The following is a 72,089-nucleotide window of genomic DNA, read 5'->3' as shown; positions in this document are numbered from 1 at the left end:
CAAATGTATAAAGAGGGTGAAGCTCTTACGAATATTGATAAAGTTAGAGATGCCCTGTATGAACTTTACCAAGAATATGTAGATGAGTTGCAAGCCCTCCACCAGCACTCAACAAATTAGAGATAGTAGCATGGTTCCTCATCCATCCTTACCATCGAGACCTATTGGTTCTGGTTTTCAGTTATTTACGCAGCATTTGAAGACAGTTCAAACTATTCCATCAAAAAATCAGACTTAGATTGTTATTTAGCAGAGGCATGTTATATGTGTGCTGATGGGGAGGAAGATAAGTTTGATGTGCTAGACTGGTGGAAAGCAAATACATTGAAGCATTGTATATTATTGAGGATGGCTCATGATGTACTAGCCATTCCTATCACCACAGTGGCTTTAGAGTCCACGTTCAGTGCTAGTAGTAGAGTAATTAATCCATATCGAGCCTCATTGTTGCTAAAAATAGTTGAAGTTCTCATTTGCGGGGCTGATTGGTGTCGCAACCTAAATGGACTTAAGACAAAGGATAAAGTAAGTTACCAACTTTCCATTATTAAATTTTCTTTTAAGTATGTTTATATGTTCATTTAATAGTTTCTTTTATTTAATATCTTAAACAATTAAACTAATCTTTTTTCGTACCAAATTTTAGATAGAGGAGGAAGAAGAAATGGAGATCCAACTTCCTATCGACTGAAGTTATATTTATGTTCCCATAGGAATCAAACCTATTTAAGTATGTTTAATAAGTTTTATTTAATATGTTTTAAGTATGTTTATATGTTTGCTTCCAACTAGGATCAGGCTTGTTCTATGTTGGAAGGTGTTTGGTGGTGATCTGGTGCTGTAAGTTTCTGGGGTAGTAATGGCCGATTTTGGGTTTTTGCTAGAGCTGTTGGATGCTTGTCATTGTTGTTTTTTCTGGGAATTGAGGAAGTTGTTTGGTTTGTTGCCTTTTATGGATGTGCATGTGGTTGTTCTTTTTAATGCTTTTGTAGTACGACTTTTCCTCTCTTTATGATGTCTTTTTGGGAGTGTTGGGACTTGGGCTACAGCTGAGAAAGTGTTGTTGCATTTGTTTTCAAAAGGTTGCTGGTTGCATTCTTCATGGTTTCTATCTTGTTTTTGCTGCCTGTTGTTTGGGTCTGTTGTGGCTTGTTTTGTTAAAGCAATGTATCTGTGTTTTGTTTAGAATTCACATGAAGAGTTGTTGCTCATGTTTATGTTGGCTGTCATGTTTATGTTTGTTGTCATCCCCAGTTTTGATGGCTTGTTTTGTTTGGTTCATACTTTCAGAATTTAGTGTTTATTTGCTTGGTTGGTATTAATAGTTGTTGCTAATTTTAAATTGGGGTCTCTGAAATTCTAAATGCTTTTTGATTGGATATAAATTATATGTAGTTCTCATTTATATGCACAAATCATTGTAATTTTGTGAGTTGTATAGTTTTTAAATGTACGAAACTGTTTGCTTGGTTTAATTGACTCATATTGAGATGGATGAAAACTTGGATGTTGCCATTTCATTTGGTTTTTAGTAGATAAATGATGGGATCTTGCCAATAATAGTATTTAATTGCTGCAGGTTGAGGGGCAAATCGATGAAGTTATTTTTGACCATTTGCAGTTGCATACAGCCTTCTAGTACACTCCTTTAGATTAAGCAATTGATGAAGTTTTGTTATTTTTGTGGTACTAAGACATCTGATTTTGATATACACACGGAGAAGGGGAATACAACCGAAGTTTTACATGATGTAGGAAGTTTTATTGTGTAGTTGTGTAACTTGTGTAAATATGATCCGAGAGGGCTGCTGGGAGCAATTTTTAGCTTGTTTATAGTGTTGTTGAATACTTGATTAACATTGTTCTGTTTAGTTTGATGATGCAATTGCAATCAGGTTCTATAATTTGATTTTAAATTTGATCATGCATTCTGGAACTTAGGAGCTTATGGAAATTTGATTTTAAAATTTGTAATGTAAATTCCCAATCAATGTACTGCTAATCACACGCACAAACCCACAAATAACACACACAAAATAAACAAGATCAAACCAATCACAAGAACATCAAATTTACCGTGGTTCACCTTTCACAATGGAAAGATTACATCCACGTTGAGCTTCAAGAATTTTTGGAGGCTCGCTGCACTAGGAATCAACTATTTTACAGATTACAAAACACTCTCAAAGATTCACCCAACTATCAATCTTTAACCCAATCACTCAAATCTGAAATCTCTAGAGAATACTTGATCTAGTTTCTCTAAACCTGAAGAAACCACTATCTTCACCCTAAGATTATACAGATTTTTCAACCCAAAAGCTTGACTACAAACTAACAATGATAAGAGCAAAAAAATTGATCTGTCGTGAAAAAGAGAGGAGCAGAAAAACAACACCAGGTTTCTACGCAAAAGACTCCCTTTATATATGTTGACCTCAAGAGCTAATCCTGGCCGTTGGATCTTCTTCATTTCAGTGGCTGTGATCTATTCTCATTTGCAGTGAAACGGCTGCGTTTTGATAAGTGAAATTCTGCAGAAACATTACAAAGGTTTTGCGCTTCAGATATTAACAAAATTGAATGTGAAGAAATTGATGCAATTACAGGTTAAGATGGAATAAGAATTTGAGCAGTTATTTGAGCTTGAATTCGAACTATGATGCGAGCACAAATTCGAGCTCCTCGAACTCGAAAACAGCTTGGATAACAAACGAACTGAACTCGAACACCCATCAATTTACCGAACTCGAATACGAACATGGTTTTCTTAGGCTTGATGAATTCGAACTCGAAGTCGAACTCTATCAAATTTTCATGAATCGAACTAGAACAAGCCGGTGTTCTGCTCGGCTCAGTTTGCAGGCTATTCATATGCCAAAAAGGAATGGACATCTTCTCATTACAAGTTCAACTCCTGATTAAAAAGCACCATTCTCCACCTATATATGCATTTCAGGAACACTTTCTTTTAAAGTTTCCCCTAAATAAACAAATATGTATAAATTACATTTCATTATCTACGTACAAAATATGATTGATGACATTGACACATGGGTACTGCGTTGCCAAATATAGTACAATACTGTTACAATCTCCAAGTCAATAACAATATGAAGATTCTAGTCTAAAAGATCATAAAATCATTTCACATCATGATTCCATTAAGTTGAGTTGAAAGGAGGGATGGCAAGATGAGTACATCACCACAATTGAACCATAGATAATATTAAGTATTTTGATTTACTTTTGAGTCGAGTCATTGAAAAAGCTAAGGGCAACAGTTTCATAATTAAGATTGAACAAGGAATTTTTAGTTAACCTAGATCCTTTATGGTATTCTTCATTATTACATTGTTTATATGAAAATGGTATAATCCTTCTTAACTACCACATTAAATTATGTAAATAAAAATCAATAATTAATTGTTTTCCCTTTAGAATTAATGATAACTGATGTTACAAAAAGTCGCAACAATTAGAGATATCATGGTGGGATTGGATAGGATGTGTGCGTGATTAAGAATAAATAACTATGAATGGATTAGAAAACCCACAACGGGAGAACAAAAGAGATTTTTAAAGTGGTTTGGTAAATTAGAATCAATACTATATCCACTGTTATATTATTGTTAATTGCTTTATACACAAAGTGATTATAGGGAGAACCCATGTAATAGCGAGCTAAAACTCTCTCTAAGCGGTTTTCTGTTCTTGTGTGAATAATCGATCCCCCAAAACAGAGGTAGTTTCTCACTTTTATACAAACCGTTTGACAGTGGTTGGGAGTTGTGTTACGAGGTAGATTACATACATAATCTCTCATAATCTGGATCTGCGTCAGGCCCTCCCATGCTTAAGTCTGCGCACCTATGCTTAAGGTCGATAATCTTGCTGGGGAAATCATCTACTGTGGGAGCGACATGTGGGCTCAACCATCAGATCTTAGTTTGGTGTATGTACAAGTGGCACAAATCTGATCGTCGAAAAACCTACACAACAATAACCAAATTATATAAGAATTGCATAAAGCATGTTTGAAAAAAAAAAAAAAAAATGAAAGAGTAGAATAAATTAAGGAATTTATAGAAGTTAATATTTAAGATCATGAACGTTCCTTCCTTTAGGCTTTAGAGAAAAGCTATGTTGCGCAAGTAGTAAACAATATAGTTGACGAGAAACAAGATTTACTGAGTTGGAATGCAGAGTGTTTTCATAATTATTCTCTTCCAGAAACACTCATCACTATTCTACAAATAGATAGTGTCTCTTCAGTCCACTGATGGGGTGGGGTGCCAAGTACCGTTCTCAAGCCAGTACTCCTAAGTATATATGTGCTAACTAAATACTGTAATCGTCGCTAAAATGTTGTCACACTTGCTTTCTCTGCGTTGGGGTAACCCCTACATACCTGTAAGGTATACGAAGTCGCAACTACATATGGACTTTGTTGTTTAACTCTATGGACAAATGTAAGTCATTGAGGTAAAAGAGTGTTTGTAAGGAAACCTATACATTAATTCATGTGTAAATTTGAATTTGATATGATGAATAAGTAATCCATGAGGAAGAGAAAATCTAACAAATGGGAAATAGTGCACGTATGCAATTGTGTAGATGAAGATTATTAATGAAGTTTAGGGTGTCAAAGAAAAGGGAAGTGATTGGAATTAGGGAATTGGAGGAGCAGGAAAAAAGGCTTTAAAAAGGGAAGTTAAGAGAGAGATGTTAATGCCACTAATGATACCTTTAGAGAAGTAGTTTTAAGAAAAGAAAAAGATGATAAACTTTGTTGCACAAAAGCAGGATTAGAGAGTTTATCAAATATTCCCATTTGGGAAAGGGTAAGGGATTTGAAGCATCCCACCAAAGAAAAGAAAGAGAGTTAATAAGGGATTATGGAGAAAAGAAAGGAGTGGTGAAGGAAGAGAATGGGTCGGTGGTGGAGGTGGCGGTAATGGTGCTCATTCTTGTCACATTTCATTTGTGGGTCATGATAAAAAATATTTCATTCCTAGGTGGTCTATCAAGTGCCACGTAGAATTTTTATCAACCAGACGTTTGGTTTCATAATCTATGCTTCCATGATTTTGTCTTGCTGCAAGGGTGTGCTTCCATGATTTTGTCCTGCTCCAAGGGTGTCGGCCTTTCAAAGGTTAAACTGCATATATACATAATTTTATCTTGTTGATTTTTGTGTATTTGAATGGGTTGTTCCACTACCAAAACAGGAATTAAAATCTACTATGAAAGGAGAAAAGAATGTTATGATCTGCTGTTATCTTGAGGGGATCCAATTAATTCTCTAATCTCCTTCCAACCACATTCAATGAAGTTAAAATTTCTCACCATTAATCTTGTTGGGTGCTTCTAATTGGCATCATCATCTCAAAGCTGAATCCAGCATTTATGAAACAAGAACTTTATCTTTAAGGAATTTGATCTCCAAGTGGCATTATATTATTATATATGCAACCCCAATATTCCCATGATGACCAATGAGAATCACTAAATCAGAGTATCAAAAGCAAAGGATGACAAAATTGACCAGAAGCTTGGAATAGAAGTATAGAACCAGCCCCATCAAAGTGCAACCATCCCATTTAGTATAATAATAATAGCAGTTGGAATTTCCTGACTAGCAATAGTAAATAAACAAGTAAAAAAGTTTGGAATAATGCTTTTGGATGAATTCTAGTACATGCACATTAAGATACTTCAACATGTGAATCTGTTAAGACTTATTACATTACTTGAGTGATTATCAGTTGGACTACTAGAAGCTTCTTTTATTTATTTCATACTCTTGGTTTATGATTTTTGGCTTAAGCATCTCCAATAATCTCCAAAATCTTCCAACTAAATCAACATAAAGATTTCTTGCTCTGTTCCCCAATTTTAGAAGTTAGTAAGCTACTAAAGTTCTTGGTTAGAATGCTAGTTAAAAAGTTTCAAAGGAATTTATCTAAAGATCAGCTGTGTCTGTGTTCCCGAAGGCACCCCTCTCTTTCAAGAGGATTCCCGGCGTGTCAAGCCCTGGTAACTAGAACCGTAATAAGGGCTAGAGGTTTTAAAATCAAATCAAAATAAACATATGATAAAACTAGCAACAGAAAACAAATGAAAAATGTTGGAGAAATCCATTTGGCAAATATGTCTAGTAAGTTGCATCTTCTAACTTCTTAACTGCATACGCTGTTGCAAAATGACTGTCAAAGTATTTAACATGTAATGTTTACAGGCCATACAACCTCAGACTCTGCTTCACATAAATGGATTTCCATCAGCACCCACCATGTCACTGAAATTCTTGGCCACACTCCACCCTGCATTTGATTACAGTGGATTCCTATTTACATCTTTGTACAGCAGATATCGGGTCCTGGTTTTGCCGAGTGCAGCATACCTGAAACACAGCAAAATGCATTATGGAGGACTAAAGAGAAGTGCCAAATTCCAACTTCTTAGGTAGAAGGAAAAAAAAAAAAAAAAAAAAAAGGGGGTTACATGATCCTACCATTGCGGCACAAATGGTGACATCCAAATGGCATCACCTGCTTGGACCGGGTACCTATAAAGATCAATATAATGACAGATACTGTGAGAATAAGCTCTAACAAAGTAGAGGTAAATGTAAAGTTGAATACAGCAAATAAACGCCAGAGTAGAGATGAAAGAAAAATTAGAAGCCTGAAACCTTCTCCTAGGTCTTTATCAGATTATATGTGAGTGAACGGAAGGGCAAATGCCATTAGAATAGCGAAATCACTAAGAAAACTTTATTGCACCCATTGGTATCAATGGAAGGGCAATAATGTGTCTGAATTTATCCTTGTTCCTCTCTGGTATGTAAATCTAAATGTACTTACAAAGAAAATGCCAAAAAGAAAATTGATAAATGCATTTCTATAATATTGCTTTGCACTGTTAAATAGATATTTAAGACACAATGGTTTTGTTACAGACCTTCAATATTTAAGACACAATGGTTTCATTACAGACCTTGCAATAAAAGCTCTTATAAGTAATAAAAACCATACAATGATGTATCAAGTTTTATAACATATAAAGTATTTTACCCAGAAGCTCCAGCAGACTTATTGGTTTTACAAGATCAGTGTAAAGCTTCCCAGGGCCGCACCCAGAGTTTCATCCAAGGTGCCGGGAGATGAGAGCTCCTATTAGCTACTTTTTTCAACATACTAATAATAATTTTGCATTTGGGGACATTTGCTGTCAACAGAATGCAGAATCTACCATTATTCTACAGCAACAACAAAGCAATAGCAACTAAAGAAGGCACATAAACAAGTAATAGCACCAAACAGTTCTCCATCTGTTTCAGAAAATTGGTGCAGACAAGACTAGAACAATGCACACTTTCATACAGTCTCAAGTTTTTAGATGAAACCCTTACCAGCTATCACCCAAGCGATAGATACCCTGTCCCTCTAAAAGCAACAAACCATGCTGATTATAATGGACCTCCTGCAAAAGCAATTTGAACCAACTTACACTGAATATTATTCACCACAAAGGTTCATAAAGATTTTTAGCAAAACATGATAATCTATCCATTATACAAAAAATCATTACGTTGAAAACAAAACCTCACAGATTTTTAGCGAGGAATTAGCACCAAGAAAGGTAAAGGAAACATGAATTTATTCATAAAGATTACCATACCTGAATTAATTTCAATTCCAAAGCGGCATAAAAGTAACAAAATCAAAGTTTTATACCTAAGATATTAAAATTGAATAGTATAATAGTTTCAATCAGCACGAAAAGAGCATACCTTCACATTCAGGAACTCTCCAGGCTGAAAATCCATGATCTGCAGGCAAAGATATTATACCCAGTTGCAGCAAAACCAAATAAAAGGACTTTAACACCAAACTTTTTTAACCACTAAATAGGGATTTACAATTAGAAAACGTAAATACAAAGATAGTTAGTCAAGAAGTAAATTATGGCTCACATGGATATTAAAGTCGTAAGGCATCGATGCAGGAAGAAGCTTCCTCAGCTGAAAAACCTGTCAATAAGTACAAAAAGATTATATCATATCAGCACAAAACAAAACATGCTGAGTAAATTAATGACAACAAATAAAGCACAGAAACATGAACATTTTCTTTGCATAATTAACATTTGTAGAATTTTGAAAACAATATAACATGATAAAATTTATATGGTTCAAAAAATGAAAGAAAATAATTAAAAAATAAAAAAAACCTGCTTTTTGTAAATAAGTCATAACGTTCTATTTTCTAATTATGTAGACTCAATAGTATACATGTACAAGTATGCTCTATTTGACTATTTCTATAAATTTAAAATTGAAATCTAATATAAGTAGAAACTTTTTTCCATCAAAGCAGTTATCACCAACATCAGAAGATTAGAGTAAATATCTCCTAAACTCACCTCCCCAGGAGTTTCAAGAAGTGGCTGCTTGTCTGTTGAACCAACAATCTGCTCAGTTATATGATTTTCCAAGGCTGCATACCTAAGAGGAAAAGAACCTCCTTCATGGCAGTTATTTTACAAGAGTATTATAACAGTGACAGTATGATTATTGAACAAATAGTAATCCAGACAAATAAGATTTCCATAGGAAGAAGTCCCACACCAATTAGTCTTTTCTTAACATTAATTTGATAAAAGAACAACACATAAATAAGTTACAAAATCATTCATGATAGTATAGAAGTTCCGCAATATTAATCAGAGAGTATGCCATGAAAACTGATAAACAAATAGAAGAACAAGGCAGTGATCATCTACTCAATTATATTGTCGGGGAGACAAACCTTCGCTCAAACACCACCAGAGTAGAAGATTCACTAGCACTCAGAGAATGTTCAAAATTAGGAGGTAGATAAGCATATGAGTCCACCTACATAACAAAGCACATACAACACCAACATTTTTGAGGCCTCTATTGACAAACTGGAAATAGGTTTCTTATCACAAAAGCAGAAAGAGACATATCTATATAATTATAAAACAGCATCAAAATGCATACACAAGTAAAGTGAAGCTGAAAGATCTTTAAGCACAAGAACTTTAGATTAAAATCCAAAAACGCATTCTCTAGACCATCCTCACATATATCCTATTGTTAACTGAAAGTAACATATAAAATGCTAAGGTAACAATTTAAAGGACTTGAACCAGCCTCTAACATAGCTAAGAGATGCAACTGTTACTAAAAGTTTGTGTGTTTCTCACATTTTAAATTACAATTTATACTGAAAACTAAAGTTCTTTGATCAATGTACAATCAAACTTTCTTACCATCAGTTTGTTGCTAAAATCATATCCGTTAGTGAGTGTCACAGTGCCTTTAACTACAAATATGAACCTAAGAGAAAGAGCAAGAGGTGAATATTAAACAAGAAAATCAGTGAATGAAACTTGAACTAATTGTGTTTCAATCAATATAATGAAAACAGAAAAGTACAAACACATGAATTCAAACCTCTCTACATCATTAGGGGGGAGCCCTGATCTGGAATTTTCTGCACAGGATATGATTTATATCAGTAACCATGAAAAAAAATGGGGACTTTCATAGACTGCAGTGTTGTATTGATTACATGAACTTTACATAAAACATGGATCACACATGAATTACAATATATATTGTAAAGGAAATGGAATATCATTGAATATGTCCACTGGCTCAGGACTGAAGATACAGAAAACATGCAGCACTTCACTTGAATCACAGTGACAGAATGTCCTTCAAGAGAAACAGAAAACTTCAATCCAGTTACATAAATACAAATATATAGAGGCGTATTAATAAGACTACAAGAAAAACAACTGTCTCAAGGTTAACTGCGATTAAACAAATTACAGAGCTGAACTTGATGTGGAGCTGTGCAATTTATGATAATATGAGTAATCAGCTCAATATAGAATTTCACCAGATTTGACATATAGAATGTCTGTAATTGCTGGCTTGCCATCAAAAGACATTTATGTTATATTTTATAAGCACAAACACAACAAAACTCTATATGAAATTTAAAGTATAAGCTGAAAACAAAAGAATAAATTGGTGGAACCTGATTATGAACTAGAGATGTGAAACTTGCAACATAGGTACTAATACGTGAATTGCTGAATTAGGAGTGATCAGACAACTTTAAATTAAGAAGTAATGCACATAGTAATAAGCTGATGGTTGTTCTTATTTAAAATGCTTGCCAGAGCTAGAGAGCAACACATAGACCGTCGGATGGTTTAACGTAAAGCAGAATTCTTATTTTAGTGTAAAAGAGTAATTGACAGATAAAAAATTAACAAACCTTGCATATTTGCGAGGTACATCACAAAGTGTGAGCCCATTGCTGGTGTGATTAAATATGCTCCCAATGTGTTTGTCCTTTAAGTTAAATTTGAATGATTAGGCTAGCAAAGAGTCTAAAGTTTCCCACATTAAACTTAAAAACAAAATTAAAAGTACCAGTCAGGTAAAGGGCTGAATACATGACTTTCAGGTGTGATTAAAGCATGGTCTCTTTTGAATACACTGCGTGTGAAACCGGGCAAGTCTGTCAAGCAAACATACAAATTAATAATTTAGGGCTAACTTACCCTTTAGCTATCCAATTATCAATAAGAATGAAGACAGGGGAAATAAATACAAAGCATTAAAGAAACATTCAGTATTACCTTCAAAACTTGTTCTCTGTTTTATAAATCCAAAAATAAATAAGAAACATGCTCAATGCTACACTGAAAAGACATAAAATGCACACTCTAAAAACCAGTGCTCCACTCAAAATAACTTGACAAAAAGTACAAAATACTGTGATCACAAGAATTTTGATTAATTTATTTTTCTGAACAAAAAAGCTATTTGAAATGCTAAGTTCAAAAATAATTTTTCATAACCAATTTTCTAAAAGTTTACCCTACCGGCCAAACGTTTTTAGCTTTAAAATATGAATATCCAACATGTACTAATTTTTGGTTGGCGAGTAAAAGGTAACCAAAAAAGAAATTTCCAGCATTCTTCAATCATCACTGAATTGGAAAAATGTAAAGAAATTTTACTCATAAACAACGCATTTGGTTAGATTATAAAACCATAAAAAATTGGAAAGAATACCTTGCAGATGAGAAGGGGAAAGTGTTGGGTTTGTGACTTTCCAGTACATAGGTTTAGAACTCGTTTCGCTATCCAAGACTGAAGGTGCAGAACAAAACCCTCCATCACTGTACCCAACTTCAACCAAACCTGAAAAGAGTTCAAAATAAGCCAAAGACTTTCAATCATCAAAATAAGGAAAAAACTAAAGAAGTGAGGAGATAGCACGAGGAACTGAAGCATACTTAGAGTGACAGAAAGCAGAAGAAAAACTTGGAGTTTCTGCATATTTTGTGGGGTGACCAACCCAACCACTCTTGTGAGATTTTAAGGAAAGATCAAAGGCTGCTCATATATTTTTTCTGTTTCTTTCCTAGTAATGTTACCGTTCAATACAAAAAAGTGGTGGTACAATCACGAGCGGATGTAACGTTGCCGTTATCTATAACACCACGGTGTAGCCTCTCCCAATCAATCGAAATGACCGTTAATGTTCCTATTGTCATCACAGCACAAGTAGCGTTACTGTTACTGGTGCCCTCTGCGATCACTAATCTATAAAGTAAATTATCCTTTACAGCACCGGTAATAACCGGTGACACAATATCACTGTCACAGTTCATTTCCGGCTTAAGGTAGCATTACCAGTAATTTACTGTTTCTGTAGAAGATCATGGTAAAGAATCAGTAATTTTACCGGTTGAAAATCAGTTAGTTACATATACCACATAAAAATCACGGTAAGGTTACTACTGCCGTACAAAATCACAGTTAATTGTGTTAATGAAAACGACAAATGCGTGGACGTGGGAATCAAAGAGTGGACTTTGGAATTGGTGGAGTCCGTGTAGATACCACTTCGGTCGTCGGGTGTTGGTGGCACGAGTACCGGCATCACTGTAAACTCTATTATTAAGTATTAACATAATCATCGCATTAAGATCCCGTGACTGAGATTTTAATTTTGAAGGTTATTCCCTTAAGTTCAGCTAATATCAGAAAAACTCTTATATTTTGTTATAAAATAAGGGTTTACGATAATTATTATATCAGTGACCGTAAATAATAAATATATTGAATATAAAAACAATAGAATTAAATGTCAATAAAATAAAATGAAAATACAATAAAATTAATAATACCGACAACGTGCTCATTTGTAAGAAATCCTTCATAATGTCAAGAAGATATTCGATAAAGAATACAGTCTTAGGATGAATGTCGAGACCTGTGTAACATACAATTTTCTTAAAATAGATTTGTTTCCTTTACTTGAGTGCACAAGGATTTAAACAATGTTTGTTTCTCAAGATATATATAACGACAAATGAATAGCAAGAGAAACATCATTCTTTTATTCTAATGAACTGAATTAAGACTTAACTCTAACAAAAGAAAACCTTAAAAACTAGAGAGAAAGTAAGAGATTAAAATTTTGGTATGTTTGATTGAGAGAGGGAACGTTTTTTTATACTACTCAAGGTAGGATAAAACATTGAATTCCACCATTATTTTCAACCTTTTCATTTTCCAGTTTTAAAACATTCTCTATTAGTCCACCAACCTTTCATCTTTCAAATTCTTAACTTATACCACCACATCTCATTTCATTCTATTTAATTAAAATATTCTAACTTATTTTTTATATTATCATAATCTTCCTCATAATTTGAAAAAAGAGTTGATTTCAAATCAGCGTAAGAAAACAATTGATTGTACATATTATCCATGCATTTAGAAGAAGCTTTTTTTTTTTTTTTTTTTTCTGAATAAAATGCACTAATATAGATAGCACCAATATATATATATATATAATAACACTAACACTTTAACTCCCCTTAGATCATGTAAACTAATATTTACGTGACATATTCACTCCTATTCAGTTTGACGACTGCTAACTTTGAAACGATTCTCCGTTTGAACTGTTCATCACTTTGTGAGTTTATTCTAATTTTTCTCGTTAGGTATATTGGAATAACAATTTAGTCTTTATAGTCGTCTTTTTAATGTTTTTGTCATCTGATTAATACACTTTACAGTTAATCCGTTAAATTAAATTGTAAAATCCAAACAAAATACTAACAGTAGGAATAAATTATTAAGGTATTGTTTGTTTCAGGAAATTTTTTATTAATAAAAAGATAGGATTACCACTGAGATAAATTATCTGGAAGATTAATTAAAGAATGTTATACTAATATATTTGGTTAGATTGATAAGTATAAATAATTAATATGTTTGGTTAGGAGGAATAAAATATTATCGACGGAGTTTTTACTTAATTGCCCTTTCCTTGTTAATATTATTATTATTATTTAGAACATTTTTTAACTCCATACATTTGAAAATTTAGCTAAAATACCCCAACAAAAAAGTTTAAAATTTAACAAAACACACCCAACCACCCAAGACGACTTCCCGTCACCAACCACTATCATCAGCCGCCATCGACAGTCATCAGAACGTCACACGAAGGACCTGATATGGCCTGTCGTGCGCTGATTTAGCCATTTCCTACCTAATCAAAGGCCCGAAACGGTCAGATGGCCGTGGATCTGGCCAGAAAGCCAAATCCATTATGGCCAGAAAACCAGATCCATTCTGGCCGTTAACGGCCATATCTATGCCTATTTATAACCATGGATCTAACCGAAAATGGCCAGAATGGATCTGGTCATTTCTCGCCAAATCCACGACCATCTGGCCATTTTCGGCCTTCGATCTTGCTAAAAACGGCTAGATCCACACATAGCCAGCTAGATCCACGCATAGTCGGCTAGATCCAGTTGGTCATGCGTCGTTCTAATGATTGTCAGCGGCGGTAAATAGTGGTGAGTGACGATCGGCAATTGTTTTGGGTGGTTAAGGATATTTTGGGTATTATCTATGTAAAAAGTGAGGGTATTTCTGTCCAAAAAATTAACATATGAGGTCAAAAAAGTCATTTCGCACATTTGGGCTAATTGTTATTTAGTAGAGATATAAGGGCATTTGTGTCCAAAATTTTATTAATTAAGGGTAAAATTGGTATTAATAGTTGATTATCCCACTAATAAAAAAAAATAACACCATTTCTAACGGTAATCGAATTACCCCCTATATTACCTACAGTAATCATTATTGGTATTGGTCGATTACCAGAATATTTGATTATTTGACACCCAACGTGGTAATTGTCGGATTAAAAATAGATTACCAGTGTTATCTTTTATGACCCCGAAACAAACACTACCTAAGAGTAAACGACTTTTCCCACCTAAGGTTTGACTTAATGACACTTTCCCACCCAGAAAGTTTTAAAATACCACTTTCCTATCCAATGTTTATATTTCGTTAATACCCAAAATATACTTCATTTTCTTATCTAGCGTTTGGCGAGTTACCAAAAGCCAGGGTAAAAGAATGTTTGTAGAGTGGAGGTCGATGGATTGAATTGTGGTGACCGATTGATCATTCACCGTCAGAATCAGTTGGAAATTAGCTAAGAATAAGAAACCCTAACTTTGCTAGGGTTGGCAATCGAAAGGAAATCAGATGTCAGAGTGAGAAGGTTTTTGTCGAGAGGAGACCAAAGGTTCAAATGGCAGTGACAGAGATAATTTTTGCTGCCAGAATCGGCTTTAGATAGTAACGGAATATTAACTTTGGGTGGGAAGGTTGTATTTTGAAATTTTTTGGGTGGAAAAATTATTAAGGCAAACCTTGGGTGGGAAAAAGTTGTTTAGTCAAATTATTAATTATAATACTTTAGGGAAAAAATTATTATCTATTGATACCTCAGTGAAGAAATTGTAATAAACTCTTATCCGAATTTCCTCCACTTTCTTTTCTCTCTTTCTAATTTTTGTTTTTTTTTTTTTTTTTTTTTGTGTAAATTAATTGAATCAAAGCATTAAAGCTCAAACTTTTGACATGACCAAGTTAATCCGACGACCTTATGACTCTCACCACCCAACACTTCTTTCTCTTACTAATTTCTACATATTCAACACTTTGCACCAGGAATGCGTCCTGAACAAAATTTGTCATGAAGTACTTACTTCAATGACATAAATTATGTTATGGATGGAGTCGAAGCTTTCAATGAAACTACGCATATACCATAAAACTTCACTTTGACCCTTAGCATTGCGGGGAAATATGTAGTGTAACAATGATTGAGGTTGTACCTAGATATCGTTGATGTTAATAAAACTTCTAAGGGAGGTTACTCGCAATAACTCTAAATTTAATTGATGTATAATTTTCACTGATATTTTATAATTAATTAAGTAAATTTCATAAATAAATATTGCATCGACATGTTAAATTACACATACAAACTAATTCATTTAGCTCAATGAATATTTGTAATTTGTTATTATTAACCTATTATTAGAGTTGCTATTAGTTTAATTCCATATTAATTTCTATTTATTTATTTTAGTCATGTTAATGTATACCATTACTTTGTCAATATCGATACTTACTACTAGTTCTTACTAACCAATATACAACCTACGTGGCGATGCCACCTCATCTGCCACGTTAGGTGGATCCAAAATTAAAAAAATAATAATAATTCAAAAGCAAACGAAATTTTGCCTCCCTAATCCCAATTTTAATAACCTAATCATCACTTCTCTCCCAAATTAAATCATACCCAAACCCCAAATTACCCATCTCGAATTTGAGAGTGTGAACCGCCAGATGCAACGTCCATCATTGTCATTGCATTTGTCATTGTCACTGACCATTGAGAGCTCCTTTTGAGTGGTAAGAGCTTATCCCTTAAGTGTCTCTCTTACTCGCTTGTTGCTATTAGGAGAAGTGGAGCACAACACTGCTTGGTGCTTTTGAGTTAGAACCATGTATAAATGTGTATAAGTTTTTTTATAAACAATATTATAGTGAAAAAGAGCTTTATAAATCCATTCAACCATCCTTTGGGACAAAACTCTACAAACAACTCTAAGATTGCACAAATCAGTGTTTGAATTCTTTTTTTTTTTTTTTTTTTTTTTTTTTTTTTTTTTTTTGTTACCAGGGGTGTCTGAGCCAACTTATGTGCACCTCGACGTCTCCTGACCCCGAAGTTTTGAAATTTTTTGCTCTGCTTCATGTTTTAGTTCACATATGGTTATAAGATACTACTAAAACCAGTCACCAAGTCATCTGATTTCCTTTAGTAACAAATAGTAGTTTAATCTACAGGATTGTTACTAAAAGAGTTAATATTATGTCTGTTTCATAAGTTTTCCACTTGTTCTTCCCCAAATTGTATCCCTTTCACTATTTTACATTTGCTAAAATTTCCTCCATTGCTTAGGGCAATATAGTTGTATAATAAGTTAGAAATTATCAGGGTTGTGTTAATGTTTGAAAATCCAAAACCCATTTCACTTTCAAATAATGTCACTATTACCATTTCTTTAATTTATTAATGGAGTTTGACATTGATGACCGCAACTAAACAAACATAATGTTGTCTTCCCATTTTCTCTTGTACCATACCCATCCAAGTTGATAAAAATAATGTATGATTGAAGGCACCGTGGGTTTGTGCCCTTGATAGGTTGCACAAGTAAATGTAGTTTGACTAAACAAAGACATGAAACATCAATGTTATACTCATTTTTGGTACTGTTTTTGTTACTAACAGCATGCTTTTTAATACACAAGTTTAGTTTAGTTCATTGTATTCGAAATGAGTTAAGTTGTTAGGGTTTTGAGAGGAGGCAGAAACAAAGGCTAATAACATGGGGGAACAAATATGCAAATTGGAGTAGACAATGAAGGAGATAAATGAACTTAAAGGCTTTAGTTTCTAATGCTGAAAAGGTAGCATGTAATAAAATGAGGTTATTATTAACTATGAATGAGTACCCATGTTTGTATGACAATATAACTTTTGTATATGCACAAGTAAATGTAGTTTGAACAAAAATTTGATGGTTTGTTTCTAACCTATTTGTTGTCTTATTATATTCTAATTATGGGTATATAATATAATGAATTAAGATAATCACTAAAGGTGGAAAAGTAACCTGCCCGCCAGACCCGGCTCGGCCCACGGCGGGTTACATTCTTTGGCGAGCCGAGCCTAACCCGCCTGCCAACAAAGGAGGGCCGGGTTAGGCCCCCAATTTAGGAAAATGGCTGGCCCAGCCCAGCCCCCAACCCTAATCGTCGGGTTAGGTGCGGTCCTGGCAGGGTTAGCCCGATTTTTTTTTTTTTTTGTTTTTTTTTAATTTACTTTTCAAATAAATACTATAAATATAATTGTTTTTGTAGTAACTTTTCAAATATCAATAATTCAATTCAATTCAATTTTTTTTTGTTAACATTTCAAATATTAATTCAATTTTAATACAATAAAATTGTAATATAGAAAAATTAGACTTATTCATTTATCAAAAATAAAATAAGAAATTACAACAATTATTGCCTCGTTAAAACCTCACCAAGAAAAACCCAATGGGAGAAAACTTGGTAAAGAAAAAAGAGTGCAATAATTGACAATTTTTACAAATTACATTTTACAAAAACTAATTTGGGGTGGTTCACTAGACCTCCTCATCTGTATCATCTATATTACAAATTGAAATGATTCTACTAAAGTATTGTCGATAACCTCGTTTTGATCTTGATGGCGCATCGTTCCCAATCTCGAAGACATGTGAGAGCTTCAATCATTTTTGGAGCAAGTTTAGTCCTCCTTTCATTAAAATCCTTCCCTTGCACTAAATGTTTGTTCGGATGAGACGGTTGAGACAGGAACAACGAAAACATCCAAGGCAAGTCTTGATAATACCGGAAAAATACATTTTCTGGCTCTCCAATACTCTAAGATATCAAAGTAACCTGTTGAAAACATTTCGGGGATTGCCAAATATTGTTGAAGTTCATTACTCTGCGACTCCATGGAGGACAGTATATTAGTTGTTGTTGTTGTTGGTGGTGGTGCTTCTGAAGAGGAGGCTGTGCTTCGGATTCGGGTCATCTTCGGCCTATTTAGTGCATTCCAAGAGTATAAGTCTTTTTGTTGTTTTCTTCTGCTACAGCTTCTCTGGATATTTCGCCTCTTTGCGACTGCGAGTTCCCATACCTGTTTTCATATTGGAAATATACTTTGAAAAGACTATTTTTTACCTCTCCTATTTGATTGACATATGATTCGGTTTGTAAATTTTCACTTAAATTGTCAAGACCATTTTCTAAACGTGCTAATTTAATTCTAGGATCAAATATAGCACCTAAACAATAAGAAAAGGATGGGTTTCCAATATTTCAAAAAAAAATTCAATTGCCTTTATTGGTGCATGTAAAATTTCATTGTCTTTGTTTTTTTGTAATAACTCGGAAATTTTTATAATTGTATGTATTACCAATGGACTAGTAGGATAATATACACCAGAAAGTTGTAAAGTGGATTGGTAAAACATTTGAGAAAAGAATGAAATACTTTAGCTCTCTCCAATCATTTTCTACCAAATGATGAGGACCTCTATTTTGCTACAAAATAACTAATTATATTAGCATAAGGTAAACATGAATCAAGCATTAAATAAGTACTATTCCATCTAACAGGCATATCTAATGCAAAAGTTCTAGGAGACATATTGATTTTATACAAGCTTCTGAAATTCAGCATTTCTTTTATCTACCAGTAATCCAAGCTAAAGATTTCCTAATTCTATCAATATTTTGTTTATGTTTTCATACCACTTTTCACAATTAAATTAATAACATCATGCACAACGTTGGTGAAAAAACTTCAAATTGTTATATAAAAGATATATTTTGAAAAAATTCTATAGCTTTACTATTAGAACTTGCATTATCTAAGTTAAACTTATCACTTTATCAATAATACATATCTTCTAAAACTTCAACAATTTTATATAGATTTCTAAACCACTATGATCCACATCCATTAATCTAAATCCTAATAAGATTATTTAATTTAAATTCATTCAAAATAATGACTAGTCACACAAATATAATCTTGTTTAGCTCTACCACTCCAAATATCGCAGTTAAAGCCACACTAATATGACAAGTATGAAATTTATTTTTTAATTCTAATTTCATTTTTTAAACATTTTTTAAATCATTTCTAGTTGCAGTTTTAAATAACTTTAAATCTTGGAAAAAATGAATTTTGAACAAACTTTCAAAATATTTATCTTCTGCCATATTAATAGGTTGATCAGATGCAGCAATATATAAAGCTAACTGTTCCCTATTACATCAGAATTATAACGCCAAGTAGTACCCATATTGTTATTTGAGTTTGATTGCTTTCTCTATTTCCATGTTGATTAATATGTTTATTAGCATGCCTTTTTAAAGTCTAGTACCATTACCTGAATCAGCTTTATAACATTTGCACAATATTTGCATCTTGCTTTCTTGACTGAACGCCATTTCTGTCTCGTAAACTTGTCGAAATGCGCCCAAATGTCTGATGTATGTCTGTTTTTGCTTTCGACGGCAGTTGATGATCTCGCCTCAGCTGTAGATGAAGTTGACGAGGACGACGATTACGAGGACGACTTCTAAACCACCGGGAGCTGTTGGAATCGACGGCATATTTTGAGGTGTATTGGATTTGAGACTGGGATTGGGACAGCGGGACTATTTGAATCTCCTGCATTCATAGTAAAATCAGCGGGACTATGGACTAGGATAATAGTTTTCTTCATCATTGAAATTGATGGGAGAGAAATATCTATCCATTGTAGACTTGTAGTTGAAAAAAAATTGATGTAGAAAATAAAATTAAAGAAAGAGAATTGGAATATGGAAATTGGAAATTTGGAATTTGGAAAATTGGAAATATGAATTGAAAATTGCAAAACTAATAAAAATTAAAATAAGAGCAAATTGATAACAAAAAGATTAAGAGAATAAATGAATAATTGAGAGAATAGAGATTAGAGAATATGAGAAAATGAGAGAATTTGAGTTGTGAGAAAAATATGAGAGTTTAGGGCCAATTTATAGAAAAAAAATGGGGAAAGAAAATGACGAAAAAGACCCCTCCAACGGCTATATTTCAAGGGTAAAAGGGTAATTGAAATAAATAAATAAATTTTACATTTTTTTTAATTTTTTTTTGGCCAACCCGGTGGGTTGGTCGTTGCCAACCCGCGTGTTGGCCTTTGGCAACAGCCAACCCACCTGCAACTCGCCGGGTTGCGGTCCTCTTGCAGAGAAGACAAAATAGCAACCCGCGGGCTGCCGAGTTGCCATTTTGCAACCCGGCCCGCCCGACGGTTGCTGGCGGGTTGAACCCTCTTCATTACGGGCCGGGTTAGGGCTGACCCGCCTAACCCGGCCCATTTTTTCCACCTTTAATAATCACTTTGAAGAAGTTGAAGATAGAGGAAATGTAGAGGAGGAATGAGAGCTAAAGCCTGGGATGTTTTTAATTCACTTGATAATCTTCTCAAATAATATAGAAGCTATGGGAATAAAATGAGGTTTGAAGTTATTATTGTTGGAGTTGTCGACCACTTCAACATTGATGGGTTACACAGATGCATTCAGGGGTCTTCCTACTCAGTGAGTGGGCGGGGGTCACGGGGCAACACCCCCAAGCTCATAGGCAGTTTTGGGCTTTTTCCATGTTTAACCACTGAATGATTTCTTTAAGCTATTAATTCCTTATTAGGTTTGGGCTTAGGAATATGAATCCTTGTAAAATTAGGTTTAGTCTCTTAAACCTAGTATTTAAATACATTTTTGTCTTATAATGAGTGATAGCAAACTTCGTTATAAAATGAAAGAGGTGAGACAGTATTGAAATAATATTGGCTTTGCTGGAAGTAGCCTACACTATGTGAACCAGGGTAAATCACACATATTATTTTTCCTCTTTCCTATTTGTGTTTGTTACTGTTTATTTTGTTCTCGTGTTACTCTTTATTTTGTTCAATTATAAAATCTTTAAGGAAAGGATATGATTGAGAGGTGAAAAACGCAACACTAGCTTGTTCTTGTACTGGGAAGTCAAGTAGTAACACCTGAAATGTTTTTAAATTGTACCCATTGACAAAGATAGATTGTAAGGCTCGGGTTGGTGCAACCGTACGTGGTGACAAAAAATGGCAAATATGTTCAGTGATCATAACCATGAACTCAGTAGCCCAATGAAAATTAGATATGCAAGAGCAATTGTGTAAGATATTTCAAGAGCAATTGTGTAATACAACCATACGTGAAAGTGAGGTTTGAAGTGAATGATAAAGTTGGGATTAGACCTAAAAAAAAATTCAATTCCATGTTAGTTGAAGCAAGCAGTGTTGAGAATTTGACTTTCTTGCAAAAAGATTGTAGGAACTATATTGAAAAAGTTATGAGCATGTGACTTGGTGCCGGGGACGCTTATGCAATCCAAAAATATCTTTTGAAGATGCAAAAAGATAATGCAAATTTCTTGTACATGATGGTTACAGAATGTTATATGGGTGGATGCAAGAAGTAGGGCTGCATTTAAGGAATGTGGTGACGTCGTCACATTTGACACTACATACTTGACCAAAAGTATGATATGCCATTTGCAGTGTTTGTTGGTGTTGACCATCATAAGCATTCAACACTCTTAAGTTGTGGGTTAATCTCTCATGAAGACACAAAGAGTTTTGTTTGGCTTTTTGAATCTTGGCTTACATGTATGTGGAATTATACTTCAAAGACAATAACCATTGATCAAGACAAGACGATGCAAAATGCAATCAAGATTGTGTTTCTTGGTACACAACATAGATGGTGTTTGTGGCACATAATGAAGAAATTACCGAAAAATTTAGGGGTTATTGCAAATATGAACGTATTAAGTTTGCTTTGCAAAATGTTGTGTATGATTCATTGACACGTGAGGAGTTCAAACAATGTTGGACTGGATTCATTGATAAATACAACCTTCACGACAATGAGTGGTTACTTGGATTGTATAATGAAAGACAGTGTTGGGTGTCAGCATTTGTAAAATACACCTTTTGGGCAGGTATGTCTACAGAATGAAAGTATGCATGCATTTTTTTAATGGGTATGTAAATTCAAAAACCACTTTGAAACAATTTGTAAAACAATATGAAAATGTATTGTGCGATAAAGTAGAAAAAGAAAAGGAGGTCGATTTTAGATCGTGGAAATCATGGATCCCTTGCATAGATGGTTATCTAAGGGAGAAACAATTTCAAGAGGCATACACGACTACAAAACTCATCAAAGAGTTTCAGCAAGAGTTGACTACTCAGTTGCCTTATGAGATATCTTCTTTCAGGGCTATTGAATCTAAAATAGAATATATAGTAAAGGAAGTTGTCATGTTCGGGGAAAACTGTCATAATGTACCTTTTGTGGTTTGCTGTGATGACCGTGGTTGTGATGTTCATTACAATTGTCGATTGTTTGAGCTTAGAGGGATTATTTGTTGACATGCAATAGGGGTGTTGCTTCATAAAGAGATTTATCATATACTTGAAAAGTTCATTTTAAGAATGTGGAGGAAAAATGTATATAGATGTCACACAAAGGTTAGAATTTGTTATAATAAGTGGAGCACGACTACTAAAGGAGAACGATTTGATAAGTTGTCCAATTCATTCTCCTAGGTAGCTGATTTGGCCTCAACCAATATTATCGATAGGACTATGGTGATGCAAATGACTATTGACATAAAGAAATTATTGTCAAAAAAACGTGGTGGTGGGATTGATAGACACTGTGACATGTGATGTCACACTAGATTGTATTTTGATAGTGTTCATGCTAATTCCACAAAGGCAAGCAATAAAATTATGACTCCCCGGGCTATTCATTGCAAAGGTCAACCTCTGTTCAAAAGGAAGCAATCCAAGGTAGAACAAATTGTACGTAAAAGTAAAAAAAAAAAAAGAAATTTCATGAAAAAGTGATTGCTTCAACATCCTTGAATCGATTGTATGATAGGGGTTCTCAAGAAACCAAGTAAGGGAATGAACTTTTTCAAGATGTGATTAACCTCCAAGGACATGAAGAAGGAGTTTATATATTAAGTCAGGTACGATTCATTAGTTTTCTGCCCCTTTTTTTGTGTACAATGAATTTATTAAGTCATTTTTTGCATTTTCCAGAATTACAGTGAAATGTCAGTCGCTTATAGGCTATTTCCAACAGATTCAAACTTGTGAATGAACAATAATAGGTCGAAGACCATGGTGAAAAGAATAGACAGTTTGAAGATTTTATATCGTAAAGTTGTATTATATGATTTACTTTTGTTTGTTTGTAATCCAAGCTAAAGATGTCATGTTGTTCTTGGATAATACTTTGTTCTTGTATAATATATTGTGCATAGTTTCTTACCTTTGCATCATGAAGTTGATTACAAGTTTATTTTGTGATTATCATCATGGTGATGCAAAAATCGATATTTTTAATGGTGTTGCATGAACTTGGATAATATTTTGTTTATTGGATGTCTTACTCATGTTTTTATTGGTGATGCAAAAATCGATAGGTTCATTGCTTAATCGGAGATGATATAAATATGTCTAGTTGATCTCCTTTTGTTTGCTCAATGTCTAATCCATTATCTTAATATATATGGGATGATAGTTAAATTTAGTTGAACATAACTTGTGTTCTATGTCTCTTAAGCTTCAAGCTAGCAGATTGCATGTTTCAGAGTTCTGCAAGCATAGGTGATGCATGGTTCTCATATCATTCATTTGTCAAAATTCATTATCTCAATCTCGGATGACTATCTTAATTAGAGTGTTGGTATGAATATTCTGTGTATTTAGCATTTCTCCAACGAAATTAGCATCTCAAATTACTAACAGTTACAAATGCATAAGTAAATAAAATTCTGGAACCATGTTTTCATTCTTCAAATCAAAGTTCTACACAAGCAGCAAATAAAACATTACAATGGGCCTAATCCCTACCAACATCATTTCATTCAATCCTATCGTCGTCTCCAGGCGTGATAAATAGTACAAAGTTTGGTGCAACATGAACTTCATAAGATGGTATAAGCAGCGGACTTCAGTTCAAACCCTTGAAATTGTTACAGCATGATTTCATTCAATCTTTTCAATTATAAGATTTAAACAAATTTGCCAATATAATTAAAAGAATCACTTCAACATATCTGTCACATCCTTTTTTGATTGTTCAAATACCAGAGAAGGCGTCAACATATTTTGTAGTTTTTGGATTATGGTAACTTGTACCAGGTTGAATCTGGGAACCGTCTGCGCCTTCATATCCACAAGCATAATCAAGACCAACCTGGAAGGAGACATTTGTGGAGTAGTTGGGCTTGCAACACACAATTGACCGCCAGATGATCTTGGAGGTGTCGTAGATAGAGTTGGGTTTGTAATGGGTGTTATGGATGGAGTCAGGTTTGTCATTGGTGTCATGATGGTTAATGGAATTGACATTAAGGTTGTTGGTTTGACAATATGAGAGTTTGGATTTTTACCTGTTTTTTTTTGGGTTCATGATGGGAATAGTTGAATTAAATTGGGGGGTGAACATGTATACAGTTTCTACTTTTTTGGATTTTTGGATTGCTTCCATTTAAGGTTTTTGTGCAACACCATGAACCTGAAGAAATCAAAACCATAAGAACAAGACCGAACTAATAGTATAAAACATAACATGTTACTGCCAAGTACAAGACCAAACTAAAAGTTGTTGAGCAAAGAAGCATAGAGTAAATGGATAAAGAAAAGAAATATAAACTTTTGATTTGAGTCTTCCAATTTCTAATGCATGGCCATATGAGTAGAAAGTGGGTTTTTACATATTTCCAAACTAATAACTAATTGGATTTTTTTTCCTATAGTTTCATAATATAAGGCTAATCAATATCAATAAAAAGATTAACAAGGCTACTCACTATCAATATAAAGATTAAATTACTTGTTAAATGGTCACAAAATATTTGCAATATGTTATAAATTGGTATGCCATTGTAATTATGAACAGATTATCCAATGATCAAGAAACTATAAAGCTTATTTTTGTCTCTATTAAGAAAAATAGAAAACTACAAATCAAACCTCTTTAGTGAAGACAATACTATTAAGCAATTGGGAAAAGCATCTCAACCACTTTATGCAAACTAGGCTTAAAATTTCCAACGCAAGATTGAAAAAAAAAAAAAAAAAGAGTAATCATTTTACAAATCACATATATCCATACTCCCAAAGTTGGGTGGGTGAAAGAAAAAGAATTTAATCTTCAATGGGTACAACAAGCACAAAGAATGGCATCCCACAACAGTTCACAAACCACCACCGTCACTGCACACATGAGAAATTCAAACACAACAGATTAGATATTTCTCCTAATGAAGCACACCTTAAACGCAAGTTTGGTTGAACATTTTCATGGAAAATTTTTCTTAGTTCACATTGATCGTTCATCATCGATTTTCATTGCAAGCAAGTTACTGTTATTGATAGAATTTGAGGTAGGTCTGACTCCTCACCTAATAAAACCTTGTTGAATGGGAGGATTACTCCCTTTTATAAACTAGTAGGCTTAAGCATGCTTAGTCGGTATGAGACTCTAACACCCCCTCATGGTCAAGCCCATATGTTGGGTCATGCCTATTGATGGAGGGAGTTGTTGGCTCTAACTCCTCACCTGCTGGTCAAACACTCAGCTCAACTAGGCCTAACTCTAATACCATGATAGAATTTGAGGTGGACTTGACTCCTCATCCAATAAGGCCAAGCTAGCTTAAGGGAGGAGGGAGCCTAACCACTTATATACACCATAAGGTGATGTGGGACAAATTCAACTTCTAACACCCTCTCTCACGCTCAAACGTGCAAGGTCGGGGTCTAAACCCATCAAACAAATGTGGCTCTAATACCATGATAGAATTTGAGGTAGGCTTGACTCCTCACCCAATAAAGTCTTGTTGAATGAGAGGATTATCCCCTCTTATAAACCAGTAGGCTTGAGCGTGCCTAGTTGGTGTGAGACTCTAATAGTAACAAAAACCAAGCACACCCTAAATTCAAGTTAGATTGAACATTAAAGTCAATTTGAATTAAGTATGAACTTACCGGAAAAATCAACAGAGATGACTTTGGATATGAGCAGAGCGAATCCAAAGTCATTCCATCTACCTATAAATCTTAGCAATTGCCGACAGTGGACATCTCAGCTGGCAGTTCACACCCTCAAATTCGGGATGGGTAATTTGGGTTTTGGGTATGATGGGAGAGATGTGAAGATTTAGGTTATTAAAATTGGGATTAAGGAGGCAAAATTTCGTTTTTATTTTGGACCTACCAATAGTGACAAGTGATTGATGTGACAGATGAGGTGACATTGCCACGTCAGATGCCATGTCAGGTTGTATACTGGTTAGTAAGAACCAATAGTAAACATATCATTATTGTTAGTTTATTCTTTCATATTATAATATTGAAGGTTCAAATTGACACATCAGGATTGTACTTTTGACACTTGGATTGGTTGATTTGATCTTGGATCACTTCTGGTTTTGATACAAAGTTCGTCCTCAAGCTAGTGTGTTATATTATATATCATTAGCATGTGTTGACTCAAATTAGCTCATCTTGAAATCTACACATATTAACCATCTATCTATTTATTTATTCATCATCGTCATTGTTGGCAATCCCTATTGATCACTCGGGTTCACTTTCTTTGGTCGAAACGGGATGATGGTCTTTCACACCTTAGAACTAGATATTCTTCCATGTAATAATTGAGCCTAAGATTTTCCGCCAACAACTTTCATTCCTGTTGAAGCACCCTCAAGATATGCATTTCTAGCCTTTGCCCTTTCTTAAGGTTTATGACCCTTCTTCCTTAGCTGTTTCTTTCATTTAGAGGATTTGATCTTCTCGTTGGTGAATCCCCTTGCAATTCTTTTTTAAAAATAAATACCTCTTTTTTTGCTTAGTTACACATCCAACAACCTTTTCTCCAAAACAAGCGAAGAATTCATAGCTTTTCATCCACACCTCATATTCGTGCTCAGCAATCACCACAAATGGGATAAATTGCGACAATCACTTAAAAAAGATTTCTAACACATGAATGAAGCCAACACCAATATATATACGTTGGCAATTACAAAACCACTACACATCATATAAATTCTTGGATTCACATCTAAGACCACACGAAGACCCTTAACAGATTAGATGCACAGTAATCCACACCAAAATATATTAAAAAAAAAAACTCTTCTTAATTTCGTTTAAAAGAGTTCAGAAGCAAGAACGTTGTTTTAGGTTTGATGAAGATTGTGAATATTATGGCGTATTAGAACAATAGGCCATGGTTGGCAAGATCGCCGCTTAGGAAATGGTACTTGGGTCGTGGTTTAGCCAATCATGGCCTAGGCAACACCACCTAGGCTATGATGCAACCAATCATCCCCTTGGTAGCACCACTTGGGCTACAATCTGGCCTAGCCATGGGCGACTTAGGCTGGTAATGGTAGTTACTTTTTTCTAGGGGTGAGCAAAAAAATAGATTCTACCCAGAACTGGTGGGTACCTAGGGTCTCAGTTCCAGGTAGGAACTGGAATCGGCCCTTATAGGGTAGGTTTTAGTTTTTAAAAATAGGAATTGAGACTCCTTGGTTCCGATTTCGATTCCTGCACTCTTGGAACTAGGAATCGAAACCAGAATTGAGAATATGGTATCTTGCTAGGAACCAGAAATAGGGTACCTTTCTAGGAACCGATTTAGGAACCAAGGTTGAAATAAAATAGTATACAACATTGGGGGATTTTAAGTAATTTTACATTGACAAATTAAAATCCCCAATTCAATTAAACATTGATTTGTCAATTTGAGGTTTTTTTTTTTTTTTTTTTGTGTGGTATATTACCACTACTTTGAGCCGAAGAAGACCGTGGCCTGGTTTTTGACATCTATTATTAATTGCTAAATTCCTCAACCAAAAAATTCTAAAATAATAATAAAATAATGTAAAATTGAAGGTATAAATGATAATAATTTAAGTGAATCTTTGTTCCCCCCTAATCCCATGATTTAATACAAATTATACAAAATTAAAAATGACTCAATCAGTATGAAGATATTATCGTAAGAATTTAGAAGATGGAAGCTCGAAAAAACAATCACTACATGTGTTGACGTATATGATAATATAGACAAAAGAAAATTAGCTTATTGCATAAATAAATAAATATATATATGATTAGGGATGGGCATAAAACCCGACCTCGCGGGAACCCGCCCTAAACTGGGCGGAGTTTCCCCGAATCATTCGGGATTTGGGCCAGCATCGGGCCTAAAATTAGTCCCGAAATTCGGGGACGGGCCGGGGCCAGGCTAGGTCTTGCTCCACCCCACCACCTGTATATATATATTAAAAAGTCAATCATATATATTATATATACCTATATTAATTTAATATTTGAAAATCAATCATATATTATACAATAACAAATTATAATTGTGTAAGTATTTTATGAAATCATATAAAAATAGGTAATAAATAAAACTAAATTAAATATAATAAATCATTATAAATATTTGTAATATATATATATTATACATTATACATAATATGTTAATACTATGAAACAAAAATTATATATTCGACATTATACGTTATACATTGTACATTATATATGGTATATAAATATAATGTATATAATATATATATCTTATACATTATACATAATATGCTATTATCTATAATCATATGTTAATACATAATATATATGTTATATATATGTAATATATCATTTGGTGTTTTGATTGATTATAATAAATCAATAAATCATTATAGATTTAATTTCTTTTTGGATGGTATATTATAATTTGGAAAAAATGGTAATAAGGACACAAAAAGACACAAAACCCCTAAACGAGAAATTCCTCGTTTGGGGAATGAACTTTATCGGGGATTCCCCGAATGGGTTATGGGCCGAGATCAGAGAATCAACTTGGGCTTTCGGGTCGGGGCCGGAGACCCTATATATGATAATGTGTTTTGAGTTTAAAATAGAAGTCGCCTTGAACCAAAAACAGGCCGACTTGTTTGAAAATTAATCTTATGATTGATACTTCTGATGGTTTACTAATGTGATGAAAAGTTAGTGAGAATACAAAAGAAAATTTGTTGAGATATGTTGAAAAAAAAAAAAATAGTCTAAGTCATGAAGGTGACTTAGACTATATATTAAAATTACTTAAAATATTAAAATTAATTAAAATAATTAAAAAGAGAAAAGTTAAAGAGTATATTAAAATAAAAAATGTGGAGATTTGTATTTGGGCCAATAATCAATCATATCTGTATTTTTGTAAACAAATGGGGGTGTATTTATAAGTTTTAAAAGTGTTTTTGTCAATATTAAACTAATAGAAATTATCTCGTAATTATCTCGGGTATCCGGAACTAGAAACGACTGGTTCCAGTTCCATATTTTAGTAATTGGTTCCTCCAAAATTACAGGATACCTGGACTCGATTACCTCTAGTTTTTTCTTTTTATTTATTTATTTTTATGTGGTTTTAAAGTTTAGGGTTTGATTTATGAATTTGAAAGATTAAAAATGGTATTAGGGTTGGGTAATAAGGTATTTTTAGTTTTTTTTTTAAGGTTATATGTGTTGTATATTTTTTAGGTTATATATGTGGATGTGAAAGGACATAAATGCCCTTTTACTGTCGGATGTAATGGTAGAATTTAAATTGGGTGAAACATTGATGGTTTTTCAAACCTAAGGTAGGAGATTGTAAGCTCGTCAAACCTAGGGTGTGAAAATGTGATTCAGGCTACTTATATCATGTCATCAGGTCAGGCCCGGCATCATTCAAACGACAAGCCGTTTTCCGCTACCCGCCTAGGGTTTATCATGCACCGCCCTCATACATTTATTTATTTATTTTTTCCGAAAAGAAAAATATAAAGCGTAGGGCTTATAGAGCCGTTACAAATGTAAACCGCCACATTTCAATTGAGCTAAGCGGAATAAGATCCCTTCTTCTCTGTTTCTTCCACAGAGGCCAACGAAATGGCCTATCTCGTCCCTTCTCTCTCAAGTAGCTTAAAACAAGTCCCTCCGGTGGCTATTCCTCCAATGTTGGATTGCCTTTTGGCATCAACCGGTTTATCTGCTGCTACAATTTTCGATTCTCTTCTTGATGCTTTTCCTGACCTTACCAAAGTATGTATTTCTTTTTATTCTATCCAAACAAGAACTGCAATGAAACCTACTTATTCATTTTTCATGTTTGTTTTTGTTTTGTTGATAAACATAGGATGCCATGAAGGAGGGCGATCTGTTGAATTCTGAACAGTGCAATAACATTGCATCAATTATGGTTGCACTTTGTCATCTTCTTAAGAAACTTGGTGAGTTGTGGTCTTCAGTCCATAACTAATATATCTTTTATTTAATTATAAAAAGGAAGGGATTGTTTCAAATTTTTCCTAGTTGATTCTCAAACCTAATTCCTCATTATATGGATCGTTTTGCCCTATTTCTTTGTCAAGAAATTTCATATATTTACTTCCTCTCAGTTACTTTCCTACAATAAAATATTAGATGGATAATTAGAACCTGGTGTGAAACTTAATATGAATATGATAGGTCTGGTTGGATCAAAAGAATCTGTTTATTAGGTGGAAAGGAAAACTTGTATTGTTCTCTACTTGCTTTCTGTAGAGGAAGGAAAGTGGCGGAAGGATAAAGCAAAAGTGGCTCCTGGAGGAAAATAGTTAGTATCCTTTCCTTCTTATTCAGTAACATTGGTGATGGACGAAAAGGTTTTGGATTGGGTTGGAAAGTGTTGAATAAATTCTCAGCAGCTCAGTAGCACAACTTCAATACAGCAGCCTAGCAACTTAAGTTCAACACCTGCAGCTCAGAGGAGCTCCACTCCAACTCAGAGCAGCTTACCTGAGCTTAGTGTTAGGATCAAACATCACTGCAAAATCTTATATCTTAATCAAATCTGAATATCAAGACTGAAGCTGATCTGCTGTAGTGTGTCAAGTCTTTACTTGCCCAGTTAGCAAGTTTGTTAGGAGTTAATTTAAGAGTTAATTATTCAATTAATTAAACATGTATACCTTGTGTTTTTAATTTTTATATAAAAACACTTCAAATCAGTAAACAAGTAGATTGAGACTTTCCAGAAAATTCTGTTTCTCTCTTGTTAGATGTTGAATTTGTCCCACATCGCCGCAATAGTGGGCTGTTATGGTGTATATAAGTGATTGAGCTCCCTCTTCCCTTGAGCTAGCTTTTGTGAGTGAGTTCTACCCAAGTTCACTTTATCATGGTATCAGAGCCATGTTTGTTTCTTTCTCCTCTTTGGTCGGGGCGATGATGGGTTTGGACTCCGGTCTTGCACGTCGAGCGTGAGGGAGGGTGTTAGAAGTTGAATTTGTCCCACATCGCCCTAATAGTGGACTGTTATGGTGTATATAAATGATTGGGCTCCCTCCTCCCTTGAGCTAGCTTTTGAGAGTGAGTTCTACCCAAACCCATTTTATCATCTTTAAAATTTGCAAAAAGTTGGTCCTTCCAGTTTTGTCCTCATATTTCTCTCCACCAAATGAGATGATAATTTCCACTCTCCTTTTGCTTTCTGCCCACTGTCCTACGTCACAAAATGTGAACATTCACCTTGTCATTGAAGGTCATGACTTGTGACAATAGAATCCTGTTGCTTTACACTTTTCTATCCATATCTCTTCCCTCGCCTTGCCTGCCTACCGCTCTGCTTCCGCTTCAAGTAGATTGGATCCGCTGCCCCTCCAATAAAAGCTGAAGATGCGAGCTTAGAGCTTTCACCTCGCTTTCCCTACTTGAGTGGAAAGGGGTGGAATTGCCCATCTAATGGCCATTTCTGCGGTAACTGCCTTTTCAAGCAAGATGCATTGCTTACTGATTTTCTTTTTAAGTACCAGATAGAAGAAACTATTAGATAGATAAGGAGTTAACGGATGCTTTTTTCTCATCGTGTAGCCGGATAATTCGAATACCGCTACATCCTTCCATTCCTCAGGAAAGATGAAGTAGTTTGTTTTTATCGTATTGTAGTTATATTTAATCTGCTAAGGGGTGGAATTAATTCTCATTGCAGGGGCTCATCATGAAGCTTTTCAATCATTTATGTGGAAAAGTTTTATTCCACTAATGAAGATGATTCCTGCATTTGATCATGAAATGCTTAATCAGGTAGTGCGTTTAGCCGTTTCAAGTTTTACTAAATTAGTTTAGCATATTACCTACATCCAATTTTCTCTTACTGCCTTGATCCTTTTGTTTGTTTTTGGCGTTATTTTTATTTTAGATTGAAGAATCATTTTTCAATGTTGTGACTAAGACTAATTCCTGGGAAGTTTTGGAAGAAACCTTGGTGCCTTGTATTGTTAGTTCGGTTGGCCTTTCTTTGGGTATGCTTAAACATGAAGGATCAGATGTTATTGAACGGGGTAGTTGCTCACTTTCCCTGGGTTTAAAGGACCAGATAAAGGCTTCAGATACAGATAAAGAGTGTATGCTATCTTTGTGTAGGTCATTTTCATTGTCAACAGCGTGCCATATTTTAACCTTAATGCTGGATGCTGCTCTAAAGAGTCTTCAAGCTGCTCGAAACACAAACTCAATGTTGGAAAATGGGTGTTGTTATGCAGAAAAGTTTGCTGCAAATATGCTCTGGAATTTGTGTAACATGACTGAGCAATTGCTTTTGCAAAGTTTGGAACACCGGTCTTGTGCAATTAGCTTTTTTCTCCCTATTATTCTCAAAGCATTTGTTTCTCAACACTCTTTCGAAATCACAGTTCATGGGCATACTCATTTACTCTCTAGGTAGATGCATACAACACACATATGCTGTCCAATTAAATTATTCTTGCTTTTTCTTTAACCAATGACACATGCATTTATAATTTTCTCTAACTTTTTATTGCTTACTGCATTTGGTTGGCTTACAGGAATTCTTTCCTTAAGAAAATTTGGAACTGCTGCAGAACTCTTTTCACTCTTGGGCCTTTGGAGAGAAGAGATGCCTATAGTGTACTTTCTCTATACTTGTCTTTTTTCTCTTGTACAGAGGGACCTGAAAATCCTGATGTTAGTGTTAGAGTAGAAGAGTTTGACATAACTGCAGAGAGAGAGCTTTGGGATGAAATAAAAAGAGGCTTGGTAATTTCCCGCTCTCTATTTTCCACTTTCCATTTATCCTTGTTCTGTTGTTGATAATCATAGCACTTCAGATTCGGTGCTTTGCCTCTGCTATTTTTTGTCTTATGAAGGTTTTTGTCAAAGAATTTTCTTATGGGCTTGTCAGGTTGATGAGGAAGGGTTGGTGAGGAAGCAGTCATTACATATATTGAAGACAGTGCTGCAGATAAGTGGAGAAAGCCAAGCCTATTCTAGTGTTTCAGAGAGGAATTCACAAGAAAAACATTCAACCCCTCGAGGTATGACAAAAAGGGAGTTGTGGGCTGCCATGGAAGCCAAGTCTCTGGGGGTTGGAAAACTGTGCAATTCAATTGATTCTGGTTTGAAGGGTCGGCAGCAGTGGGAGGCATTCATACTGCTGTATGAAATGCTTGAAGAGTATGGTACTCACCTGGTAGAAGCTGCTTGGAATCACCAGGTAGGGATACATTTTTTCTCTACTTCATGTAATCAATCAGTTTTTCTAGGGTTTTTAATCAAGATAAAATTTCTACTAGGTTATGGAAAAGGTCGTTTGAGAGTCGTTTAATACTGGGCTGGATAAGTAATTAAAGTTTCGTACCAACGAGGAGATACTGTTACAGCATTTTGAATACTCAATTCTACACAACATATCTGCTGAATGCTTAATAATCTGTTGCAGGTAACCTTATTACTTCAGTATTCTGTTTCACGTGATAATTGTCCAAGCTCTGTTATTGAAGCTCAGCCATGTCAAATGGAAACTTCGGCTGAGACTTTTATTTGGTTGTCAATTCTGTGGGAACGTGGTTTTCGTCATGGCAATCCTCAAGGTATCAGTGGCTGATCATAACCATTTATTTAGACCAATCAGCTCTGTTTCCTGAGAATTTGGTTTACTGTAAGCCATGTAATTTCATTCTTCAGATAATTATTTGCAGATTCCCTTTATAATTCCTTTCTCCTGTTCCCTTTGGTTTATGCAGTAAGGTGCCTGATCATGCAGTCATTTTTGGGCATTGAGTGGAAGAATTATGAGAACTGTGCAAATTTAGTGCCTGAAAGCTTTGTTCTTGGTCCATTCATGGAAGGATTGAATGATCCTGTGCACCACAAAGATTTTGGTTTGTTCTCCATTTCAATGTTCTGGATAATAAATCCAGTTTTCAATCATATTGATTCTGTAATTACATCACAGGAGATATGTTGAAAAAGGTGTATTTGATTAAGAGAACATGAAAATTTTAGTTGTTTGGTTGGTTTTCCATATGCACTAGCTATACTTCTGTAAGAATGTCATATTGCTGCCCTGGTATGATTTGGAAGCGTAAAAGAAATTTCTCATGATTTAGATGCTTGATATCTTTTAAGAAATTAAAAGGATAATTATTTAGCCTTATCCTGGATTGGTGTATGATTTGAAATATTGACAACATCCAGGTCCTTATATTCTATACAAAACACCCACCTACTTGGATCTGTCAACCACAGGCATTGTTGGGGTGGGTGCTGTCATCCATACTGTTCTTATTCTTTATAATTAATTTGTGTGGAGAGTGGTTACATATCCAAAATAATTTCTCTTATGCTCAATGGTGTAAAATATTATTTTTATTTCTACATCATTTTGGATTAAGTATAAGATTGTTTTCCTATGGTTAATGAGAAACCACTGGTATCTATGAAAATTGATCTGTGAGTCTTTTTTTGGTGTTTTTATTAGGTGTAAAAGGTGTTTACTCTTCAAGGACTATTGAAGGTGCAGCTCGGTTTTTGCATCAATATACAAGTTTCCTAATTACAAGGTACAAGATCATGTGCTTGATGAACTTTTATTATATAGTATACTACGAGTTGTAAAGATTTAGGAAGTGGGTTGTCTTGATATAAGAACTCTACATCATACTATGAAGGACATAGAGAATGAGTTTAGTTTAAAGCATTCAGTTGGGGCTATGCTTGGCTGGTTGGTTTGTGGTTTTCGGTAAAGAGTGAGTTCTATCGTTTATTGCTTCCTCAGTTTTGATAAAACTTGGTATGCAGATGCTTTAACTCATTCAGGACCTCTATTTCATATTTGACTCGTGTAAGATATTTATTCCATATAATTAAGTTTTTTGTGAGAAACTATGAAAGATGTATTAATAAAATGAACTATACTAAAGTGAACTAGCAGTCCATTGAAGAAGGACAAGCTTGAGAAAACAAGAGGTACACAAAATGGATACTAAACAACCCAAAAATGTCAATAATTAAAGAACAAAGAAAAAACCAGCCATAGGCTTCCAATAATTAAAAATAAGCATGACCCATAACTCTCTTATCCCATCACATTATAGCATAAGGCTGGACATTAATTAGCCATGGAATCTATTAATTTGGAGGTAGCTGGAGTTATCTATTGACAAAACTAATGTTAAGGTTTGGAAGCATCTGATGTGTGCGAGTTTATCATGTGTGTACAGGAAGAGGATTGCATTTTTGAGCAAATTAGCATCTATCTCTAAACAGCAGTCTTTTGGTAGAGTTGGAATGATGACCCTTGCAGAATGCATTGCTTCTGCTGCTTGTGTAGATGGAACACATGACAGTAGATCAGAATGGTGTGCAGATGCTTTTCCTGAAAAGGCCGAACCGAAGTCTTCTCAGGACAGTTCCTCTTGCAATGATAAATCAGATTTGTTAGATGTTTTGAGGTTTATTATTGAGAGCAGCAAACAACATTTCAATCCTAATTATCGTCTTCGAGGTCTATAAACATAATCTGGTTTGCTTGTGATATATATAATATATATTTTGCAAGTTTAATGAGACCCTTGTCAATTAAAATTTGGAGCCTGATTTTCTGATACCTTTAATTGTGGTTTTCCAGTTTGTGAGAAAGTCCTTGAGGCTGCTACTTCTTTAGTTTGCTCGTTTGATGTGCCTCTGGACATACTCTTGCACTTCATTTCAGCACTGCCACGAGAATTTACTGATTGTGGTGGTAAGTATAATATTCAATGTTCCCCCTTAATATCTAATGTATAGGAGACTCTTAAGATCTCTCTCTTTCTCTTCTAGGTTCCTTAAGAGCACGTGTACAAGAATGGCTTTCAGGGTGTTGTGGGCAGCATTCTGCTAACTGCTGCAAAACTCATATGCTGCTTTTAAGGAGTCTTCATGACTTCCCAGAAACTTTTTCAGGTCATCCCGATTTGGATGATTCTTTTGTTACTTATGATGATGAAGAAATGGATTCTTGGGAATTTCAGGCTAAAAGATGGGCAAGAGTATTATTTCTTGTAGTCAAGGAGGAACATCATTTAACCCCTATACTGAAGGTTTGCCTTACCTTCTGTGGTTTTCAGCTTATTTTGGCAGCTTTGTTCCTTATTCTTTAGATTTTATATTTAGGAGTGTAGTTGAAAGTACGGTTATTCAGATTTTAGAATTATTTGTGTCTCCTTTCTGTAGAAACTATGATAGTATCATTGATTGAGAATATAATTACAAAGTAGTGTATAAACTGTCCACAACAGGTTGTATTTGATGAGTAACATCTGTTAAATTCTAGAAAAAATAGGCTAAAAAACCTCCAAACAGGGGATAATTTGATATATAGCAAATTTCCAATTTGGAGTACCAATCGAACTACCAACACTTGAAATGACAAAAATGTTCCTCTATTGCAGATGCCTTTATGATATTTTGCTAGACAAAAGGCTATCTAGTTCATGATGAAAGTTGAGTCTTGCTGGACAACATCTTGTCTAGCTGATATCTAGTCTGTTCACTGTGTTTTATGTTTACAAACGACATGACATTATTATGCTAAACGAGTTTGTCTAGTATATGTTGAGTCTGTCTAATAATTATATAACTGCAGATGGCTTTATGTTATTTTCTTCTGGAAACCATGTTGTCTAGCCATGCGGAGTCCATGTAGTGTATTTTATAACTAAAAAATGCTTTTAGTTTTGTAGCTAGACACCATGTTGTCTAGCCCATGTCAAGTCCGTCTAATTTTGCTAGACACCCTATCATTTAGTCCATGTCTCGTGGTTACTGTTAGTTTGTAATAGATGGATATTTTCAGCTCTTCAAAGGGTTGAGTGGTTAGAAATGTTATGCAAGAATTAGTTAAATTTCAAAAGATCCCTCAAATTAGGGTTATTTCGACTAATTTCCCTAAATTATATCAGTTAATTTGGTGATTGTCTTTTATTTTTTATCCATAGATGTGTATAAATTGTTTTATAAACTTTTTGACATCAAATCTGAGAAATTTATTGGTGCTTGTGAACTTTGTGAGGTTTTGACCATAATATTGAATTCTGACATTTACAATACTCTTTTCTTTTGTTTAATGTTCTCTCTCAGTAACATAAAGATGAATTGTGATAATTAAATGACCTTTTTTATTTTCTTTAATGTTTTCTTTCTCTTCATATTCACACAGGGGTAGTGCCTACTTTTATCTTTTATAATTTGATATAATTGTTGACTGGCAAGGAGCTCAATTGCACAGTTGCATCTAGTTGGAGAACAATTTAACCATTCTTTATAATGAAATATGTGTTTCTTTTTGCTGACTTATTGTACTGTTAATTGACAGCCAAATGACGTTTATATTTATTTTTCTGCTGCATTTTAATTGGTATAGGAACACCATTCTTATATCATTTTGATTTTAGTTGTTTTTAACACTTGGTTTATACTGGCTTCTACAGTTTATTCAAGATATTGGTATCAACATCTGCAAACAGAACAATTGTACAGAGTGGAAACCTGTGAAGTTTCTCATCCTTACGTTGAGCTTGGTTTTGGAGTTTAAAATAATGCAGGAGAGATCCGATGAATGTGGTATAAGATTCAGGACCAAATCAGAAGTTGGCTCACTCAAGACGGTGGACCAATATACTTATGCAGAAGCTGCTGTTATTTATGAGAAGTTAGCAAACCTTTTCCCCCATGTATTGGTATTGGAGCATCAGCACTTTTTAGTTATCTTATATGATGCAAGCTTGTATATAACTTCTTACTATTGGCACTTTTATACAGAACTTTTTTCTGTGGCATGCAGGAGGAGCTGGTCTCTTTTGCCAACTTGTCTTGTTCCATATTTTGGTCTAGTGTGATGATTGATGACACAAGTCTGCCTAGATCCGTGAGAGGAAAACTTGGAGGTCCTAGTCAACGTAGGCTGTCATCTTCTACCACCACGGCTGTGTTGCAAGCTGTAGGATTACTTTTACTCCTTAGTCATCTGAAGCTATCAACTTTTACTCTTTACTTTTACTTGGAGGTCACATGCTCATATTTGTTCCTAATTTGCTGCATCTTCATTTTTTTGTGTTTTGAAGTTTGTTCTAGCTATCTGTAGTACAACTTCAGACAATAACATAAATGCTCAACACATTAATGTTTGTCAGTTTTTTTTATCAAATAATCTTTGTGAAAATCTGCCGGTTATTGACCTGAAAAGATACCTAAAATGTTTTAGTTCTTTTAAACTTGCCATCTTAACCTTCTATTTGGTTTCTTATTCTTCTCTTTAAACACTAAGGCAGGTTCAAAGTTCAAACCAAACAAAACACCCCCCAGACACCCCCCCAAAAAAAAAAAAGGCCATTGAGACTGTAATTTTGCAGAAAATAATGTTTCTATTGAAGTTCACGCGACTGTTTCTTTTTGAAATAGTTTTTCTTTATGGATGAACAGATAATGTCCGTGAAAGCTGTTGCATCAATCCTGTCATGGTGTGCACGGGCTAAAACTGATGCTTCACTAAAATTTGCTTATGCCTTTTTTTTTTTGGTGTTTTTATTAGGTGTAAAAGGTGTTTACTCTTCAAGGACTATTGAAGGTGCAGCTCGGTTTTTGCATCAATATACAAGTTTCCTAATTACAAGGTACAAGATCATGTGCTTGATGAACTTTTATTATATAGTATACTACGAGTTGTAAAGATTTAGGAAGTGGGTTGTCTTGATATAAGAACTCTACATCATACTATGAAGGACATAGAGAATGAGTTCAGTTTAAAGCATTCAGTTGGGGCTATGCTTGGCTGGTTGGTTTGTGGTTTTCGGTAAAGAGTGAGTTCTATCGTTTATTGCTTCCTCAGTTTTGATAAAACTTGGTATGCAGATGCTTTAACTCATTCAGGACCTCTATTTCATATTTGACTCGTGTAAGATATTTATTCCATATAATTAAGTTTTTTGTGAGAAACTATGAAAGATGTATTAATAAAATGAACTATACTAAAGTGAACTAGCAGTCCATTGAAGAAGGACAAGCTTGAGAAAACAAGAGGTACACAAAATGGATACCAAACAACCCAAAAATGTCAATAGTTAAAGAACAAAGAAAAAACCAGCCATAGGCTTCCAATAATTAAAAATAAGCATGACCCATAACTCTCTTATCCCATCACATTATAGCATAAGGCTGGACATTAATTAGCCATGGAATCTATTAATTTGGAGGTAGCTGGAGTTATCTATTGACAAAACTAATGTTAAGGTTTGGAAGCATCTGATGTGTGCGAGTTTATCATGTGTGTACAGGAAGAGGATTGCATTTTTGAGCAAATTAGCATCTATCTCTAAACAGCAGTCTTTTGGTAGAGTTGGAATGATGACCCTTGCAGAATGCATTGCTTCTGCTGCTTGTGTAGATGGAACACATGACAGTAGATCAGAATGGTGTGCAGATGCTTTTCCTGAAAAGGCCGAACCGAAGTCTTCTCAGGACAGTTCCTCTTGCAATGATAAATCAGATTTGTTAGATGTTTTGAGGTTTATTATTGAGAGCAGCAAACAACATTTCAATCCTAATTATCGTCTTCAAGGTCTCTAAACATAATCTGGTTTGCTTGTAATATATATAATATATATTTTGGAAGTTTAATGAGACCCTTGTCAATTAAAATTTGGAGCCTGATTTTTCTGATACCTTTAGTTGTGGTTTTCCAGTCTGTGAGAAAGTCCTTGAGGCTGCTACTTCTTTAGTTTGCTCGTTTGATGTGCCTCTGGACATACTCTTGCACTTCATTTCAGCACTGCCACGAGAATTTACTGATTGTGGTGGTAAGTATAATATTCAATGTTCCCCCTTAATATCTAATGTATAGGAGACTCTTAAGATCTCTCTCTTTCTCTTCTAGGTTCCTTAAGAGCACGTGTACAAGAATGGCTTTCAGGGTGTTGTGGGCAGCATTCTGCTAACTGCTGCAAAACTCATATGCTGCTTTTAAGGAGTCTTCATGACTTCCCAGAAACTTTTTCAGGTCATCCCAATTTGGATGATTCTTTTGTTACTTATGATGATGAAGAAATGGATTCTTGGGAATTTCAGGCGAAAAGATGGGCAAGAGTATTATTTCTTGTAGTCAAGGAGGAAAATCATTTAACCCCTATACTGAAGGTTTGCCTTACCTTCTGTGGCTTTCAGCTTATTTTGGCAGCTTTGTTCCTTATTCTTTAGATTTTATATTTAGGAGTGTAGTTGAAAGTACGGTTATTCAGATTTTAGAATTATTTGTGTCTCCTTTCTGTAGAAACTATGATAGTATCATTGATTGAGAATATAATTACAAAGTAGTGTATAAACTGTCCACAACAGGTTGTATTTGATGAGTAACATCTGTTAAATTCTAGAAAAAATAGGCTAAAAAACCTCCAAACAGGGGATAATTTGATATATAGCAAATTTCCAATTTGGAGTACCAATCGAACTACCAACACTTGAAATGACAAAAATGTTCCTCTATTGCAGATGCCTTTATGATATTTTGCTAGACAAAAGGCTATCTAGTTCATGATGAAAGTTGAGTCTTGCTGGACAACATCTTGTCTAGCTGATATCTAGTCTGTTCACTGTGTTTTATGTTTACAAACGACATGACATTATTATGCTAAACGAGTTTGTCTAGTATATGTTGAGTCTGTCTAATAATTATATAACTGCAGATGGCTTTATGTTATTTTCTTCTGGAAACCATGTTGTCTAGCCATGCGGAGTCCATGTAGTGTATTTTATAACTAAAAAATGCTTTTAGTTTTGTAGCTAGACACCATGTTGTCTAGCCCATGTCAAGTCCGTTTAATTTTGCTAGACACCCTATCATTTAGTCCATGTCTCGTGGTTACAGTTAGTTTGTAATAGATGGATATTTTCAGCTCTTCTAAGGGTTGAGTGGTTAGAAATGTTATGCAAGAATTAGTTAAATTTCAAAAGATCCCTCAAATTAGGGTTATTTCGACTAATTTCCCTAAATTATATCAGTTAATTTGGTGATTGTCTTTTATTTTTTATCCATAGATGTGTATAAATTGTTTTATAAACTTTTTGACATCAAATCTGAGAAATTTATTGGTGCTTGTGAACTTTGTGAGGTTTTGACCATAATATTGAATTCTGACATTTACAATACTCTTTTCTTTTGTTTAATGTTCTCTCTCAGTAACATAAAGATGAATTGTGATAATTAAATGACCTTTTTTATTTTCTTTAATGTTTTCTTTCTCTTCATATTCACACAGGGGTAGTGCCTACTTTTATCTTTTATAATTTGATATAATTGTTGACTGGCAAGGAGCTCAGTTGCACAGTTGCATCTAGTTGGAGAACAATTTAACCATTCTTTATAATGAAAAATGTGTTTCTTTTTGCTGACTTATTGTACTGTAAATTGACAGCCAAATGACGTTTATATTTATTTTTCTGCTGCATTTTAATTGGTATAGGAACACCATTCTTATATCATTTTAATTTTAGTTGTTTTTAACACTTGGTTTATACTGGCTTCTACAGTTTATTCAAGATATTGGTATCAACATCTGCAAACAGAACAATTGTACAGAGTGGAAACCTGTGAAGTTTCTCATCCTTACGTTGAGCTTGGTTTTGGAGTTTAAAATAATGCAGGAGAGATCCGATGAATGTGGTATAAGATTCAGGACCAAATCAGAAGTTGGCTCACTCAAGACGGTGGACCAATATACTTATGCAGAAGCTGCTGTTATTTATGAGAAGTTAGCAAACCTTTTCCCCCATGTATTGGTATTGGAGCATCAGCACTTTTTAGTTATCTTATATGATGCAAGCTTGTATATAACTTCTTACTATTGGCACTTTTATACAGAACTTTTTTCTGTGGCATGCAGGAGGAGCTGGTCTCTTTTGCCAACTTGTCTTGTTCCATATTTTGGTCTAGTGTGATGATTGATGACACAAGTCTGCCTAGATCCGTGAGAGGAAAACTTGGAGGTCCTAGTCAACGTAGGCTGTCATCTTCTACCACCACGGCTGTGTTGCAAGCTGTAGGATTACTTTTACTCCTTAGTCATCTGAAGCTATCAACTTTTACTCTTTACTTTTACTTGGAGGTCACATGCTCATATTTGTTCCTAATTTGCTGCATCTTCATTTTTTTGTGTTTTGAAGTTTGTTCTAGCTATCTGTAGTACAACTTCAGACAATAACATAAATGCTCAACACATTAATGTTTGTCAGTTTTTTTTATCAAATAATCTTTGTGAAAATCTGCCGGTTATTGACCTGAAAAGATACCTAAAATGTTTTAGTTCTTTTAAACTTGCCATCTTAACCTTCTATTTGGTTTCTTATTCTTCTCTTTAAACACTAAGGCAGGTTCAAAGTTCAAACCAAACAAAACACCCCCCAGACACCCCCCCAAAAAAAAAAAAGGCCATTGAGACTGTAATTTTGCAGAAAATAATGTTTCTATTGAAGTTCACGCGACTGTTTCTTTTTGAAATAGTTTTTCTTTATGGATGAACAGATAATGTCCGTGAAAGCTGTTGCATCAATCCTGTCATGGTGTGCACGGGCTAAAACTGATGCTTCACTAAAATTTGCTTATGCCTTTTTTTGGAACTTCTTCCGGAAGACTATTACAACTTCAACTCATGATTCTGAGGTATGTCTAAATTTGAATGGACTTTCCTCTGTAAAGTGATGGTAGAATGTCACAAGAGGGGGCCTTTTGCTCTAAAAAACTTTATTATTTTCTTTTTATCTACATAACTAAGATATTTCAATCTAAAATCAGAGTGGAGCGGAAATCTGTCTTGCAGCATATGAAGCGTTAGCTTCTGTTCTGCAAGCTGTAGTCTCTCCTCAGGCTTTGTGTTTTGTCAGAGAAAATGATAAGTCAATGCTACTAGTAGTGGAAGGCCAACCTTGGATGGATTCATGGGTTCTTTCTTTTCTTCAGAATGTCAATAGTCTTCTTGAAGTCGGAGTTCTAGCACGAAGTCGAAGGGCTATTTTGCTGAACTGGAAGGTGATGAAGCTTTGTTTTTTAAACTGATACTTTAATTACATTTCAGTTTGAACTCTTTTAGCACCTTGCTGTTTACCTCGGCATCTGCAAACTGCAATTGTTTATATTATTGTCATATGGTTATATGCTTATGCTGGACCAACTTTATTGGTCTGTTACTTTGTTTCTGTGCAGTGATGGCTGTGGTGTGTTACTTTTTTTTTTTATGTCACTTTTAGCATCTGAAGCTATGCATGTATCTACGCTTCTACTTAATCTATTAATTTGTTTTAAAGTAAAAAAGTTTTGATTGTTTTTTGTTTTGTTTGATTCAGTGGCTTTGCATAGAATCTCTGTTGTCGATTCCTCACCGTGCTTGTGAAAACGGAGAGATTAGTAGTTCTTTCTTATCAGATGCTGCTGTCAGATGCATTTTTAAAGATCTTGTTGACAGGTAATCAAGATAGGCTTTACTTGTACTGATAATTCAATATTCAGTGATTATCTGCTTAAGTCCTGTTGTGAAAATTTGTGCTATTAGTTTTCAAAAATAGTTCTAAATTTCTGCTGGTTCATCATTCTATTGACTACAAGTAAACATTACAAACATTTCCTATTAAGCAGTGATATTAGCTCTATTTTTCATTGTAAAAGATATCTTGACTGGGTTTCTTTAATAGCTCAATTAATTGCTGGTGAATCCATTGGTGTTCTTGTTGCCCAATGCACTAAACTGGTCTCAGTTAAATTCATATTAACAATAAATGTATAACATTTTTTGGCTTATTAAATTGTCTCAACATTATTTTGCAGCCTTGAGAATGCCGGGGAAGGTTCTATTTTGCCTATGCTAAGATCGATCAGGTTGACAATGGACCTGTTTGCCTCTGGAATGTTTGGTTCAGTTGTTTCTTTATGCAGTGGTGTGGATTCCCAGGTTCACTTCATAAATCCCATTTGAGTGTGTGCTTACAATTTTGTCCATCATTGTTTGATGGGTAATAATATGATTTCTGAATTCCGTGTTTTTCAATTAAAGGGTTAGAAATTGTTATTTATGCCTTAATGCTGATGCAGTGACATTCTGTTTGCACCATTTTGGAACCATGCTGAATTAATTTTGCTTTGTGTGTGTCTTGGGTGGGTTATTTTGTCGGGTAAGTGTGTGGTTTTGTGTTCTGTGATGATAAATGCATCTGTCATGATCATTCCCATTGTCCATGTTAATTCTTCTTTTCTGTAGAGGGTCTTACTGAAGTTTAACATTGTCAAAACAATTTGTCTTCATTGTTGAAGAGCTTAAAATCACCTGTATATGAGAGAGTTCCAAAAATTTCTTGGTAGTGTTGAAAAAAAAAAAATCTGAGCGTATTTTAGGGGTAATAAATCCTTTTACTTTTCATTCTGAGGGATTTTCCAACTTCTTGTTGCTTTAGTTGCTTCAATTTTTTTTTTTTTTTTTTTTTAAATCTTTCTCAAGAATACCCTCTTGTGCTGCTTATATTTAATCTTCGGCGTTACATGTTAGTGGAATTTTTTTTTTTTTTTGAACTACTTTTTAATACTTGATAAATCATGATAGAATATGAATGTGATAACTTTTGAGTTTGATTGGCTGAATATTTAGTCCTAAAGTTTTATTTTAGTTTTTTTCTTCCCTCTGGTGTTCTTTGAATGTTATTGGGCTGCAAGGACATTCTTAAAGAAACTTTAATACTTCATTTTCGAGTGCATATGACTAATTTTAGAATGGAATTTCATTTCCTTTTTTAAATCTAATGAAATCAGTTTCCAGAGTCTCCAATGTCAGTTAATAACTTCTACTTATTTTTTTACTTAAAGAAATTTTTTTTAATGAAATTTTTTTTTATATTTTTTTTTTTTTTTTTTTTTTTTTTTTTTTTTCTTCTTCTTCTTCTTCTTCTTTTATTATTATTGTTGTTGTCATGATTATTTTTGAAAGAGGAACTACCTTTTATGTTTTGTGATTTTTGCTTGAATAAAAGAACTACCATCTCATGAATCAATTTTTAAGTGCAGATGATGTGGCGTTTGGTTCGTTCCTCTTGGATATTACATGTCAACTGCAACAAGCGGAGGGTTGCCCCTATTGCAGCACTTCTTTCTTCTGTATTGCATTCTTCTGTGTTTTGTGATGAGGGAATGCATGTAAAGGAGAATTCACCAGGGCCTCTTAAATGGGTATATGCTTCCCACCTGTTTGTGTATATTCTGCTGAATACCTTCTAGATGTTATATGAAGAAGATGCTCAATCGCCTGCACCTTTTAACATCATTACTGCAGTTTGTCGAAAAAATTCTTGAGGAAGGCTCAAAAAGTCCCCGTACAATTCGTCTTGCAGCATTACATTTAACAGGTCTGTGGCTCTCAAATCCCAGGATCATAAAGTACTATATCAAAGAACTGAAGCTGCTAACACTCTATGGTTCTGGTGCGTCACAAGATAATATGCATTTTGCTTTAAGCTGATTATTTTTATTGATTTAAACTATAAGATCCTTAAAATCTGAAAATTTTCCTTATCAGTTGCTTTTGATGAGGATTTTGAAGCTGAATTGGGTGACAATTATGACGCCAAAACTGAAGTATCATTATTGGCCAAAAGCCCAGACCCTGAGCTGACAGAAGTAAGCTATCAAAGTTTTCATTGTTATAAATCTTTAACTTACATTTCATCCTTAAATGATTACTATCTCCATTTAAACTGAATGGATTTTAGTCTTAATATCACTTTGAAGTATCCAGAGTAGATAATTTGAAGAATTGGGATATCAAAATGAATGCATAATTTTTCATATTTATAATTCTTTGAATAAGGTGATCAAAATTTCCTTAGTCCTTTCAGTGACTGCAGACTGAGTGATTCAATAACAGAATGGTTGGTGACAAATGCTCATTCTTATTGTACTGCACCAGACATGTATGGTGATTGAGTTTTGTCAGAAATTTCAAAATGAGTGGTACTAATAGATGCTTTCTCTTTTCAGACATTTATCAACACAGAGTTATATGCACGTGTGTCTGTTGCTGTTCTGTTTTACAAGCTTGCTAATCTGGCTGATGTGGTGGGATTAGCAAATGAAAATGAGGACTGGCAAGCTGCACTTGACTCTGGCAAAATGTTTCTGCTGGAGCTTCTTGATCTTGTGGTATTTCTTTCTTCTGTTGTATCAAAGCATTAAAATTGGCCCCAAATTTGAATTATGTTAATTAGGCAACCCAGAGAAGAATAATGTTACTATTCTTAGACAAATTTTGGGGACTCAAGTTCCTAGAGGTGGGAAACTTTGATGGTCTTAAATCTGTGAATAGTTGGGGCAGCATAAAATGGAATAATACGGGATTCATATCACAATGAAATGTTGATTATGATATGACTTCTTTCTAAATGTTTTAGAAATAGATTTGCAATCTATTCACTCTATCTTTGCTTGTCACTTGTCTTTTTAACAGAAAAACAAATCTTTATCACACATGATCAGATATTGATTGCATTCACTGTTCCTGTAGGTAAATGACAATGATCTTGCGAAGGAGTTGTATAAAAAGTATAGTGCAGTAAGTAGTTATAAGGAGCTTCATATTTTTTATTTTTCTTTCAATTACTTAAGATAATTTGAGAAAAAAGATGATCTACTGTGGCAATGAAGTTAAATATAATTTTTGAGGAATATGAAAATGCAATTTCATCTGAATATATATATATATATATTTTAAGAAAAAAAGAAAGAATTTAGTATTTTCTAATGGAGGTGCTTCAATTTATGAAATTGTTCGATTGACATTGGGTTAATTTTAGATAGCGATGAAGTTATAATTTGTTGTATGGTCATTAATATCACCATCTTTGATACCGTTGACTAGTTATTTTTGTTTCCTTCTTTTCCAACTTATCACGATGTTTATATGTAGTTGTATTTTCAACAGATTCATAGGCGAAAAGTACGTGCCTGGCAAATGATTTGTGTTTTATCATCTTTCGTTGATCATGATATTGTTGGAGAAGTCACACGTTTCTTGCGTATATCTCTCTATGTAAGTGAATACTGTTCCACAACCTCTTATCTTCTGCTCAATCATCTTTGTAGTTAGGCATTTATTTTTGTCAGTCATTGGAAAGCTATGATAGGCATCACATTCTAGAAAAAGATAACTTGCACTTCATGGTGATAGAATGGTTGTATTGCAATATGTTGTCTAACATGGAGGGACTTGTTGAGGGACCACTGGGAGCTGGTGACCCCACTAAAAAAAATAGGGTTAATTAACTTTGTTTTAACTGGGTTGTACTTGTGTTAATGTTTATAGATTTTACCCACACTCACTTTTCCCATATGTATATTAAACTAGTTACAATCTCACTCAGTTCCTAGAATTATATTAGCTTACTTAACTTGTGCCCCCCATCCCCCTGCCCCCCTCCCGCGCCCAACAATATTAATTCCTAGGTCCATCCCTGTTGTCTAACACAAGCAATGTTTCTGTATATCCAGTTAATATGATTTTGTTTGGATTTGTAGCGACTAAAGGATGCAATGGTAGATACAAATACTACCTTTACATAGATGATTGCATGCTGCTTTCAGATTAATCATAAACAATCTTTTAATACATACAAAACACCTGTAGAAGGGCTGCAGCAATATAAATGAACTTATTCTGTTCTTGAGCGATAAATAGCATACTGTTCATTGCCATTGTGATGTATAACTTACTACATGCACCAAGTAGTTTCTTTGAATTTCAGATCTTATGGAATTTCAGTGATCAGTAAGAGCATCTCTAAAGTATTCTTTATATGACCCAAACTCTTTATTATAAAGAGTTTATCCATAAAAACAAGAGTCCAACAGACTCTTTATCTTTAAAATATAAATTAGAGAATGAGTTTGGTTCTCCACGTTTAGAGAGTGAGTTTGGCTCTCCACATTTAGAGAGTCAAATTTCACTTTCTATCCTAATTTTAATTAATAAACTACAAGTTCTTATGCATTTTATTTATTAATTCTCTCTCCCATTAAGTCTCTTTCTTAAAAATAAAGAGCATCTTCATTAAATTTAAAGAGTCTATTGGATTTGAATAAAAATTGTGTTATTTATATTTTAAAATTAATGAAGATGCTCTTTATTTATATAAAATATGCTCTTCAACATAAAGAACACTATTGGAGATGCTCTAAATCTCAATGTGGTTCAATATGGTTTGGTAATTTGGATCTGGATCCACCCTTTTTTGTGAGTAGTATTGCATAATACAGCCCAAAGCCATTACCTTAGATAGTGAGGAATAGGTGGCTCTATGGACAATGTAGATTTTGTTGGGACTACATGTGTTGATTTCTACACTATATTCCATTGTAACTATCATTTCCCTTTTTGGTTATTTCATGAAACATGATAATTTGTTTTGTGCCTTTTTGCAGAGAAACAACTTACCTTCTATTCGCCAATACTTGGAAACATTTGCTATTAATATTTACTTGAAGTTTCCATCATTGGTAAGTAATTTTAATTTATCCTGTGAGTAGGGATGGGCATAATACCCGTCCCGAATGGGGCGGAGTTTCCCCAAATTATTTGGGATTTGGGTCGGGCCTGGGCCGAAAATCTGTCCCCAAATTCGGGACGGGATTGGTCTTGCCCCGCTCTGGCCCGTTCTCGCCCCGTTTTTATATATATTATATATTATATAATAGAGTAAGGTTTATTTAACCATTTAATCCTATATTAATTTCAATAATTGAATCAATTAATGAAACCATAAATTATACAAGAACAAATTATAATTGTTTGAATATTTTATGAAACCATATACAATAGGTAATAAATAAAACTAGATTAATATAATAAATCATTATAAATATTAAAATTCATAATAAATATCTATATATGTATAATGTATTTTGATATACATAATATTTATATTATTTATGTATCATGTATCATTTGATATTTTGATTGATTATAATAACATAAATCATTATAATTTTTTTTGTCCCTCATTGAATCTTATTTCAATTCCATTACCTAATTGCCCTTGTTATATTATGGTGTTTTATTTTTAGAATTTATTATAATATATATGTATAATGTATTATATGTAATACATTAGCATCTGTTATGTATTATTTAAACTATTAATGAGACAGAATGTATATGGTATAATTGATTTAGAATTATTATAATATATTATATATATATACATTATACATAATATGCTATTGTCCGTAATCATAATATCTATATTCATATATTAATACTTGTAACTCAATACAATAATACATAATATTATACCATATATATAATATATTTATTAGGGTTGTTCAAAAGAACCGATTGGAACTGGAATCGACGATATCCCGGGTTTGGTTCCGGTTCCTACCCAGAACCGACCGTCAACGGGTAGGTTTGGTTCCAAATTTTTGAACCGTTACTGTACGGTTTCGGTTCGGTTCTTATAGTTAGGAACCAGAACTGAGAACCGAGACAATATAAAATAAAATTAAAGAGTAGGGGTTAATAAAAACTTTTGTAGAAAAAGTAATGTGAATACATTTATATTTATATTTCACAACATTTAAAGTAAGTTGGTTTGACTTTTGAAAATCTATCTTTACAAAGTAATAGAGTTTGTAATTTTGTAATTTTGTATTATAATTTGTAATTTTATTTTTGTTAACAATCCAGTGGGGGGCGTATTGTAAGTTTTTAAGGTTTTTTTGCTATTTTAAAAACTTTTGGGGGGTCATGTAATTTACAAAGTACCTAGAACCGGAACCAGAACCCTTGTTACAGTTTCGGTTTTGGGTACCCCGATTCCTTCAAAATGCAGGTACCAAAACTGAACACCTAATATTTACATATATGTATAATGTATTATAATTATAATTTTGATATTTGATTTATTATAATTTTTTTTAATCATTAAAAATTTAAAAAAAATTATAGTTCAAAACCTCAAACGGGGATTCCCCGAATTCCCGTTTGGATGGGCCAAATATGGGGATTCCCCGTTCGGGCTAGGGGCCGGGACCGGGGAATTCCCTTGGGCTTTTGGGACGGGGCCGGAGAGAGGGTCCCTGCCCCGCCCCATGCCCATCCCTAGCTTGTGAGCAGATCTAGCTATTTTTTTTTCTTCTCTCTAAATTGAGTAAAAAAATTGTTCAACTGTAGTGAAGGAACACAGACTTCATACACAGGAAGTATATATGAGGACACAAGCACTTCAAGGATCTAAATAGGCTAGATTTCAAATAATTATACATGGTGTGCAATTGTCATAAATTTTTTTCTTTTTTTTTTTAAAGTATTAGAGCAAGTTTTCAAGAAATTGGGGGAAAGGCATTTTGGAAAACTTTCTTGTCTTTTCTTATAAAAAGGTTATGTCCATATGTATTCAAGAAGTAGAAATTTTGCTGATGAGTGTTTCTCCTACTCTATTGGTGTCAAATACTGTTTTGGGAATTTATTTCTGAGGTTTTGAGATTTCATCTTGTTGGACTAATTGATTTTGGTTTTGTTATCAAAATTTGAACCAGTGTTTTTTCACCTTCTAGTTATCATTATATTATTGGTTTCTTGTTCTGAATAGTTGATTTTGATAATTCTTGTATTATTGCTGATATCTCAGGTTGGGGAGCAATTAGTTCCTATTTTACGAGATTATGACATGAAGCCTCAGGTAAATCTTGTTTTGGTGTTAAGTTACCCCTTATTTCTAACATTCTTGATTCTTCTTGTTGGATAGATGTTTGGATGGTTTTATTTTGTTGATTGGCTTGTAGGACTTAGTTTGATACAATATACTTTTGATACAATATATTTGATGAGATTATGACATGAAGCCTCAGGTAAAGCTATACTTTTTTTTTTTTAATACTTTGTGTTAAAAAAATTATTGTTTCCTTGATGGAAAAAAATAAAAGAAATTGTTAGATATGCTTCAATGTTTTAACTTGTGGTTTGCCAATTTAGCCAGGGACAGACTCACATACTCATGAGTGGGGGATGGTGACCTGGCTCATTTTTTTTTTTTTTCATTGGTTTGCTTTATTTTTTGCTTTGACTAAGATGTATTTGTATTAATGTTTCTAGATTTGACCCTAATCATTTACTTTTATTCTATTTTATATTATATTATTTTGAATTTGCTGCCTCTAAAGTTAATTCCTGGGTCTGTCCCTAAATTTAGCAATATCTTAAAACCCACATCAAACTTTAAATTTGGAAATTCATCATAAACATAGCGGATGCTGTCCATTGACACTTTTGGAAATTTTGGTTAAAAGTGTAATTTGTCTTGTTTTTCTTTTTATTTCAATGGCATATCTAATTCTTTACGTCTTGCATATGCATTCTTTTAGTCTACAGTGAACAACCTTTTAATTTTGCTGTAAACAGTTAGAACTCTTTAAAGATTTGAAATTCTTGGTCATCAAACGCAGGCACTTTCTTCCTATGTGTTCATTGCTGCTAATATTATCCTCAATGCATCTAAAGCAGTTCAGACTATGCATTTGGATGAATTACTTCCTCCCATAGTTCCATTATTGACCTCACATCACCACAGCTTACGTGGTTTTACCCAGGTTAGTTTATTCAGAAGCTGATGAGTGCAACCTTTTTCTATTCCCTGGTTAGTTATGTTATAGTCTAGTGTTGTCACTGGATGTAGTCATATGATTAAACTTTCTGATATCCATTTACAGTTGCTGGTATACCATGTTCTTTGCAAATTGTTTCCTCCTGAATCTGAAACCTCTCAATTAATGCCTTTAGAGAAAAGGTGCTTTGAGGATTTGAAATTGTACCTGGCGAAGAACTCTGACTGCATGCGGTATGGAAACATATCCCGTATATCGCTGCGAATTTTTCTGTTTCCAGTACTTTTGACTGTTGACAACCTTTCACAGTTCTTTCAATTTTATTTGATTGAATATTGAAGAAACGTTCCTAAACTTATCATTAATGAATCTCTTCAGACATAAATTTTATATTTGTGCTCAGTTTTGTCCGGGTCTACAGGTACTTATATGCTTGTGCGCATGGTGTGCGTGACTAACTTGAAAAACCTTCAAATATCATGGTTTTAGCTCTATATATGATGTTTATAACTTTGGTTTATTTTTGTTTTTTCAGCTTGCGAACATCGATGGAAGGGTACCTTGATGCCTACAACCCAAATCTTTCCATTACTCCAGCTGGAATATTTGTCAATCGGGTTGAGGTTAGAGATTACTTGATTAAAGTTGAATAATAAATCTACGATGTTATCTCTTTTGGGGTAGAAGCATAGGTGGCACTGTCGTGGACAACCCTAAGAAATGTTTTATTATAATTTGGGTAATAAAAATGAATGTTGAATAGAAGAGACTCCAAGCTTATTATAGCAAATACAGTTACTCAGGCTGAGTACAATATTTACATCCATGCATTAGTTCTGTAGGTGTTCCAAAATTTCCAAAATTGATTAAAACTGAAGCAGACGTGCTGGGCTGTGTGGATACTTAATCATTAGTACAGAGAATTTGTTTCTTAGCTAGAAATGTGAGATCAGTACCAAGGGTAATACATATGGCACTCAAAAGAGAGTTAGTTGCAAAAGTGCACCTTAGTTCATGTCAAAGTATGAATTAACCAATTATAAAATGTACTTCATTTTCTTGATTAAGTTGTTTAAATGCTTTTCCAATGAAAAATATTATATAATTGGGTACAAGTAAAAGCAAAAGTTTTCTTAATAGGAAAGCTGTTACTTAATGTTGTGGCACTTACTCTTTTATAAACCTTTTAACAAGAAAATATTCTCCAAAAAATTCTCTCTCTCTTCTTTTTTTGTTTTTTAAATGAAATTAGTTGACTGTATTATTGTTATGATTGTATGGTAAGTATAACTTTCATTGGCTTTACTTTCTTTTTGGTTTGATAAACAATTGATTATTTCCATTAAATCTTTTCAGCTTGTGAAAGTTTTCTTCTTTTATATCATTTTCTTATTTTATATTCTGTTTATATATATAAACTCTTAACACTATTTATTTTATTTGTGCCTTTGGACCTTATCTCAAGTGATACAGAGCAGAAGAATGACATTATTTGAATAATTACTTCTCCATTTGTGTTACATTATCATGTTTATATTATGAAATTCTAGTACTGTTATCCAAATTTTGGAAAATATCAACTTAAATCAATTGAGTGTGTCAATCATTAAGCCATGTGGTTGCATGGTATATTTGTTAGTATTTGTTCTTCGCTCAATGTACATGATATTTTTCCTTTCTGAGACTAGTGTGTTTCCTCTATTTTTTTTTCTTCTTTTATGGGGTTTAATGAAGGAACTCGAGTTTGAATGTGTTCCAAGATCCCTCATGGAGCAAGTGCTCAACTTTTTAAATGTAAGACCCGATTGCTCCTTGCTGCTTTTTTTTATTTTTATTTCTTGTCTGTTTCTTTTCCTTTTTCTTCTTGGCTTGGAATCATATTTTCCAGTTTTGCAGGATGTCAGGGAAGACCTGAGATGTTCAATGGCAAAGGATATAGTGACTATCAAGAATGAGAGCTTAAAAATTAGTGAAGATCCTGACTGCACAGAGATATTGCATAATCCTGGCAAAGAAGAATTACTTCCCCAGCTGCATAAAGATTCATCATTAGATTTTCAGAAAAAAATTACTCTCTCCAAACATGAGAAGCAAGATGCCAATTCCAGTTCACTTTCGAGAAATAGAGAAACATACAAACAACTTTCAGGTATGTATAAAGTCTGATAACTAATTACATGAAGAGGAAAAGAACATATTTTTGTCCTCTTTTGTAGTTACTACTGTTGTATTTCAATTAGTATCATGTATCCAAGAACCATATGTCTCTATTTATTTGTCCATTCATTCTAAATAAAAGTCCTTAATGGATGTAAATTTGGTATTTATGTGAAAAGCAGAAATGGAAAAGGAAGATGAGCTTTTTGATCAGGCATTGCAGTCTAGAAGTGTGACCATGGAAAAAATAAGGGCAAGTCAGCAGCATTTTGTCCTTGTTGCATCATTAATCGATCGCGTGCCAAACCTTGCCGGTTTGGCACGGACATGTGAGGTATACTGTAGCCTGATGGTGCTTATCATATTATTATTGATTTATCACAAAGGGTGGTGGTGTGGGTGGAATCAAGATTTTAATCTTTAGGGGTGAGGACAGTTAAGTACTGTTTACTATTTCAATATGGAAACAGAAGTCATATGGAAAAAATTCATCAGCATTATGAATTTTAATGTAATTTATTTCTATAAAAGGTAGAATAATTCCTAATGTTACCAAAAATATGTCATAATACAACAAAATATATACGTTTAAGGGGTTAAATTTTTCTATTCTGCTTTCCAAAACTCTGGCTGTTAGTGGGCTCTGTCCTAGTGTTTTGCAGTTTTACTTGGCGTATCAATTTTTTATGCCAATGTTGTTCCTCACAGGTATTTAAGGCATCTGGATTAGCCATTGCTGATGCAAACATATTGCGTGACAAACAGTTCCAACTCATCAGGTATTGATAATCATTCACTAACGTTTTTTTTGTAACTCTGCATTTTCCATCTGCAGATTCTTGATATTAATTGCTACAGTTCTATAAACAGCATAAACATAGAATGGTAGTTTTTCTTTGGCAAGTTATAAATAGCGACAGGCTATTTAAATTTATTTATTTATTTTTTAGTGCAAGTCATGCAAACATTTTCTTTTTCCCAGTGTGACAGCAGAGAAGTGGGTTCCTATAATAGAAGTCCCTGTTAATAGTGTGAAGCTTTTCTTAGAGAGAAAGAAACGTGAAGGCTTCTCCATCCTGGGGTTAGAGCAAACCGCAAACAGTATACCTCTTGATCACTACAACTTCCCAAAAATGACGGTATGTTATCTAATCCAATTTCATTTTCTTTTCCCTCTTTGGGTGTTTCTTTGCATTTCAGTTGTCATTGTGCATCAGTAAAAATCTTAATTTACAGAAGAAATTTATCTAACTTTTTCCGACTCGCCAGGTATTGGTCCTTGGGCGTGAAAAGGAGGGCATACCTGTGGACATAATCCACATGTTGGATGCTTGCATTGAGATTCCACAACTAGGAGTTGTTAGATCACTCAATGTCCATGTCAGTGGCGCTATTGCTCTCTGGGAGTATACTCGACAGCATAGAGTCCAGTAGTTAATTATTCTTGATAGGGGAATTCTTTAAGATATACACATAGGGTGCTTATTCTTCCTGATATGTTGACACTGTTTGCAAATCACGGGTCAACTTGTTACCGCTCTGTAATTTTGGTATGTAACCTTTGTTTAATTGGAGATGTCCTCTTATTAGGTTTTCTTCTCATTGTTTGGACATATGGAATATGGGCTAAAGAAAAATTAGATGAATAGTTATAAATTATAATTCTAATAGTTATGTAATCATTAGAATAATATATTTATGACATTTTGAATGTGGTGAAATGAAATTTCATCAAGAAACAAATATTGCTTTTGATTAAAACCAATGAGATGAAATTTACATGCTTACATCATACGAGACAAATGTTGATGGTATGAGAAGCTATTTTGTTTGCTTATTTATTCAATTTGGTGTTAACCTTAGTGGAATAGGATTGTATTCTCATTGCTGTGCAGTCTTTCTAGAGAGCTAGAAAAAAGGAGGTTTCCTGCATGTACCTGAGTGGTTTGAAAATGAGAAAGACATGGATGGTTGTAACTGCATGAACTTTTGTTGCAACTTTTCACTGTAGTACCTAAAATTCTATCAGAGTAAATATATGATAAAGAGACTGTCACCTGATCCAAATTATTTTACTTATTGCTTTGATGCTTTCTTAAACATAAGACACTATCCCCTTATTTAAGCCAAATGCCTTCTGGCATCTTCATTCTCTTCATCTCTTTCATTATAATCTCGGACTATCTAGCTTTAGAAGCCAAGGTCTTCATGGTTTTAATGGATGAAGAACCTACAATTTCTCTCCAAACTGAACAATCTTATCCAAGGTTAGTATTTCCTTCAATTGTGGTACAGTTCATTTTCCAATAGATTATCTCATGGTGTATTTTTCTTCCTCTGTTTTGGTTAATTTGTTATTTTGCACATCACCATTCACCATAGGAATTCTATTGATGATGTGGTGGTGTACAAAGAGAGGATCAGTAATGGACATGACATATTATTGGAGTCTCTCCTTCATAGAGATTCCTACACCAAACTCTACAGCTACACTCATTTGATCAGTGGATTTGCAATCCACGTTGAGTCTGAAGAGGTACATTTATTTTGTGCAAATTCAACTGTGATATATTTGAAATTCTTACAAATGTAAGTATCAAAGTTTACTTATTAGAACCTTAGACTGATGTTGAACTTACAGTCGATTCGCTCAACATTACTTCAGCATTTGCAAGTCCTTGTCTTTCTACTTTAGCTAGTTGATGTATAAGCTGCAATACCCCTGTATGCTTTGTTGTAAGTACTGGAAATGTTGTTTTTAGTGCCCGATATATGCATTGATTAATTTCTACTACAAGAGAAATTTTGGAGATAAAAAAAATTATATTTTTTAGAAAAAAGATCGGAATTATAAGAGTGGTAACTTATTTCTTCTCAGATTCTCAACACTCTTCAAAATGCAAAGGGAGTTAGTGCCATCTATGAAGATGCAAAAATGAAGAAGCTGACAACACATACCCCTGAATTCCTTGGAATTCCTGCCCAAGTTTGGCCGACTTTAGGAGGAGCTGACAATTCAGGCGAAGGGGTGGTAATAGGCTTTATTGATACTGGCATTAATCCTGTACATCCTAGTTTCTCTAGCAGGTCCTTTAGGGGCACTCTGAGTAGAGGTAAATTCAAAGGGATGTGTGCTGCTGGGGAGAGGTTCCCCATGGCAGCATGCAATGGTAAGATAGTTGGAGCACATTATTTTGCACAAGCAGCGATTGCTCATGGTGATTTCAACTCTAGTCGTGACTATGCATCTCCCTTTGATGCTGATGGTCATGGAAGGCAAGTTGTGTCATGCTAAGACAGTAATACCCTGATAAATATCTTCCACTTCTGTGATCATTGTTTTTGTTACGGATAATAATTTAGCTGTCCTTACAAATAATCTCACACAGAAGCTTCTGATATAACATTATTTCATCTATGCTTATTTCAGCCACACAGCATCAACAGCTGCAGGAAACCACCGAGTACCAGTAATTGTTAATGGCTTCAATTATGGATATGCAAGTGGCATGGCTCCAGGAGCAAGGTATTTAAAAGGAAAAAAAAGGGGGTGGCAATTTTTTCCTTTCAGTAGTGACCGTTTTGTGTTTATCAATTTTATGAGACTCGTATATATTCAAGGATAGTTTGCTGAAGTTCTATACCAGGAGTTTTATGTCAGTTCTCCATCTTTTCTCTTTTAACAGGATTGCTGTGTACAAAGCTCTTCATACTTTTGGAGGCTATATGTCTGATGTTGTGGCTGCTATTGATCAGGTCTGTAAATTTGGGAAATGAAAGTTCTCCATAAATTAGCATCGACTGGATAGAATATGCTAAAATTTTGTATCTTTTAAAAATTAAAAATCAGAAATATTATGAGGCTATATAAATTCAAAAATTTTTGCTTGCTCTAGGCAGTGGAAGATGGAGTGGATATAATAAGTCTCTCTATAGGCCCATCCACCATCCCTTCTGGTCCTACTGCTTTTCTCAATTTACTAGAAGTGGAGCTCTTGTTTGCTGTAAAAGCTGGAGTTTTTGTTGTCCAAGCTGCCGGAAATGGTGGCCCTCATTCCACTTCAATGCTTTCTTTCAGCCCATGGATCACAAGCATTGCTGCATCTGTCACTGACCGGACGTACATCAACGCAATCCAGTTAGGCAATGGAAAAAGCTTCTCTGGCTCTGGCCTTGCTCGTAAATTTCAGTTCATAAACATTCTATTCATTAAATGTGAAGAAATTTTTCTTTAAAATCTTGAAAAGGAACTTTGCTTTTATCAGATTAACTTCAAGTAAAATTTATAGAAGTAAGTCTGATTTTTATCATTGTGCAGCTCCAACAGCAGGAATAATGCATTATCCTATAGCAGCAGCTGCTGATGCCTCTCTTAGGAGCACTACCATTGGCATTGCATCACTTGAGAGCTGTCAGCATCCAGAGCTCTTCATTCCATCCCTAGCCAGAGGAAAGCTAATTATCTGCACATATTCATTTGATTTTGAGTACGAAGCTGCAACTGTTACAACTGTTGCAGATAACATTAAGAAGATAGGAGCTGCAGGATTTATCCTCAGAATGGACCCCGATGTAGGTTCTACGCCAGTTAATGGTACTACAATGACCCTACAAGTCCCTGGAATTATCCTAAACAACGTTCAGGCTTCAATGGTATGGAGCATTATTATTTAAATACAAATATCATTTCTAATCTACATAATTAAAATTTTCGGATTTTAAGGCTACCTTTGAAGGTGGCCGGTTCCATTCTTTGATACAACTCTTTGGGTAAATTGATTGTAAATCTTAAAGATTTTCCTGTCTTTTCTAATTCTTCCTCCATATGACCTGTTTCTTGATCAAAATTGATTTTTTTTAAAGCCAGCTAATGAATAACAACAAACGACCTAAAAATGGATGATTTCTGAATTTGCATTATCTGTTGGGTATGCAGGCTCTTTGGGAATATTACAACACCAATACCATAAGAAGCAGGAGTGGGCAAGCCGTCATTTTTAATGCAAGGGCAAGACTACTTGATGGAAGGCAAGCGATTTATACTGACCAGGCACCAATGGTGGCATCCTACTCTTCCAGAGGTCCTGATGTGGACAATGCACTTTTGCAGACAGCTGATGTCCTCAAACCCAACGTCATGGCCCCAGGGTCTTCAATTTGGGCCGCATGGAGCCTCAATAGTGAGGGTGATCAACTTATCAAAGGTAAAAAACATCTCTTGTCATCTATTGCATCAGCAGCAGCATCAAAATGGCCCCCTAAATTAAATTACAATCTGATAGTTTATAATTTTCGTTATTCGTAAAAAAATACACCATAACAAATTGACCTTTCACCTTAAATAACCGTGTGTCATAGTTGATTCATGAACATTTCAACCAGACTGAAGTGTTTTTTTTTTTTTTTTTTTTAAAAAAACCTGCTTCAAGGTTTTAGCTGGTCATATGGGAATTATTGATAGCAAATATATATAATTTGTTGAATAGAAACTGATTATACATATTTGTCATTGTTTCCAGGGCAGAATTTTGCACTGCTTACTGGTACCAGCATGGCTACCCCTCATGTAGCTGGCATTGCTGCTTTAATCAAGCATAAACACCCCAAGTGGAACCCTGCTGGTATTACATCGGCAATGATGTCAAGTGCTGATGTAACTGATCACTCTGGCTCTCCCATCTTGGCACAATCAACTGACGAGCTAGTTCAGGCCACGCCATTTGATTTTGGTGCTGGATTTATCAATCCAGCTCGAGCTATTGACCCAGGACTCATATTCAATGCATATTTCCAAGATTATGTGCAATTTCTTTGTGCTGTTCCAGGTGTTGATGATGAATCTATAAGACAAGCAGTAGGAATTGGGTGCCCAACGACAAGAAAATTATGGTGCTCGGATTTAAACACCGCAAGCATAACTGTTTCAAATCTTGTTGGGTCAAGGAAGGTGATTCGACAGGTAACAAATGTAGGTGGAAAAAATGAAACTTACAGGGTGACTGTGAAGCAACCATCAGGTGTGAAAGTTACTGTTATGCCACAGGTTTTTAAGATACAGGAAAATGGTTCAAGGCGGCTAAAGATTGTATTAAAAGCCATGGAAGCAACAAGAGCTTACTCATTTGGAGAGATGCTATTGCAAGGAAGTAATAAGCATGCTATTAGAGTTCCTATAGCTGTTTATGTGAGCACCTCTATTGGATTTTGAATTTATCAATTTAGAACTTTAAAATATGTGAAACATGTATTTCCTCTTGAACCAAACATTTCTGAAGAAAGTTGGATAAAAAACTGTCGTCAATCTATTTACTAATTCTCTCCAATAGCAAATCTTATGTGAATTTTTGAACATTAACCGTCTATCATAAAGAGAAATATTCTATATACCAATTACAAGCAAGCTAAAAATAAAAAAAATAATCACAATGAAAAAGAATTAAGTGTTCCTTAATTGTATATTAGTAAAGTTTGATCGTATATATATATATATACAAGTAGATGAACCTGTATATCTAATGCTATTCCGTCCAAGATGAATGTTTTCTTCTCCATTTTCTTCTAGTTGCATAAGGCGTTGGATGCTTTATCTATGCTTGCGGAATGCTGAGAACAGTTTTGGAATTATGAATCTCTTCTTCTTTTGTATCTGAAAGAATTAATTTGTTGGATTTAGAGTTTTAAACTAGTATATAATAATAACACACCAATGCTTTTCTTACCTCTAAGCTTTTCATAAGAGCTTTCATTTTATTGGTTGTAGTAGATCCACCATGCTTCTGTTTCTTTCTGGCTTTTCTAGCTTTGGGACTTGTCAAAGACCAGATAAAACTTGGAACCAGAAGTTTCCAGTTGCCCAGACAACTAGGAGTCCTTGAATAGCTAGGCTTTCTATGGAGTACAGCAACAGTCTACAAAATCAAGAAATACATTGGTGAAAGAGTATTAAAGGCATGGAGGATTACCATCTTCAAAGTTCAAATTGAACACTTGCGATGCCAATTTTAATTAAGCCCTGTATAATTTTTATCAGTAAAATACATTGTATTATATGGCAGGGTATATATATCATAGGTAAGATTAGTTTGATACTTTAGTTGTCGGTTGCTGATTCTTGGGAGAGGTTGGCTTTGGAAGTAAGAGAGTAGTGGATGATGAAGAAGAAGAAGATGCAGCTGGTCGAACAGACTCCCTTAGACTCTGAGAATACCGAAGAAGCTCAGCTCTCCTATTATATCCTTTACCAGAACCACGAATTACCTCTCGATTGTTGAAGTGATGAAGATAATGGTGATGGTGGTGGTGGTGGTGGTGTTGATTTGATAGCACCCTTCTCCTCCTTGGCTTCTCCACATACACGGTGATCAACACTGCCTTTTCCCTGCAAAATTTTGCCTGAAATATCGAAATCACCCCACCGGCCATGTAATTCGTTCAGTTCATAGCTATAGCACATAAACTGAAAGAAAGAGATATGATCTTACCATTTTGGTTGGTATGTTGAGACCTCAGGCACAGGAAGTATAAATTTTTTGTTCAAAGTGGGAGTTGGGGTGTATGTATTTATGTGCATAAATAAATTAATAGTTCAATGTAAATGTATGTATGCATGCATGCAGAGGAATTATATTGTTAGAGAAAGTGATGGAGATGCGAGGCCAAACAGAAAAAGAGGCCGGCCAACATCAACCCTTTGGTTTGATCGATCAGCCGAAAACATTACTAAACGTCGAAGCTAAAATTAATTAAAAGAATTAATAAGGTGAGACTATAATGACCAAGTCTCTTTCACATGTTTTTGGGTTCCACTTGGCTACCTAATCACCATATCCACATGAAGACTCTACCTAATCTTGTTTAGTAATTACAAATTAAGGATTAACCCCAAATGATTTCCCGGCTAGCCTGGCTTATTCCTAATTAAGTTCTAATAACAAACCAATATATATACTAACCAAATATACAAGAATTCATTTATGTTAGAATTAATTTATCATAAATTATATGTCTTTTAAGGAGGGTGGATTTGGCTTTTCTTGGACACCGTTGGAACAATCATACGGTCATGTTTTTTTATATTCAACTGCTGATTGTCTCCATGGAAAAGAACAAGTACTTGATTTATTGCATAATTCTAACTCCAAAGTCCAAGCTTTCCCAAGGAAACGCCGAGCGTCTTTAATGTTTACATTTAATTTTCTACCCGTAATCTGTCTCTATCCCCCCATAAACTTCTTGCCTTATTTACTAAAATTGTTTTTATTATGTTATTATTCTAATCCTTCATTTAAGAAGGGATGTCAAAAAAATTCATGTGTTTAGGGTTCTCTAGAGCCCTACCCAAGTGGGTTGCAGTTAAGTAGTGAAAATTTTGGGTGGATCAACTTTGAATCTGAATATCTTGACCCAAATTAATTTGGTGTATGGATGTGAATAGGGGTGGGAGGGTCTAGGTACCTGCCCACAATCAAAGGAACCGAAATCAGAACCGTGACATGCCAATTTCTTAGATTTGGAACTGAAATCGGAACCAACCGGATTCGGTTCCTAGAAACCTAGAACTAGACCTAAAACATAGGTTTCAGTTCCAGTTTCGGATACCCAGGATCATTTTAATTACCCATACTTTTTTAAAAATGACAAATAAACCCTTTAAAAATTACAATGCACCGCTAATAGTTTATAGATAGTACAAATACACCCCAACATCTTTCAATCCAATGGCTCTCCTTTCATCATAAGCCCTAGCCTCTACCCCTCTTGCCACAATCTCCATAAACACACTTCGCTCTCCCTCTCACAACCCGGGGGAGGGGTGTTGGGGTTTGAAACAGAACCGCATAGTGTCCCCCACTCCAGGAATCGAAACCCCGATTACCTACTGGTTCTGGTTCCGACCAGTTCTTCTGCACACCCCTAGATGTGAATGCTAACTCTGATCACAATTTGCTCTATATGAATTTAAAAAATATAACTATATATGAATAGTTATTAAACTTTGAATAAATATCAATGTTACTTTTTTCTTAGTTCCTTCATTTTTAAGATATACAAAAGCAAGGGCAGAGCCATAAAATATTTTTTGAGAAGGCCAAAATGTCATCTTCAATGAATAATAAGGCCAAAACTAATCAAAAAGTTACATTTACTGAGGTTATGGTGTTATGAGGTTAGAGGGCTTTTGTAGAGTTGAGGTTGGTGGTTCAATGGATAATGTTGGATTGAATTTTACATGTCGGAATAAGCAGGAATTTGGCTGAAAAATTCAACTCACTATAGGAGTCTCATTCGGTGAACATTGGGCTATCAAGTGTCGAGATTAGAGAGGTTTTGTAGAGTTGAGGCCGGTGGTTTAGGTGGTAGTGTTTGATTGAATTTTGGATGCTGGAATAAGCTGGAATTTTGCCAGAAAAATCAACCTAATCGCGGCAATGTTCATGAGTCATGACTGGCGAACGGAGGGCTACCAAGTTCTAGGTTAGAGGGGTTTTGTAGAGTGGAGGTCGGTCGTGTTAGTGTAGGTGCCCTAGAGCCAATCGAAATTGTAATAATTGACTCTATGTAAAAACATGTTGATATTAATAAAAGCCAATTTATCTATATCATTCAGTTTATGCTTATATAAATATTGACATATGCCCGTAGAATGGTATAATCATGAGGAGGGTATCAAAAGCTTTAAATCTTGATTGTAAGGACCTCTGATCACATAAGATGGCCATTCTAGAATTGTTCATAGCCCTAGTATTATCCTGAAGTAAGGGCACAGATAATAAAGTAAAGTTATCATAGCGTTGAACGACCCTATCGAAAAATGGTAATAGATTTTACATGTTGAAGTTGTTTGGTGATAACTTGGTGCAATGCATGGGTGCTTGTATGTGATAAGTTCACTGAACAAACCCATAAGAGGATTTTATATAGATGGTAACCCCATTATCTATGGAGTATATCCTCTGACGAATGGTAGTGCATGTGATCCTTAGACTTGAGATCACCAGAGCGTCGTGTGTAAATATCGGTGTAGTTTGACACTAGTCTAACATAGTCCTATTTAGGATTATCAGTACGATAGTAGTTGGCTAAATTGAGAAGTACACTATGGCTATGGTGGATCGACATAAGATTCATCACTTCTGGGTACAGGAGAATTATCTTGCTGAGTAATTTGGTGAATGATGACCGCAAAAGCTATGGCCACAGTGGAATTGAGTTGCTGCTCAAGTCTAATTTTATTTAGTCATTAGTTTGATTATCGAATACAAACATATCAAGGTATTGTATTTGAAGTTGACATTATTTCTGTACTTCAAATCTTGATGAGATAAGAGTTGATGATGAAATGATTAGATTGCACGGTAACCATATCATCGATAGGAAGTTGTATCATTGAATCCGAATATATCGGATGCCCATGATGCCTTGCTAGAAGCCAATCTTGTTCTGTGTTTAGTGGAATGATTAATTGAGTGTTAATTGCAATACTATTCACTGCCAGTATGATGAGGAGCTTACAGGTCATACACATAGAAGACAGATTAAGAATTAATAAGTGAGAAGGGTATTTTTATCTTTTAAGATGAAATTATATTTTTGTAATCTTACAGTGTAATTAAATTTATTGTGGTTATTGCCTATATTTAATTTTATATGGAAATTAAATTAGTGAGATTACTTATTTAAATATATGTGTATATTTAAATGTGATATTATTATTTAAGATTAATATATTTAATATATATTAATTTTAGGATAATAATTATATTAAATAAAATATCTATTTAACCTTGTTTGGTTGTGGGGGGTTTCCTTGATTTATTGCATAATTCTAACTCCAAAGTCCAAGCTTTCCCAAGGAAACGCCGAGCGTCTTTAATGTTTACATTTAATTTTCTACCCGTAATCTGTCTCTACTCTCTATCCCCCCATAAACTTCTTGCCTTATTTACTAAAATTGTTTTTATTATGTTATTATTCTAATCCTTCATTTAAGAAGGGATGTCAAAAAAATTCATGTGTTTAGGGTTCTCTAGAGCCCTACCCAAGTGGGTTGTAGTTAAGTAGTGAAAATTTTGGGTGGATCAAATTTAAATTTGAATATCTTGACCCAAATTAATTTGGAGTATGGATGTGAATAGGGGTGGGAGGGTCTGGGTACCAGCCCACAATCAAAGGAACCGAAATCAGAACCGTGACAGGCCAATTTCTTAGATTTGGAACTGAAATCGGAACCAACCGGATTCGGTTCCTAGAAACCTAGAACTAGACCTAAAACATAGGTTTCAGTTCCAGTTTCGGATACCCAGGATCATTTTAATTACCCATACTTTTTTAAAAATGACAAATAAACCCTTTAAAAATTACAATGCACCGCTAATAGTTTATAGATAGTACAAATACACCCCAACATCTTTCAATCCAATGGCTCTCCTTTCATCATAAGCCCTAGCCTCTACCCCTCTTGCCACAATCTCCATAAACACACTTCGCTCTCCCTCTCACAACCCGGGGGAGGGGTGTTGGGGTTTGAAACAGAACCGCATAGTGTCCCCCACTCCAGGAATCGAAACCCCGATTACCTACTGGTTCTGGTTCCGACCAGTTCTTCTGCACACCCCTAGATGTGAATGCTAACTCTGATCACAATTTGCTCTATATGAATTTAAAAAATATAACTATATATGAATAGTTATTAAACTTTGAATAAATATCAATGTTACTTTTTTCTTAGTTCCTTCATTTTTAAGATATACAAAAGCAAGGGCAGAGCCATAAAATATTTTTTGAGAAGGCCAAAATGTCATCTTCAATGAATAATAAGGCCAAAACTAATCAAAAAGTTACATTTACTGAGGTTATGGTGTTATGAGGTTAGAGGGCTTTTGTAGAGTAGAGGCTGGTGGTTCAAGGGATAATGTTGGATTGAATTTTACATGTCGGAATAAGCATGAATTTGGCTGAAAAATTCAACTCACTATAGGAGTCACAACCGGTGAACATTGGGCTAGCAAGTGTCGAGATTAGAGAGGTTTTGTAGAGTGGAGGCCGGTGGTTTAGGTGGTAGTGTTTGATTGAATTTTGGATGCTGGAATAAGCTGGAATTTTGCCAGAAAAATCAACCTAATCGCGGCAGTGTTCATGAGCCACGACTGGCGAACGGAGGGCTACCAAGTTCTAGGTTAGAGGGGTTTTGTAGAGTGGAGGTCGGTCGTGTTAGTGTAGGTGCCCTAGAGCCAATCGAAATTGTAATAATTGACTCTATGTAAAAACATGTTGATATTAATAAAAGCCAATTTATCTATATCATTCAGTTTATGCTTATATAAATATTGACATATGCCCGTAGAATGGTATAATCATGAGGAGGGTATCAAAAGCTTTAAATCTTGATTGTAAGGACCTCTGATCACATAAGATGGCCATTCTAGAATTGTTCATAGCCCTAGTATTATCCTGAAGTAAGGGCACAGATAATAAAGTAAAGTTATCATAGCGTTGAACGACCCTATCGAAAAATGGTAATAGATTTTACATGTTGAAGTTGTTTGGTGATAACTTGGTGCAATGCATGGGTGCTTGTATGTGGTAAGTTTACTGAACAAACCCATAAGAGGATTTTATATAGATGGTAACCCCATTATCTATGGAGTATATCCTCTGACGAATGGTAGTGCATGTGATCCTTAGACTTGAGATCACCAGAGCGTCGTGTGTAAATATCGGTGTAGTTTGACACTAGTCTAACATAGTCCTATTTAGGATTATCAGTACGATAGTAGTTGGCTAAATTGAGAAGTACACTATGGCTATGGTGGATCGACATAAGATTCATCACTTCTGGGTACAGGAGAATTATCTTGCTGAGTAATTTGGTGAATGATGACCGCAAAAGCTATGGCCACAGTGGAATTGAGTTGCTGCTCAAGTCTAATTTTATTTAGTCATTAGTTTGATTATCGAATACAAACATATCAAGGTATTGTATTTGAAGTTGACATTATTTCTGTACTTCAAATCTTGATGAGATAAGAGTTGATGATGAAATGATTAGATTGCACGGTAACCATATCATCGATAGGAAGTTGTATCATTGAATCCGAATATATCGGATGCCCATGATGCCTTGCTAGAAGCCAATCTTGTTCTGTGTTTAGTGGAATGATTAATTGAGTGTTAATTGCAATACTATTCACTGCCAGTATGATGAGGAGCTTACAGGTCATACACATAGAAGACAGATTAAGAATTAATAAGTGAGAAGGGTATTTTCATCTTTTAAGATGAAATAATATTTTGGTAATCTCACAGTGTAATTAAATTTATTGTGGTTATTGCCTATATTTAATTTTATATGGAAATTAAATTAGTGAGATTACTTATTTAAATATATGTGTATATTTAAATGTGATATTATTATTTAAGATTAATATATTTAATATATATTAATTTTAGGATAATAATTATATTAAATAAAATATCTATTTAACCTTGTTTGGTTGTGGGGTTATATTATTCTAAAAAGGAATAAGTTGATTGCTATCCCTAATTGGGATTAGGGTTTTAATTAGTTGCACTATATAAGTCAACTTAAAATTAAAACCTAATAAGAAAATAAAACAACATATTTTTGTTAAGAGGAAAACCCTAGCCGCCCTCTCTCTCTCTCTCTAAACCATGAGCCCCCTTTTGAGAGTGAATTTTTCTTTTTGAAAAGTTTTGTACCCTTTTATTCTTACACTCAATTGATTATTCTAGCATAGTAATCAATTGAGAATTCACCCTGTCTTCGTGTGGATACTATTCATGCATCCTTGACTTGGAATGAAAGCGAATCTACAAATCGAGTGAAGGAGCCTCCAATCGAAGGTATTAAATACTTTTAATATATAATCTTTATATATATTGGTTTTAAATGTATTATAAACATCAATCCACGATCTAGGGAATTAGGGTTTTGAATAAATTTTTTGCTTATAATTCCATGATTTATTCAATTAAATCCTGACATATGGTTCAGGTGGTGGTGTCGGATTGAATATCGACTACTAGAATAAGCCAGAATTTGGTCAGAAAAGTCAAAACCCAAACAGATCACAGGGGTTTATTTGCTATATTTCAAACCTGTAGTGACTGGAAGTATTTTTAGGGGTGTTTTTGTAAGATTTTAAACTTTTTGGATAAGCTTTTATACCTATGGTTTAACTGTTTAGACCAGTCAAACCGTGAACCAAGACCTTGACCGGGTCAAGGCTCAGTCAGGTTTTCAAAACATTGAGCCCGAGTGGCCAGGACTAAACCGCCCTATACAAAGCTATTATAAATTTCATATTAGATAATATTATTGTTAATTACTGTTGTGATTAATTTACTTAAATAAATATTTTATATATTGGATTTTAATTTTCTTTTAATAGAACAAATAGGTCAAATGAGGCGAATTAGGGTTTTCTTGTTAAAAAATAACCCAAATCTAAATCTTCTCCATTTCCTTTTTTCTACAAAAATCTAAATCTTCTCTATTTTTTTTTTTTTTTTTTTTGGATTGGATAATAACAATGGCTGGGCATGAAAACGTATATTATTTAGGAGTAGGGATGACAAAAAATAAGGGTAAGAATATTATTTAGGAGTTGGGTAGAGTTTTATTGGTGACGGTTATATTTTTATTACTATTTTTTGTATTTCAACTTAAATTTTTATCTGTAAATTAATTTATTTTCCATTTTAAGTATTATTTGCCTAAGATAATTGTGCCAATGTATGTAATTTAATTTTGAATGGTATTATTCTTAATTTGTTCAAAAATCAAAATCTCGTATAAAAAATTTTATTATAAATTTTTATTTTTAGCTTTATATATGTATTTTAAGTTTAACCTAGCATTTAATCTCATAGATGGATTTCAAAATTCAAACTCAATTGATTGTAGATAATTTGTGAATTAAGAAATTGATTTTTTTTTTTTTTTTGCATTATATAACATTAATAAGAATATTAAATTGTATCTAATTTTTAAAATAATTAAAGTCATCCAATAATTTTATTTGTAATCATATTTAAAAAAGAAAAAAGAAAAAAGAAAAAGAAAGTAATTGTCATCATGTCAAAAATGATAATTAAGTCAGAATTTCATCGTTAGGGATGAAAGGAAAAGGTTTAGTTATGATGAAATAATTAACTCTTCTAAAAAAACAATAAAATGGAATTAACTAATCCACTGAAGGAAAATGTATATTGTTGTAGAAAGAATTAAGGAAAGAACTAAAAGAAGGTATATTTAAAGTTGACAGATTTAAAAAATAATAATTATATAATTATGATGGAAATAATTTAACAAAAGTTTGATAGGGTCAATGATTTAGCGTCAATTGTTTCTTTTTTAAACAATTTTAAAGGGGAATAATACTACTGTAAAGTGTTTTAATAACCGACCTGGGTGTGAAAATCGACAAAGTGGCTGGGTCCTGGGTTGATCGGTTTGACCAACGGTTCAAACCAGTGAGGTCAACATGTCCAAAAGTTTTGAAATCCACCAAATACACCCTTAAAAAGTTATGCAACAGTCCCTACAGGTTTGAAATCCAGCAAACACACCCCAAAAACAAAGCGATGGTCAACTGGTTGATGGAGGAGACACATCAAATACAAATCCCACTCATCATTTGAGCCATTTCCTAGCAAATATACCCAAGATCTGGCTGAAATAGAAAAATTTTGTAGCAAAAAACACCACCGACGATGTTGACAACCTAGGCCAAATAAGGCCAAGAAGCTCAAGCTCTGCAAGAAGTGCACCAATCGAACCATTCCCTCAAGGAAATCTACAAACTTATCCATGGAGTGCTAAAGGTCCAATATGTTGCTAAAACCCTTTATATTGTCCCAAACCGTGAGCATCATGTGTGAAGAGATCCATTTGGCCCAAGTCCAACAAATGGATGCCATTTGATCTATTGGAGGGAAGTTAATCAAGCTAATTAGTGGTTAGGGATATAGATCCTTAATTTAAGGGAGTTGTTGTCCTTGTGCATTAAATGGGTATGACATTCTAATTTGAATGAATGGTTGAGAATTAAGCCCCTAATTTTATTTGTAATATTTTGTAAGTATTTGTAAAGGACAATTCTTATCTTTGTTATGTCTATATAAAGGCAAGACTCTCATTTTGTAAGCATGATGCAATATATGATGAATAGTGTTTCAAGGAGGATGAATTCCTCTTTGTTTTTCCTTTATCCAAGTTCGGCCTAGACTTGGTGGTCGATTGATTCAAGTCGGAGGAAGTTCCTTTAAGCTTGAATGATTCTTGGCCATATTATCTAGTAAGTCACCTAAGTCTTAGCTCTCATTTTCGTTCCTCTTGGTTTTGGGCTTGTGTGTTTGAGTTTCTTGCCAAATTTTTCAGTTGTCACAAGTTGGATTTTATCTTGTTGGACTGTTGACATAATTGGAATGTTAAAATAAGATGATGAAAGGGATTGTATGTGTTTGTGGTTGCCTCGACCGAATGGTTGTAAGATGATGCTTGTATGATTTTAGTGTTAATGTGTTATGTTTATGAATGGAATGAGATGGTGTATGAATTGGTGTCTTGAATTCATATCAATTTGGTATCAAAGCTATGGTTGTGGAGTGGAATTTGTGTTGAATGTTGTTTGTGGTGATTGAAAAAGTTACTCAAGTAAGTGAAGAATCGGTTTTGGCCTAATTCTCCATTACCATTTCATTAGACTTTCTCTTTCATTAAACACTATTACCTCAACTCATACACCTCACCAACTCCTAACTATCCACTTTACACCTCATCTAAACCTAACCAGTTCCCTCCAAATCTTACTAAACCAATTCCATTCAAACTAAATTACCATTAACCCTTAACCAAACACTAAACACTCCCCATTTGCCTAATCACCATTAATTAGCTTAATCACATCTAATCCCAAATACTATTCATCGATTACTGTTCATCTAAACTAAAATTACCCATACTTCTCCCTCTTACCCTTACCACCTTAAATATCACTATTCCATAACCCAAAAACCACTGTTCATTTCCGATGTTACTGTTCACAGTAGCTAAAATTTCCATTTATCATGTCAAACAGGAGTGACTCTTCTTCCCCAATGCCTCCTTGGAAAATTCCTTTTACCAAAACTCAAGAAGACCTTAGAAAACTTAAAGAAAGGGTGAACCAAATTGCCCAAATTATCATGACCTACTTAGCCGGTCACACACCACCAACACACACCTCTCAGCACCAACCACTGCCCTATGAAACCGAACCACCTGTCCATGAACAAGAATCACCTCCAAGAAGAATCACACCCTACATGAGCCGTCAAGTTTATCAACCTCCTCACCATGAAGATGAAACTAGTCTTCATAGTAATTCTAGTGTTGTTGTGAGAAGAAGGAGGAGAATTGATAATGATGATAGGGGACCTAAGATTGACATACTCGAATTTGGAGGAAGTCTAGATCCTAATGACTTCAATGATTGGTTAAGTGAAATCGAAAGGGTGTTTGAGTTCAAAGGCTACTCGGATGAAAAGAAATGCAAGGTGGCCATTCTTAAATTCAAGGGGTATGCTTCCTTATGGTGGGAAAATGTTAGAAAGAAGAGAGAGAGAGAGAGAGAGGGAAAAGCTAGAGTGAGGTCTTGGGATAAGTTGAAAAGAATGATGAAAAAGAGATTCTTGCCCGAGAACTACAAGCAAGGAAATAAGAAAGTGGAGGAGTATATAA

The 72,089-nt window shown here is 34.3% G+C and overlaps 4 protein-coding genes across 5 annotated transcripts; 2 read left to right on the top strand and 2 right to left on the bottom strand.

Moving 5' to 3' along the window:
• Positions 1-6,068: 6,068 nt before the first annotated feature.
• Positions 6,069-11,457, bottom strand: LOC116133094 ((S)-ureidoglycine aminohydrolase). Its single transcript, XM_031418761.1, has 13 exons — positions 11,353-11,457; positions 11,129-11,257; positions 10,481-10,568; positions 10,323-10,399; positions 9,488-9,527; positions 9,304-9,370; positions 8,817-8,902; positions 8,431-8,512; positions 7,982-8,038; positions 7,799-7,837; positions 7,418-7,488; positions 6,518-6,571; positions 6,069-6,406 (listed from the first exon to the last, which is right to left on the bottom strand). The coding sequence occupies exons 1-13, from the start codon at positions 11,393-11,395 to the stop codon at positions 6,337-6,339; spliced, it is 903 nt and encodes a 300-aa protein (XP_031274621.1). The 5' UTR covers positions 11,396-11,457; the 3' UTR covers positions 6,069-6,336.
• An 18,499-nt stretch (positions 11,458-29,956) lies between these two features.
• LOC116133073 lies at positions 29,957-56,083 on the top strand. The gene is made up of 35 exons (XM_031418735.1): positions 29,957-30,294; positions 30,389-30,482; positions 32,222-32,316; positions 32,432-32,952; positions 33,078-33,288; positions 33,434-33,745; positions 33,971-34,121; positions 34,275-34,412; positions 35,012-35,093; positions 35,754-36,037; positions 36,161-36,274; positions 36,352-36,611; positions 38,001-38,249; positions 38,354-38,509; positions 43,082-43,219; positions 43,352-43,585; positions 43,900-44,018; positions 44,378-44,501; positions 45,605-45,766; positions 45,870-46,017; positions 46,113-46,213; positions 46,574-46,735; positions 47,097-47,144; positions 47,514-47,621; positions 49,010-49,084; positions 51,217-51,267; positions 52,031-52,174; positions 52,295-52,422; positions 52,725-52,812; positions 53,924-53,983; positions 54,086-54,338; positions 54,529-54,680; positions 55,055-55,125; positions 55,329-55,485; positions 55,616-56,083. Exons 1-35 carry the CDS (start codon positions 30,142-30,144, stop codon positions 55,778-55,780), a joined length of 5,508 nt encoding a protein of 1,835 aa, XP_031274595.1. The 5' UTR covers positions 29,957-30,141; the 3' UTR covers positions 55,781-56,083.
• Positions 56,084-56,519: 436 nt separating this feature from the next.
• Positions 56,520-60,696, top strand: LOC116133115 (subtilisin-like protease SBT2.6). Its single transcript, XM_031418792.1, has 9 exons — positions 56,520-56,613; positions 56,729-56,882; positions 57,225-57,622; positions 57,777-57,872; positions 58,033-58,102; positions 58,243-58,525; positions 58,665-58,999; positions 59,283-59,550; positions 59,866-60,696. Exons 1-9 carry the CDS (start codon positions 56,555-56,557, stop codon positions 60,552-60,554), a joined length of 2,352 nt encoding a protein of 783 aa, XP_031274652.1. The 5' UTR covers positions 56,520-56,554; the 3' UTR covers positions 60,555-60,696.
• A 10-nt stretch (positions 60,697-60,706) lies between these two features.
• LOC116133116 (protein BEAN1-like) lies at positions 60,707-61,913 on the bottom strand. 2 transcript variants are annotated; one of them, XM_031418794.1, is made up of 4 exons: positions 61,828-61,913; positions 61,436-61,738; positions 61,066-61,254; positions 60,707-60,992 (listed from the first exon to the last, which is right to left on the bottom strand). In XM_031418794.1, exons 1-4 carry the CDS (start codon positions 61,828-61,830, stop codon positions 60,930-60,932), a joined length of 558 nt encoding a protein of 185 aa, XP_031274654.1. In that variant the 5' UTR covers positions 61,831-61,913; the 3' UTR covers positions 60,707-60,929. The 2 variants fall into 2 exon arrangements, with proteins under 2 accessions (XP_031274654.1, XP_031274653.1); XM_031418793.1 differs by having other exon boundaries at positions 61,436-61,860.
• Positions 61,914-72,089: the final 10,176 nt, after the last annotated feature.

This window comes from Pistacia vera, unplaced genomic scaffold, assembly GCF_008641045.1.
Source record: "Pistacia vera cultivar Batoury unplaced genomic scaffold, PisVer_v2 Contig265, whole genome shotgun sequence".
In the NCBI taxonomy this organism is placed as follows: domain Eukaryota; kingdom Viridiplantae; phylum Streptophyta; class Magnoliopsida; order Sapindales; family Anacardiaceae; genus Pistacia; species Pistacia vera.
The sequence above is the reverse complement of the archived record's forward strand: the minus strand, read 5'-3'. Positions and strand labels throughout refer to the sequence as shown.

Coding starts and splice junctions, on each gene's coding strand:
- LOC116133115 (XM_031418792.1), top strand. CDS start 56,555: ATGGTTTTAATGGATGAAGAACCTACAATTTCTCTCCAAACTGAACAA. Junction 56,614..56,728: donor ACTGAACAATCTTATCCAAG/GTTAGTATTTCC, acceptor CATTCACCATAG/GAATTCTATTGATGATGTGG. Junction 59,000..59,282: donor ACAACGTTCAGGCTTCAATG/GTATGGAGCATT, acceptor TTGGGTATGCAG/GCTCTTTGGGAATATTACAA.
- LOC116133116 (XM_031418793.1), bottom strand. CDS start 61,768: ATGGCCGGTGGGGTGATTTCGATATTTCAGGCAAAATTTTGCAGGGAA. Junction 61,255..61,435: donor ATCAGCAACCGACAACTAAA/GTATCAAACTAA, acceptor TTGATTTTGTAG/ACTGTTGCTGTACTCCATAG. Junction 60,993..61,065: donor CTCTTATGAAAAGCTTAGAG/GTAAGAAAAGCA, acceptor TAATTCTTTCAG/ATACAAAAGAAGAAGAGATT.
- LOC116133094 (XM_031418761.1), bottom strand. CDS start 11,395: ATGCAGAAACTCCAAGTTTTTCTTCTGCTTTCTGTCACTCTAA. Junction 10,400..10,480: donor TTCAGCCCTTTACCTGACTG/GTACTTTTAATT, acceptor TTTAACTTAAAG/GACAAACACATTGGGAGCAT. Junction 9,528..10,322: donor GTACCTCGCAAATATGCAAG/GTTTGTTAATTT, acceptor TATCCTGTGCAG/AAAATTCCAGATCAGGGCTC.
- LOC116133073 (XM_031418735.1), top strand. CDS start 30,142: ATGGCCTATCTCGTCCCTTCTCTCTCAAGTAGCTTAAAACAAGTCCCT. Junction 32,317..32,431: donor ATCATGAAATGCTTAATCAG/GTAGTGCGTTTA, acceptor TTTTTATTTTAG/ATTGAAGAATCATTTTTCAA. Junction 38,250..38,353: donor ACCTTTTCCCCCATGTATTG/GTATTGGAGCAT, acceptor TGTGGCATGCAG/GAGGAGCTGGTCTCTTTTGC.